At 44.3% G+C, this 71,123-nt stretch overlaps 2 protein-coding genes across 2 annotated transcripts; both read left to right on the top strand.

The window, feature by feature from the left end:
- The first annotated feature begins 35,864 nt into the window (after positions 1-35,864).
- On the top strand, positions 35,865-48,526 carry MVD (mevalonate diphosphate decarboxylase). Its single transcript, XM_043989014.1, has 10 exons — positions 35,865-36,047; positions 39,270-39,340; positions 40,514-40,628; positions 43,452-43,592; positions 43,965-44,164; positions 44,848-44,922; positions 45,104-45,322; positions 45,830-45,945; positions 46,923-47,031; positions 47,718-48,526. Exons 1-10 carry the CDS (start codon positions 35,978-35,980, stop codon positions 47,796-47,798), a joined length of 1,197 nt encoding a protein of 398 aa, XP_043844949.1. The 5' UTR covers positions 35,865-35,977; the 3' UTR covers positions 47,799-48,526.
- Positions 48,527-52,198: 3,672 nt separating this feature from the next.
- On the top strand, positions 52,199-70,471 carry LOC122738222 (cytochrome b-245 light chain). Its single transcript, XM_043980277.1, has 6 exons — positions 52,199-52,382; positions 59,015-59,084; positions 65,541-65,615; positions 66,956-67,039; positions 67,764-67,845; positions 69,994-70,471. Exons 1-6 carry the CDS (start codon positions 52,325-52,327, stop codon positions 70,198-70,200), a joined length of 576 nt encoding a protein of 191 aa, XP_043836212.1. The 5' UTR covers positions 52,199-52,324; the 3' UTR covers positions 70,201-70,471.
- The last annotated feature ends 652 nt before the right edge of the window (positions 70,472-71,123 follow it).

Below are 71,123 nucleotides of genomic sequence, written 5' to 3'. Positions count from 1 at the left end.
TGTTATTAATGAATGTTTGTTGAACCTTGAAAATACTCCCCTTATTACTAGGCATACCCAGAAACCCCCCCTTGTCCTCTACTCATATTGCTAAGTATAGCTCTCTGGCAAGGCTCAGTGGAACAATATAAGTTTCCAGGCCTCCATTACTATGTGGACAGCAGGACATTTCAGGGAGTGCACCTGGGCTGCCAAGACTGAAGGGAGATCAGGAAGGGGCTGGAGCAGAGACTCCATGGCAATAGTTTGCCTGCCTGCTTTATAGGTCCTCACCTTTGAAACGCCCTCCAGCTTAGTGGGAACTTCAGAGAAAAAGGAATGAGACACGTTGTAAAGGGGACAGATGTATTCAATGGGTCCAACCTGAGGGGACCCAGTAACTATTGTGGGAGGATACAAAATGTGCTCTACTAGTCTCTATAAATATTAAGAAATCCTATTTCTCAGTGTCTTTATTTAAAGTCCCTGGTCTCACTTGAAAATAAAACTTTATAAGTTCTTAATTGGGGCGGCTAGGTGGCACAGTGGATAGAGCACTGGCCCTGGATTCAGGAGGACCTGAGTTCAAATCTGGCCTCAGACACTTAACACTTACTAGCTGTGTGACCCTGGGCAAGTCACTTAACCCCAACTGCCTCACTAAAAAAAAAAAGAAAATCTTAAACAATGTCCCAATCTAAAATTGTTTAAATATTCCTTTTGTTTCTAAAAGGAAACAACTCCAAATTTCATTGATGAGTTTTCTCCACCCAGAAGATAAAATTAGGATGGTGACCAGATGAGGCAAGAAGACATGATTAATCTACTTAAGTCAGTAGCCCCTTTCCCCATGCCTTCACAGAAACAGGGAAATGATTTTACAGGGTTCAATGGAAGTTGTTACTATTGTTCTGTTCAATGAATCAAAACTATCACCTAGACTTTGTTCTCCTGTTTGATGGTGATTGTGGAATTTCAACTTGGTTCTTGAGCCCTATAAATCCTATGTGGGAAATGGCCGGACACAGAGAGATTTTCAAAGGAAGGATGGATTTCTGTCCCTTAGGATTCATTCTCTCGCTCTCTCTCTGTGTCTCTCTTTGTTTCTCTGTCTGTCTCTGTCTCTCTGTTTCTCTGTCTCTGTCTCTGTCTGTCTCTCTCTCTGTCTCTCTCCCTCTCTCTCCCTCTCTCTCCCTCTCCCTCTCTGCTGACCCCCTCCCCATCAGAGATACCTGAAAACACAATTATTTAAGTAATAAATTTGTCTCTGGCAGATTTGTGCCCAAAACACAGAGTACTCAATTTTTCTTCTCCACTATAAATTCTAAACTCATGTTTGTTGTTGACATGTCAGGTCAGTCCACTGATCCTTGGTCTCTTCATCTGTAAAAATAGGGATGATGCTACTAACCTCAAGGTTAGCATTTTAAGGAAAATAATGAAAATTAATTTCAATGGTCTTGGAAACACTAACTTCAAAAATCCAACCTTTTTTTTTGCTCTTCAGACCACTCAGATTGTGTCTGTTTCCTACCACAGGCAAGAGCTGACTCTCATAAATCTCCCATCCCCACCCCCAAGCCAACTGAGCTATTTGAGATCTCTGCTGGCTCCTGTTCAGGGCCTCGTGCAACAGTCTACACGACCATCAGCTGAGCCCTGGGTAGGGCTGTTTTACTATGGATGATGTAAGGGAAAGAAGGACTGGGATTTCCAGACCCTTGCATCTAACACATAGGAAAAAACAAAACAACTCCCCAAGCTAAGGTCCCATCCAGCTTTAACATTTTATTATCCTAACTCATCTGTTTAGAGTAATGGGAAAACCCTGGATTTGGAGGCAAAGGAAACTAGGTTTGAATTCTAGCTTTTACTACTTGTGTGACCAGGGGCAAATTATTTTTTTTTTAATTTTTTTTTGGGGGGGCAATGGGGGTTAAGTGACTTGCCCAGGGTCACACAGTTAGTAAGTGTGGTGTCTGAGGCCATATTTGAACTCAGGTCCTCCTGAATCCAGGGCTGGTGTTTTATCCACTGCGCCACCTAGCTGCTCCTATTTATTTCTTAAAAAAACAACACCTCTGCCTCAGTTTCCTCATCTGTAAAATATGAAGGTTGGACTCGGTGGCTTCTAAGATTCCCCCCAATTCTACAGCTATGATTCTACATGCCAATAATCCTATACTCCTCATCTATAGTCACAGATAAGGGATATGCCTTAATTTCCTTGAAGTGTTAAATTGATATTATTCTTCCTCACTATTTAAAATTTTTTCTTTTTTAAATTAGCAGTCCAACCCTGGGAGATCTTTGTCCTCAAGTATTTAAAATACTTAAATAGGGGCAGCTAGGTGGCACAGTGGATAGAGCACTGGCCCTGGATTCAGGAGGACCTGAGTTCAAATTCAGCCTCAGACACTTGACACTTACTAGTTATGCAATCCTAGACAAATCACTTAACCCCCATTGACTCACTTAAAAAAAATACTTAAATACTTACTTAAATATTTAAGTATTTAAAATACGGGGGGACATCCTGCTGAACTATGTCTTCTTTCCATCCCTGACTTCCTTTTCTTCTTGCAGTTAGCTGGAGGGAAACTATTCCTTTCCTGCTACTTATTCAAGTTTCTTTAAAGGATCATCAAGTGACTTTAGCCCAAAAGAAGTACCTGAATCTCCTTGTTCCTACTTAACCAGACTTACTTCTCATCCCACCAAGTGAACAATCCTTCTCCCTCCATAAAGATACCACATATAGAGAGCAACCAACAGCCAGTGATGCTGTCGGAAAGGATGTCAAAGTTTGCAATGAAAAATGAGAGAAAAGGGGTAGTAATGGAAATTACATTTGAAAAGAGTGCAGCAAGTATGTTCAGGGGGTTCAAGACAGGCAAAGAATGAGGACATTCTCCTTCACGCTGGATAAAAATGAAAAATCTTCTATTAAATAATGATTTTATTTTTTTTCCTCCCTGGGGATGTGACAATTATGACTTCTTCCCATCCTTGGAAAGAAATTTGCTAGCTCTTCAGCAAGGGCTCTAGTCATCAATAACAGTCCCACGAGGCAGGTGGAAGCCAGACTCCTATATTTAGACAGACAGAGTGAATCGAGCCCAGGATATATTTATCTGGGAGGCCTTGTGCGAATACGTACACATGCAAATGTGTGCGCACGCATGTGTGTGGGTTATGTGCACTTGTGTTTCTCACTGGGGGAAATACTTTCCGCTGTGACTGACTAGAATATAAAAATACCAATGCAAATGCTGAGCTGGCAGAGAAGAGCAGGCAGGGTAATGCCTTAGTGGCTTTCCCAGCAGTGTGTGTACAGTAAATGATGGTGTTCGGGGCTCCTTGTTTTGGAAAATTGTTAATATGCAGAGGTCACTACACAGTTTATTACATCTGGCAAGACTGATCCGACCTTTCTTCTGAGATGGCGTCACACTCGTATGAAGGAAGATGGGATTTCCAATCACCTAATGGGGTTGAGTGGGATTTATTTTGTTTATTTCTCAAGTAAAAAGTATTTTAAAAACTTGATCTGTCCCTCCTACTACCCCCCATTAAGCTAATTTTTCTTTTTCTTTTTCTTTTTTTGTGGGACAATGAGGATTAAGTGACTTGCCCAGGGTCACACAGCTAGTAAGTGTCAAGTGTCTGAGGCTGGATTTGAACTCAGGTCCTCCTGAATCCAGGGCCGGTGCTTTATCCACTGTACCATCTAGCTGCCCCCCATTAAGCTAATTAAAAAAAAAAATTTCTCATTACATATCTTCATAGTCTAACAAGACAAATCCCACCTTAGCCACATCTGAAAATATGTCTCTTTCTATAATGTAATTTCATCATTTCTGTTGGTAAATGAATGGTATGTTTCATCTTTCTTCCTTTGGACCAGCAGTTTATCATTATGTTGATCAGAATTCTAAAGTATTCTAATGTAAGGGGCTAAAATTCTAGCTAAACTATCTAAAATCTAATGAGTGGTTGCCAATCAATCATAAGCTTTAGCAAGAGTTAGACTTTTAAGCATTTATTAAGGAGAATAAGAATTGGGTAACGAGAGAGAGAAAGGCCTAGATCCATCTATCTATTAAAGGGAGAGAGCATTCCTAGCTCCACTCCAGACCAGAGTCCAGGCCAGAGTCTAGTTTTTTTTTCTGATGACCACTCCAAGAAGACAAGATCTCAGAGACTTTAAATGAACAGTTTTGTTTTGTTGTTTTTTCTTTTTTCCTTCTGTTATTATATACACTATTTGTAACATGTATTCTCTGCAGAGGCCCCCCCACTCCCTGCAGGCCAGTGTCAAAGAGCCAGTTCATGAGGAACCACCCCTCTGGGCAAAATTTCCTCTTTCTCCTTTTTCCTATATTGTTATTTACATACTGTTTGTTAGTGTAATGATTGGAATGACGCCACCTACTGGAGACTTACTATAGGAAAGCTCCACCATGAGGAGAATGCCTCAGAGGGCAAGGCCATGCAGCTTTTCCTTGGCATCAGAAAGTAACATTTGCGCATGGGTACTGTCTATCAAGGCTACCAGCCAATCAACTTGAGGAGCCTCCCATTTTCTGGAAGGGGACAGGAAGGAGGAAGGAGGGCCAGCATGGAGAGGTCTGTCTCTTTTTGGTTCCTGACTTTATGGTGGTGGTGGTGGCGGCAGAGGACTTCACAGGAAAATTGAGGAAAGATAGGATTGCCATGCTGTTGGAATTCTGTTCTCAATCTTTCTCTTTCTATCTTTCAATAAACCCTTAAAAACCTAAATTCGTTTTATCAGTGATTTCAGTCAGTTTTCCCCCAAACTGGGGGAACAGATTAGAACCCACATTTAGAATCTTAAATTACATTAGCATAGGGTGTGTTTCATCAAGGGGTTCACCTGGAGATTGATCTGGGCTGATTGAGTTGGGGAAGAACAAATGACTGGTGTACTAGATTGTAAGCACATCTGGCTGGTGCTTAATGGTACTTAATGAATTTGAATGACACTAGCCAATCAGCTTGAGGAACCTCCCATTTCTGGGAAGGGAGCATGAAGCAGGAAGCAGACAAGGGGGGAGGGTCCTTCCTCTTTGGCTACAAGACATTGGTGTGGTGGCAGAGAACTTCAGAAGTGGGAGATTAGGAGGGCTAGGATTGCCAGGTTATAAGAAATCTGTTCTCAATCTTTCTTTTTCTTTTACTATGTTTCAATAAAGCCTTAAAAACCTAAACTTGTTTATCAGTGCTTTTAGTCAGTTTCCCCCAAAACTGGGAGGGACAGATTAGAACCCATATTTAGAATTTTAAATTACACACTAAAGTCATTGTTCTCTCTATAAGGTTATCATTCTACAAATCATTTTCCTAGTTCTGCTCACTTCACTCTGCCTCTGTTCATAAAGGTCTTCCTAGTTTTCTCTGATAGGACAGCTAGATGGTGTGGTATATAGAGCATTTGGCCTGAAGTTAAAAAGACTCATCTTTGTGAGTTCAAATCTGGTCTCAGAGACTTAGTAGCTGTGTGACCCCGGGCAAGTCACTTAACCCTGCTTGCCTCAGTTTCCTCATCTGTAAAACGAGCTGGAGGAGGAAATGGCAAACCACTCCACTATCTCTGCCAAACAAAAAACAAACAAACAAAAAACCCAGATGAGGTCATGAAGAATCAGACATGACTGAAATGACCAAAGAGCAACAGCAAAAGTTTCCCTCTGAAGTTGTCAAGTTCATTCACTGTAATGGAAACAAAGAAATTGTATCAGATGGTAAGTACTCTAAGACATAGGAAAAGGCAAATAGAACAATAGAATGTTTTTTTTTTTGTTTTTTGCTGGGCAACAAGGGTTAAGTGACTTGCCCAGGGTCACACAGCTAGTAAGTGTCAAGTGTCTGAGGCCGAATTTGAACTCAGGTCCTCTTGAATCCAGGGCCGGCAGTTTATCCAGTGTGCCACCTAGCTGCCCCCAACCTTTTTTTTTTTTTTTTTTGGTGAGGCAATTGGGGTTAAGTGACTTGCTTAGGGTCACACAGATAGTAAGTGTTAAGTGTCTGAGGCTGGATTTGAACTCAGGTCCTTCTGACATCAGGGCCGGTACTCTATCCACTGTGCCACCTCGTTGGCCCAATAGAATGCTAAAAATATCTTGTTGACTGGGCTTGAGAGTACAGGGGATGGTGGAGGAGGAGGGAGGAAATACAGAGAAAATAAAAAGAGAGGAAAGAGGACAAATGACAAATCAATGAAGATTGACATTCTAGAGACAGGCTGGGGTTGAAGTCCCCCTTTGAAGTAGCTTCTAATCCTTGAGCTCTGCTGACAGAGTGGTCCCATAGCTCCTTATCCTGACTTCTCACACTCTGTAATTTGAAGGGTCCCTAACCCCCTTGAGCACGCTAGCACCATAAGCTATTTAAGGGAGAGTTGCCAAGATCTGTAACCTAAAGACAGCTGAGCTTGAGGCCCCAGTTTAAGGCCGAGTAGGCAGAGGTTCCATTGGTATTCAAGTAGCTGAATCCCTTAAAACTCTCCAAACAGACTCAGTTGTTGGGATTACCAAGGGCTCCGTTCAAGTGCACGAAGGGGCTTCAATCTACTTACCTCATGCATTCGTATTCCCAATAAAAGATCTGATTTTTTTTGTTTATTCTTTTGTTCCTCTAATTTAATTGAGTATCAGTTTCTCTAAAAGAGATGGATGTTCTTACTGTACTAGACAGTCTCTCCTCCTTCTTTGTCTGTACCATAAGGCAGTCATCTTCCTCTTTCCTGTCCTGCTCCTTACTGAAAGGGAATAAAGTTTAAATCTGGAACGGTCCTTGCCTTCATGGATCTTATGATTTAGAAGAGGGAATAATATGCCAACATCGATAACTAATACACAGTTTCATATGATAAGTGTATGTAGCATTTTTTTTGGTGGGGCAGTGAGGGTTAAGTGACTTGCCTAGGGTCACACAGCTAGTAAGTGTCAAGTGTCTGAGGCTGGCTTTGAACTCAGGTCCTCCTGAATCCAGGGCCGTTGCTCTATGCACTGTGCCACCTAGCTGCCCTGCTGTATGTAGCATTTTAAGGGGAGAATTGTTACCAAATCGTTTAAGACAGAAACAGGGGCAGCTAGGTGGCACAGAGGGCAGCTAGGTGGTACAGTGGATAGAGCACTGGCCCTGGAGTCAGGAGTACCTGAGTTCAAATCCAGCCTCAGACACTTAACACTTACTAGCTGTGTGACCCTGGGCAAGTCACTTAACCCCAATTGCCTAACAACAACAAAAAAAGAAAGAAGACAGAAACAAAGAATCTAGATGAATTCTCCTATACTCCAAACTTGGTCCCTAAGGGATGGGCCTGCCTCTCCCCTGGATTTACCTAATTCTGATCCTTCTCCATAGACCAGAATTCTAATTTATCTTATCTAATTTATTCTAAGTTTCTCCTAAACAGTTATTAACATCTGATTGGTTTGCCTTCCTTACGGCTAAATTTCAAAATCTTTCCACTTAAAAAGATCTTGACTTCTTATACCTCCTTATCTGCTGATGTTTGTTCATGCTGAAAGTACCCTCAACCACCTGTCCTTTCTTGAGAATCCACTACTCCTCTCAGAGATTCCTTTGCTCCACATCAGACTGCATATTCTCGGTACTGACCCTCTCAATCACAAAGAAAATGAATCAAAATAAAATTCAAAATCCTTTTTCCTTTCTCCATCCCTTGTTCCCATTTATAGTGAGGAAATTATGAAGCTAATCTAAGGGACAACTATGTATGGAATCTAGAAGTGGAAGAAATTACTCCTGAAGTGCATAAAGAAATGTTGATAATTTTTTAAAGGAACAGCATGAACTAGGCAAATACATGGGAGAGATTAGATCTCGGGTGGGAGGGAGTAAGCATTTATTAAGTACCTACTATGTACCAGGTGTTTTACAAATTGCCCTGTTTAATCCTCACAACAACCCTGGGAAGTAGGCACTATTATTACCCCCACTTTACAGTTGAGGAAACTGAGGTAGACAGAAGTTAAATGACTCACCCAGGGTCATACAGCTAGTAAGTGTCTGAGGCTAGCTTTGAATTCAGGTCTTCTTGATTTCAGGCCCAGCACTCTATCCATTGCACTACATAGCTGCCTCACTTTACCACCTAGACATGAGACAGGAAGACCAGTTAGGAAGATATTACAATATAGTCCAGGGTAGAGGGTGAACTAGGGTGATGACTGTGTGAATAGAAAGAAGAGAACAAATACAAGAGATGCTGAGTACACAGAAATGACAAAATTTGGAAACTGATTCAGACATGTGATGTGAGGGAGAGCAAGGGGTTAAAGATGGCATATAGGGTGTAGACTTGGGTGACAGAAAGAATGGGGTTAGTAATAGAAAAGTTTGGAAGAAGGGTAGGCTTGGGAAGACAGATAATGGAATGAGAACTGGGGTGTGGTTCCCAATTCATCCTCCTCTGCCCATTCAGGGCAACTTACTCTCTCCTACCTAAAATGAAAAGAGGGAGCAGGAATCTTCCTCGTCAGTCACTTGCCCTGGTGTGCAGAGACCATGAGGTAATAAGGGGGAAGGGTAACAACCCTGAAGGAAAAGACCACGCAGAAGTGGGAACAGAATGGGGGAGGGGGCTTGAAGGATAAGAAATAATGTGCTATCATGTCCCCATGATTGGCTATTTCAGGATCCGTACCCATCTTTCCACCTTCTAATTGGTTAACCACAGACCTCTTGGGGGTCAGACAATTGTTCCCAGTGGGTAGGGAGCACTCACCCCACTTACTCCCCAAGGTTGGAGACCACTGATCTCCACCATCTAGAAACCAATTTCAATCCCCTATTGTCTGGTGCCACCTTTTGTACTATTACCTTTATTGTCTTATCTTGATACATTACTTTGTGTTTATGTCATTTATTTAACTAGATTATAAACTCTTCACATTCCCTACATTTTAAAGGCCTTGGAAGGGCCCAGGGACAAAGGGATTCCCCTTTCTTTCTTAAACTTGGAATTTCCAGCCTTTGCTAAAACCTGGGGCCACTCCCTCACCCCAGCAGCACCTCCACTTCCTCTCCTCTCACTTATTCCTCCACCCCCTGTAATCTGGCTTCCAACTTCATCATCATTCAACTGAAACTGCTCTCTTCAAAGTTACCAATGATTCTTTCTTTCTTTCTTTCTTTCTTTCTTTCTTTCTTTCTTTCTTTCTTTCTTTCTTTCTTTCTTTCTTTCTTTCTTTCTTTCTTTCTTTCTTTCTTTCTTTCTTTCTTCCTTCCTTCCTTCCTTCCTTCCTTCCTTCCTTCCTTCCTTCCTTTCTTTCTTTCTTTCTTTCTTTCTTTCTTTCTTTCTTTCTTTCTTTCTTTCTTTCCTTCCTTCCTTCCTAACTTCCTCCCTCCCTCCCTCCTTCCTTCATTCTTGTCTTTTTCTCTTTCCTTCTTTCTTTCTTTCTTTTCTTTCTTGTTTTAATTCTGACTTTAAACCCATATCAAAATTGCATCTCCATATACACAGAACCCAAAAAAGAGAATTGTATATAAAACTCCATTTTGTTCCTCTTGCTTAAAAAAAGTGTTTAATTCCAGAAATTATTTTTAAAACTGTCCTGCTTGTCTGTGCTTCTTTCTGTTCCCTTCTGTTAATTTTTTTTAAAAAATCAATGGCTTTTAAAAAATCACAAATTAAAAACTGAAAGGGAAAAAATCCAGACTCATAGAAAATAAGCATAATTAAGCAAAACAAATCAACACACAAGAAATCCAGCAGCCACATCCAAAAATGTATTTGTTTCTGAACCCTGACTCTATCACCTTTCTGTAACATATTTCATCATAGGTCCCCTAGAGACATGGTTGGTCATTGCATTGATTAGAGTTCTTAAGTCTTTCCAAATTATTTTTCTTTCCAATATTGTTCTACTTACTTTACTCTGAATCAGTTTATACTTTCATCATTTCTTACAGTACAATAACATCCTATTACATTCACATACCCCAGTTTATTAAACCATTTTGCAATTAATAGGTACCACTTAGACCCTAGTTTTTTGTTTGTTTGGGGTTTTTTGTTTGTTAGTTTTACTTTAATCCTCCCTTAAGAAACAGGAATTTTGTTTGGCTTCTTCTCCCTCTTAACCATCTCCCTTCTCCCTCTTAACCATCCCTCTGTCCCTGTTTGTTTGTCCTCCATTGTGTTTGATGTATCTCTACACCCATCTGTGTGTTTGTGTTCAACTTTGCTTTGTTTCAGATAAGAGAGAGATTCATCTGATGCCCACTCCACCTAACCCCTTCCTGATGTCTTTAGACTTTTCTTCTCATGTATCCCAATTATGAAAAATAATAAGATCCACCCACTTCTTCCTTTTTTCTATGGTAGTATATTCATTCCTATACCATTCCTTCTCTTTTCCCTCTTAAGGCATTCAGAAAAGAATCAATATACCTCCTCCTTCCTCTATTTTTCTTATTTAGCTCTCTGTCTCCTTCGAAGATATTATAGTTCTAAAAGGACACTTGTTTCTTCTTCCCCTATTAGAATGTTAGCACTCCATCATCCTACAGCCCCTTCTAACTGTTCAAATCAATTTACCTTTTTAAGATTCTCTTGATTCTTATTTTTGTATTTCAAAATTCCTACTCAGCTCTGAATTCTTTTCATAAGAAATGGTTCAAAGTCCTCTATTTCAAGGGTTCCTTAATCTGTTTGTATTATGGACACCTCTGGAAGTCTGCTGAAGTCTCCTTCTTAGAATAATGTTTTTTTGTTTTTTTTTTTGTTTTTTTTTTTTTTTTTTTAGTGAGGCAATTGGGGTTAAGTGACTTGCCCAGGGTCACACAGCTAGTAAGTGTCAAGTGTCTGAGGCCGGATTTGAACTCAGGTACTCCTGACTCCAAGGCCGGTGCTCTATCCACTGCGCCACCTAGCTGCCCCCAGAATAATGTTTTTAAATGCATGAAATAAAATATATAATGTTAAAACAGAACCCAATTCTTCTGATGATGCAAATTTTATACATTAATCAAGGACCAGCAAAAGTCTCAATTCAAGGAAGCACTATCAGTTTACCTTCTTAATTCATGAATTCTTCCTACACTATCTTCTTGTTTGTCTTTTGTTTTCCAAGAGGAGCATGACATGGGGTGATGTCATGACTTGCAGTGGATTAAATTTAAGTGAGGGAAGGTTGTGCAAGGTCACCAACCTCACTCTCTCCTCATCAGGGGGCCTAAAGATGGTCCAATGTTTGAGGCAATTGGGGTTAAGTGAATTGCCCAGGGTCACACAGTTAGTGTCTGAGGTGAGATTGGAACTCAGGTCCTCTTGATTCCAGGGCTAGTGCTCTATCCACTGTGCCATCTAGCTGCCCCTACACTATCTACATAAGCATGTTAGCTGTATAGTATCTTTTAACATACCTCATATGTATTATCCTTTACTCTTACCAGTGCAGCTAGGTGTCAGAGCAGATAGAGTACCCATCTTGAAGTTAGGAAGACTCATCTTCCTGAGTTCAAATTTGGCCTCAAACACTTGACAGTTACTAGATGTGTGACCCTGGGCAAGTCACTTTACCCTGTTTGCCTCAGTTTCCTCGGCTATAAAATGAGCTGGAAAAGAAAGTGGCGAAACACTTAAGTATTTCTGCCAAGAAAACCCCAAACGGGGTTAGAAGGAGTCAAACATGACAGATGAAAATGACTTAACAAAATACTATTATCTCCATAAAATCCTTCTTTGATGCCTCATAATGGTTTGGAAGTAATCATGGGTCCTTGAAGATTACAACTGTGAAATTTCTTGTCCTCACAAGGAATATGAGAGGGGCAGTAGGGAGGGTGAGAATTTGAAGCTCAATTTTTTTTAATGAATGTTAAAAATGAGTAAATAAGGGGGCAGCTAGGTGAACAGTTACTAGCTGTGTGACCCTGGGCATGTCACTTAACCCTCATTGCCCCGCAAAAAAAAAAAAAGAAAAGAAAAGAAAAATGAGTAAATAATAAATTTTTCAAAAAGAAAAGGACATCAGTAAAACATTTAAGTACACACACAAAGAAAAATCAGAAGGTAATATATACAGGGAAATGTTATAGTTGAACAAACAGAATCAACTTGTAGCTATTGTGAGTTTATAGTTAGACCATTGACTAACTATAGGAAAGATAGAAATTAATGCAAAATTAGATAAAAAATGAAAAAAAAAAGGTACTCAAATGCTCCAAGAGACCTATGATCTCATAGAGGTTGTCATTCCCTCTAGTGATGCTGATCACAGCTTATCCTGTGTGTGCTTGCTCATATTCTTCCATAAATTTGACACAATAGGGGCAGCTAGGTGGCACAGTGGATAGAGCACCGGCCCTGGATTCAGGAGGACCTGAGTTCAAATCCAGCCTCAGACACTTAACAATTACTAGCTGTGTGAGCTTGGGCAAGTCACTTAACCCCAATTGCCTCACCAAAAAAAAAAAAAAATTTGACACAATTAGTTCACCCAACATGTTGGGAACTTTTCTCAATTTCTCTTGGCATGAGGATGTCAGTAGAGCATATGGACAATCTAATTACTCTCCTTTAATCTCAACAAGGGTCTTTTTCATTTATTTCTTTGATAATATCTGGGGGCGGCTAGGTGGCGCAGTGGATAAAGTACCGGCCCTGGATTCAGGAGTACCTGAGTTCAAATCCGGCCTCAGACACTTGACACTTACTAGCTGTGTGACCCTGGGCAAGTCACTTAACACCCCCATTGCCTGCAATAAATAAATAAATTAAAAAAAAAAAAGATAATATCTGTTACTCATCTTTTCTTGACCTGGATGTCCTATCCCATAGATATCTCAAAATCAACATGCTCAGCACAAAACTTATTATCTTTTCCCTTAAATGCTCCTTTCTTCCCAACTTCCTTTTTGCTGTTAAAGGCAGTATCATCCAGGTACTTAATCCAGGTATAGTCACCCAGGTGCTTAATCATGCTTGACTGATCACTCATGCTTACCCCACATATGCAATCTGTTGTGAAATCTTGCTGCTTCTACCTAGACAAGATTTATCATATACATCCTTTTCTTTCCACATACACAATGATGACCCTAGTACAGGCCCTTATCACCTCTTGCCTAGATTATAGCAATAGCCTTCTAATCAGCCCCCCTGCCTCAAGTCTCTCCCAGCTCCAACTCATCCTCTCCTCAAGAGCCAAAGTGATTTCCCTAAAGTCTGTGTGACCATGTCACACCTCTACCCTACTCAATAAACATCAGCGACTGTCTCTCATCTCCAGGATCAAATATAAAATCCTCTTTTTGCCATTTAAAGCCCTCCACAACCTAGTCCCTTTCTACCTCCCCAAAGTTCTTAGACTTTACTCCTCTCCATGTACTCTATGATCCAGATGCATGCAGGGGAGGAGTCAAGATAGCAAAGTGAAAATAAGTAGTATAGCTAAGCTCCCCTCTACAAACTTTTGTTTTTGTTTTTGTTTTTGTTTTGGTGAGGCAATTGGGGTTAAGTGACTTGCCCAGGGTCACACAGCTAGTAAGTGTGTAAAGTATCTGAGGCCAGATTTGAACTCAGGCCCTCCTGAATCCAGGGCCGGTGCTCTATCCACTGCGCCACCTAGCTACCCCCAAATTTTTCCAAAAAGACCTACAAAATGCACCAGACTGATGGGAAAACCAAAAAAAAAAAAAAGTGACATCAAGTCATTTGTCCAGCCCAACTTGGTGTAGGGAGACAGACAAGGAAGTCTGCATATACTGAGGAAGGGGCCAAGCCAGAGTCAAACAGTGCCCCATGGAGAGCACTCCAGTGCCCACAGAGAGATTGTGCATATAGGAAAGAGGAGGCCCCAGACCCAAACACCGCCAGACCTTTATTGGGAAAGGTGCCACCTGGCGACTTTGTCACCTACTATTCTTTTCCAGGTCACAGATTGGGGAGGAGTGACTGACACTTGAACTTCATTCTCATCTAAACTGGTCAAAAGAAAGAAGAATACACACACACATACATACACACAATTGGGTACAAAAATACATTTCAATCAACAGAGAAATAGAAGGGAAAAGGCCAAAAGAAGAAAGGGAGAATTAGAGAGAGGGTACATTAAGGGAGACACTAATCCTAAGCCAAACTAATTCTAAGGATGTTCAAAAACATCCATCGCTCTCTTTGGAGTGACAAAGAGCGGTAATACGAAGGGGTGCCCACAAATTGAGGAAAGGATGAACAAAGAAATGTTCTGAATTCTCACCAACAAAATGAGCAACCAAACTTCCAGAGGAATAATGAGGAAACATGTTGCCCGTCCTTAGAGAGGCAAAGGACTTCTAATGCAGAATAGGACGAATGTTTTTTAAAGGCACGGCCGATGTGGAAATGTGTTATGACTGACTATGCATGTGTGTGATGGATTTTGTTTTTCTTGGATTTTCAATGGGAGGAGAGGTTGGGGTGAGAGGGTAAGGAGGTAGATCTTGATGGATTAAAACAACATATATAAACATAATTTTAAAAATATGCGCAGTTTTTGAGAGACCAGATTGACAGAAATGAGTAGGACTGTATGAGTCAGTTGGTCAATAAGCATTTTTTTTTTTTGGTGAGGCAATTGGGGTTAAGTGACTTGCCCAGGGTCACACAGCTAGTAAATATCAAGTGTCTGAGGCCAGATTTGAACTCAGGTCCTCCTGACTCCAGGGCCGGTGCCCTATCCACTGCACCACCAAGCTGCCCCCCAATAAGCATTTATTAAGTGCTTACTATGTTCTAGAAAATGTGCTAAGTGCTGGGAAACAGACAGTCCTTGCCCTCAAGGGGCTTACAATATAGTGGGAAATACAACATGTAAATAATTAACACAAGATATATAAAGAGTAGATGGAGGGGCAGCTAGGTGGCACAGTGGATAGAGCACCGGCCCTGGAGTCGGGAGTACCTGAGTTCAAATCCGGCCTCAGACACTTAACACTTACTAGCTGTGTGACCCTGGGCAAGTCACTTAACCCCAATTGCCTCACCAAAAAAAAAAAAAAGTTAAAAAAAAAAAGAGTAGATGGAAGGTAATGTGAAAGTAGAGGTCACTAGAATCTGAGATTAGGAAAGACTTCCCACAGAAGGTGGAATTTGAGCTGATAGTTGAAGGAAACCAGACAAACCAGTGCAGGTAATGGGCCAGAGTATTCCAGGCAGAAAGGACAGCCACATTTGAGGAACTGCGAGTAGGTCAGTGTCACGGGATTCTACAGTGTATGGAAGTTAATAAAGTGTAGGAAGATTGCAAATGTAGGAAGTGGCCAGGTTCTAGAGCACTTCAAACATCAGTGATCTCTCCATTGCTAAATCTTTTTTTCACACCTTATCCATCTTGATTTTTTGTAGGATTTGAAACTGTTGAGCACTCAATCTTTCCATATAGTTTCTCTTTGAGTTTTCCTTCTGGATACACTCTCTTGTCCCTCCGGCCCCAGTTTTTGTGACAGGTGATAGATAGGTATCCTCCTACTTGTCTGATCCATCTTTCTCAGTCTCTTTTGCAGGGGGGTGGGAAATGTAGTTAGTGGGTAGCCCAGAGCTCTAGCCTGAGCTTTATCCTCTTCTCTAACACTCTTTTGATGATCTCATTTTCTATGAATTCAACTATAATCTCTGTGCAGATGACTCCCAAATCTAGATAAACAACCTCCATCTCTCTCCTCAGCTCCACTCCTACATCTCCAACTGCCTAGTGGACATCTTCACCTGAGTGTCCTGTAGGCATCCCAAATTCAGAATGTCCACAACAAAATTCATCATTTTTTCCTACAAACCCACCTGTGATTTGATCACTCTCTACCAGGGTTTCCTTCTGTTCCACATAGGCTGGACTAGTTTTTCTCTGAAAGAAGTTAAACCTATCGCTTGGACTTGATTGGTCAAGGGGGCTAAGGCTCAAGTTGATTTTCCTTGAGTAGCTTCCTAGTATGCTTTGGCTATATTGATGTGGCCATCCTGGTTGCCCAAGGGCATAAAAAAAGCCCACCCACATGGAGTCCTGCCATGGCCCTTCAGACTCAGAGGAGCCACTACACCCTAACCCAGCTGACCAGACACATTTCCACATAGAGGCAGAGGGGCTGTGTCTGCCTAAGCAAGTGCTACAAGATCCTTGTTGAATATCCTTTCTGTGCTATGGCTAAGTAAACCTTTTGTTAGCTATTGAATGATCTACTTCATTCTGATGCCAGACCTAAATTAACAGGACAATGGCCACCCCTCCTCTTAATTTCCCTATTTCTTCCTAGGGTACCACCATTCTTTCAGTCACTCAGGTTTATAAACTCAAGAGTTATCCCCAACTCTACATTCACCCTCATTATTTAATGAATCGTCAAATCTTGTCAATTCAGCCTCCTCAACATCTATAGAAATTATCCCTTCCTTTCTACTCAACAATACAACAACCTTAGCTTAGGCTCCTGTTACCTGGACCGTTACAAAAGTACCCTGCTTGGTCTCCCTGTGTCTAGGGTCTCCCCTGTCAATTAGTTGACCAAATAAACCCTAAAGTACAAGTATGATCATGCCAGACCTTTACTCAAGAAACTTCAGTGGCTCCACATTTCTTCTCCAAGATAAAATGACCACTTCTTTTTTTTCTCTTGAGTCTTTTTTTTTTAATTGTTTTCCCTTCCTCCCCCCTCCCCAAGACAACAAGTAATCTGATATAGGTTATATATGTACAATAACATTAAACATATTTGTGCATTAGTCATGTTATAAGAGAAGAATCAGAGCAAAAAGGAAAAAACCTCAAAAAAGAAAAACAACACCAAAAACAAAAGAAATAGTATGGTTCAATCTGCATCCGTATTCCACAGTTCTTTTTTTTTCTTTTCTGGATTTGGAGAGCCTTTTCCATCATGAGTCCTTTGGAACTATCTTGTAGTGTTGTATTGCTGAGAATCAAGTCTATCACAGTTGATCAACACATAATGTTGATAATACTGTGTACAATGTTCTCCTGATTCTGCTCATCTCATTCATCATCAGTTCATGCAAGTCCTTCCATGTTTCTCTGAAATCCATCTGCTCATCATTTCTTACAGCACAATAGAATTCCATCACATTCATATGCCACAACTTGTTCAGCCATTCCCCAATTGATGGGCAGCCCCTCAATTTCCAATTCCTTGCCACCACAAAAAGAGCAGCTATAAATATTTTTGTACATGTGGGTCCTTTCCCCTTTTTTATGATCTCTTTGGGAAAAAGACCCAATAGTGGTATTGCTGGGTCAAAGGCTGTTCACAGCTTTATAGCCCTTTAGGCATAATTCCAAATTGCTCTCCAGAATTGTTGGATCAGTTCACAGCTCCACCAACAATGCATTAGTGTTCCACTTTTTCCACAGCTTCTCCAACATTTATTATTTTCCTTTTTTGAAAATGACCATTTCTGGGGCAGCTAGGTGGTGAAGTGGATAAAGCACCGTCCCTGGAGTCAGGAGTACCTGAGTTCAAATCTGGCCTCAGACACTTAACACTTACTAGCTATGTGACCCTGGGCAAGTCACTTAACCCCAATTGCCTCATAAAAAAAAAAAAAAGAAAATGACCACTTCTTACCTTGCCATTTAAATCCCTTCATAATCTGTCTACAAACTACCTTTCTAGCCTGATCCCACATTCTCCTTCCCTGCCTCCCTTTACATGTTCCATTTTCCTTCCCAAATGATGTACTTGTGTTTCCCAAACTCAGCACCCCATCTCTTGCCTCCATACATTTGCAAAGTTCTAGAAAGCATGTCCTTCTATCATTTGCCTTTCAGAATCTTCCAGGGTCCTTCTAGGCTCAACTCACTTACAGTCTCTTACACAGTCTTTTCAGATACCCTCACTCGTTTGTACTAGCTTTCTTTCTAAACTATTTTATTTGCTGTGTACATACTAGCTGTGTACACAAAGACAAGTCAATTAACTTTATGGTCCTTTACAATAATAAGTTAGAGACAAGTCACACATATGTTGGTAGAGCTATCCTCTGCACTGGGAGTTCCCTACCCTGATGAAATAGTAGCTCTCCTCTCCAACACCCCCTTCCCACAAAATCCAATCAATGGATGAGTGTTTAATCCAAAAAGTGACCCAAAGTGTATAATCAAAAACTGGGAGAAGCAAAGTACCTTGCCATGTAACTTGTAGTCTACTCAAGTTTCCAACCTAAAATGGAGTAGAAGCCAAGAGATCTGGGTTCTAGTCACAGATCTGCCAGAAATGATCATACAACAGTACTGGCAGTGAGGGAGACAAGGTCCTCAGTTCCATTTCTTACACACACACACACACACACACACACACACACACACACACACACACACTCAGACCAAATAATAGCAGCATCATAATGAGATGAAAGGGTAGCAGCACAAATGATGGCCCATGAGCCTCCCTTCCCAGACAATGAAAAGCCTTTTTTTTTTTTTTTTGGCAGGGCAATGACTTGCCCGGGGTCACATAGCTAGTACATGTCAAGTGTCTGATGCCGGATTTGAATTCAGGTCCTCTTGAATCCAGGGCCAGTGCTGTATCCACTGTACCACCTAACTGTGCTCCCTTTTTTATTTTAAAAACATAAAAGTATTTTATTATTTTCCAGTTACATGTAAAGATAGTTTTCGACATTTGTTTTCATAAGATTTTGCGTTCCAAATTTTTCTCCCTTTCCTCCCGCTTCCCCAAGACAGAAAGCACTCTCATATAGGTTATATATGTACAATCACATTAAACATATTTCTGTATTAGTCATGTTGTGAAAGAAGAATCAGAGTAAAAGGGGAAAACCTCAAAAAAAAAAAAGTAGAAACAGTATGGTTCAATCTGCATTTGGAATTCCACAGTTCTTTTTTCTGGGTGTGGAGAGCATTTTCCATCATGAATCCTTTGGAATTATCTTGGATTATTGTATTGCTGAGAAAAGTTAAGTCTATCACAGTTGATCATCACACAATGTTGGAAAAGCCCATTTTTGATATATCTCAGGGATATTTGTTTTCTAGTTTCCAGGGTTCAAGGATTATATTTGGCTAGATGAGATGGCAGGCATAAAATCCACAATTTTCACCTTTCTCATCTCTGGTTGGGATTCAGAAATCAGTGATCTATAGAGAAAAGAGTGCTACAAAAGAAACTACTTATTTTAGGCTAAGAGACACAGTATTAGGATTTTTAAAAACCATGAAGCACCTTCAGTACTTTAAGTGTGTAAGGCAAATGACCAACAGGCAGCAAATGGAATAGGTATGTAGGGGAATAAACCACTTTAGGCTCCTAACAGTATCCAAATAAATCTCCTTTATCTCTAAGTAGCTTGAGCCACCACCAAGAGGTATGTTGTGCTCTGATGAAAAGGACAATGGTGTCTTTGCTTTAGGGAGTTACAGCTTTCACCTGTTATCTATATATGAACGTTCCCCTGGATTCCAGGAGAGAAAAGCCTCCCAGGGATCCTTATACTGGGGAAAAAGTGACCTCAGCTTATCCCCGTAACTGTGTATAAATGTGTGTATGCACGTGAACATTCTCCAGCAAGCAACATCAATTGGTTTATGTTCCCAAAGGAAAGCTGGCATTGGCAACCGTACAAATTGGAAATAGCAAACATATTCTTTTTTTTTTTTTTTTTTTTAGTAAGGCAATTGGGGTTAAGTGACTTGCCCAGGGTCACACAGCTAGTAAGTGTTAAGTGTCTGAGGTCGGGTTTGAACTCAGGTACTCCTGAATCCAGGGCCAGTGCTCTATCCACTGCACCATCTAGCTGCCCAGCAAACATATTCTTAATATAGTTTATAAAAAAGTGTTAAATATAGTTTATAAGTTTATTTTTAATATAGTTTATACGTTTATTTTTAATATAATTTATAAAAAAGTGTTAAATATAGTTTATAGGTTTATTTTTAATATAGTTTATAAAAAAAGTGTGGCAGCTACAAACGAGGTGTGGTGGCAATCATAGTTTGGGTGGCCCTAACACAACAGTGGAAGATTAATAGTTGCTTAATAAATGGTTCCTGGGGGGCCACTAGGTGGCATGGTGGATAAAGCACCTGCCCCTGGATTCAGGAGGACTTGAATTCAAATGTGACATCATACACTTGACACTTACTAGCTGTGTGACCCTGGGCAAGTCACTTAACCCTCATGCCCCACCCCCCAAATGGTTCCTGGATTGATTTTAAGAAAAATAATCTTCTTGTCAAAATGTAAAGACTTTACCACACCATTGAGGCAATGATGCTCATTTAGACTAAGCAATTGAATTGATCTGGGAGGGAATGCACACTGCCACACACCCTGAATCCACACTTGCAGTCCCTCCCCACCCCCTTCCCCCACCAACAACATGCTTTTGGGGGGGGGTCGGGGCAATGAGGGTTAAGTGACTTGCCCAGGGTCACACAGCTAGTAAGTGTCAAGTGTCTGAGGTCGGATTTGAACTCAGGTTCTCCTGAATCTAGAGCCGGTGCTTTATCCACTGTGCCACCTAGCTGCTCCTTAACAAACACACTTCTTTAAAAAATCATAAACTTGGGGCAGCTAGGAAGCACAGTGGATAGAGCACCAGCCCTGGAGTCAGGAGTACCTGAGTTCAAACCCGACCTCAGACACTTAACAATTACCAGCTGTGTGACCCTGGGCGAGTCACTTAACCCCAATTGCCTCACCCCAAAAAAAAATCATAAACTTTCTGAGTGGTCCAAGAGAAAAATGTTAAAAAATATGGAAGGCAGCATTGACTGTGGAAAAACATTGTCTGAGTCAGACAACCTTGGTTCAAATATCACTTCTTTTTTTTGTCCTTCATTTTATTTATTTTTTTTATTTTTTAAATTATAAAAGTATTTTATTATTTTCCAGTTACATGTAGAGATAGTTTTCAACATTTGTTTTTATAAGATTTCTAGTTTCAAATTTTCCCCCCTCCCCCTCAAGACAGCAAGTAATCTGATATAGGCTATATATGTACAATAACATTAAACATATTTCTGCATTAGTCATATTATAAGAGAAGAAACAGAACAAAAAAGGAAAAACCTCAAAAAAGAAAAACAACAGCACCAAAAACAAAAGAAATTGTGTGGTTCAATCTGCATCCATATTCCACAGTTTTTTGGTTTTTTTCTGGATTTGGAGAGTCTTTTCCATCATGAGTCCTTTGGAACTGTCTTGTACTGTTGTATTGCTGAGAAGAATCAAGTCCATCACAATTGATCAACACACAATGTTGTTGATACTGCAAATATCACTTCTAATACTTATTCTCAGTGTGACTCTGGGCAAGACATTTAACCACCCCAAGAGTCCTCACCAGTAAAGTGAAGAGGTTGAACTACATGAGCTCTTTGGGCCCTTCCAGTTTTAAGGAACGCTAGGAAGTCTGTTTGGCCAATGGAAAGGATGGGGAAATGGTATTTTGGCACCCCCTGCTGGAAAATGTAGTTCACAAATTGTCATGAGAACAGAAGAATTGAGAAAATAAAGCTAATGATCGGTATTCGTGGTGAGGGTGTAGGGGGGCAGACTAATTCATCTCTTTTACGAGGACAGTGAGATGTCATAAACAAAACAAATCAAATAAAAATTCCCATCAACTTCTTCAATAAATCAGAGGCACTGTACAGTTCATTGGGGAAGCTTAGACTGCACAACATAGCACGTGAAGCAAACCCAGTTGCCCTGTGTCTGCATTTGACTTTGTGACCTAGTGATAGATGAAAAAGATTAACATTTCTTTAAACTAGCCTTGGACCTCAAATCTGGCTTTCAGACTTGTCTTCTCATTCCCTAATCAGATGTATTGTGTCTATACAATTTCCTTCATCTAGAGATTGCAGTTAGGCAAAAAGAACTGGAGATAGAAATTGAACAGATTTCCTGGACTCATAGTAGAATGCTATTCTTAATCCCCCATTCTTTTTTTGTTTTTTTGTTTTATTTTTTGTGAGGCAATTGGGGTTAAGTGACTTGCCCAGGGTCACACAGCTAGTAACTGTCATGAGGTCAAATTTGAACTCAGGTCCTCCTGACTCCAAGGCGGGTACTCTATCCACTGTGCCACCTAGCTACCCCATTAATTCCCCATTCTTATATTTAGCTCCCAGTATCTATAATTTAGTTTTTCCTTTTCCCATTCCTATTTTCTACCTTTTTTGAAATGCTTCCAACTAAGTAAATAAAAATTCTAAGTATATTTGTGCACATGCTTCAAAAATCCAAAGTCAAAATTTATGGATGTAGCTGGCAAGATGCCTGAGTAGTTGTATTCTGTAACTCTCAGTCACAAAGAGTCAGAACATGACTGAAAAATTAACAACAGAAAACAACCCTCTGCCACCCAAAAATCTCAGGAAAAGGAATATGCTAGATATAGAGTAACTAAAGCTAGATTTACAAGATAAGAAAGCAGAGACTTTGTATAAGATTCACACACACACACACACACCATGGAACAGTATGGGAAAACTTAAAAACTTAAGAGCTCCTACTCAGTGTCTCCATCTTCCCATTCACTCCACACATCTGACCCAATGAACACAACCAAATTTGCAGCCTTGGGATTCAGTGTGTGGCTATGGGAATCACTGCCTGGGACCCCTAAGGCAGCCTGACCCCCACCTTACCCCACCTTAGGCAACAGACACTGACTCTTCCTGGCTAGATGAAGGAAAAATCAAAACAACTGAAGGAGGGAGAAACATGGGTAGCACAAAGTGAGCTTGAAGGGAAGAGTATCTGCTTCCAAAGAAAAGGGAACAGAAAAGCCAGCTGTTTCTCTTCCTCTTGAGTTTGCAGTCCCTCCCCACCCCCTTTCCCCCACCAACAAACACACTTTTTTGGTGGGGTCCCCCCAGTCTTGGGGAATCATGCCCAGTCTTGGGGATCTGTCCAGCAGTATTAGGTGCAGGTGCCAAAGAATGAGCCTGGATAATACAAGAGAAAGGCTAACATGAAAAATTCAGGTGAGAAGACTTGAATAAAAACAGACAGACCAACAAAGAAGATCATAAAGGCAGATGGAAAATGAATGAATGAGGGCAGCTAGGTGGTGCAGTGGATAAAGCACTGGCCCTGAATTCAGGAGCACCTGAGTTCAAATCCGTCCTCAGACACTTGACACTTACTAGCTGTGTGACCCTGGGCAAGTCACATAACCCTCATTGCCCTGCAAAAAAAAAAGAAAGAAAGAAAGAAAAGAAAAGAAAACAAAGAAAATGAATGAAACTTCAAAACAAACAAAATTCCCCCGCCATCATGACTTCATTTTCCTAGTTTCCTAATCCTTACTATAATGACCTAATTCAACATCACATTGCCCTCTAGTGCCACATCTCTTGCCCCCTTGCTCTATCAAACTCCAACCCTGGATCATTACCACTGTTCTCACCTCTGCTACTGCTACTCATATAGCTCCTGAATAGTGCTAGAGGAAGTCATGAAACTATCCTGATTGGTAGAACACACATTGAAGCATGTCATTGTTCAATTTCTTTCATTTTTTCTTTTATTCAAGTTTTCTTGAACAAAATGACTAATATGGTAATGTTTTACATAATCATACATGTATAACCCATATCTGCTTACTGCCTCAGGGAGGGGGGAGGAAGGGAAGGAGGGATAAAAATTGGAACTCAAAACTACAAATAAAAATGTATATTACTTTTTTTTTTTTTGGTGAGGCAGTTGAGATTAAGTGACTTGCCCAGGGTCACACAGCTAGTAAGTGTCAATGTCTGAAGCTGGATTTTAACTCAGGGACTCCTGAATCCAGGGCCAGTACTCTATCCACTGCACCACCTAGCTGCCCCAATGTTTATTACTTAAAAAAAAAAAATCCCGATTGGGTCCACTACAAATTCATGTTATCTAATTTCAACTGGGTCTTTACCCAGTATATCCTTTACCCCTCCTTAATGTATCCTCCCTTGAGAATTCTCTCCCCTGAGAACAGCTATTCCAAACCTTCTCTCTCTTTTCTCAAGCCTCTGAAACTACCTACTGAGGCTCTTGCTTCAGACTGAAAAAATCAGGACATTCACAGAATTTCCCTCTTCTCTCTTTTTCAACATCTCAGAATTCTCTCCTTTACCCCAGTCTCTGATGAAAAAGTGGCTCTTCTCTTTCTTTATTAGGTCCAATAAGAAAATTCCATCCCTTCCCATCTCCACCAGTACATTTCTCCCACACAATCATTTCCTATCTTACTAATCTTGCATTTCTCCCTTTCTACTAGTGGCTTCATTGCCCTGCCCCCCCAAAAGAGAATTCTTAAGTATTTCAAAGTTGTTTTATGGGTTTGTTTTGTTTTGTTTTAAGGGGCATTGAGGGTTAAGTGACTTGCCCAGGGTCACACAGCTAGTAAGTGTTAAGTGTTTGAGGCTGGATTTGAACTCAAGTCCTCCTGAATCCAGGGCCAGTCCTTTATCCACTGTACCACCTAGCTGCCCCCAAAGTTGTTTTATGTTACAAAATTGTTGACACTGTATAAATTGTTGTCTGTTTTGCTTACTTCACTCGGTATCAGTTCAGACTACCTAGGATTCTCTGAAATAATCTTTTGTCATATCTTATGGTACAATAATATTCTGTTACATTTATATATAATTTGTCCCAGCATTACCAATTGCCTAAGAGGCAATCTAAGACACTCCTTTGGATTCTAATTCTCCCCCCACCTACCCCCTCTTTTTTGGTGGGGGCAATGAGGGTTAAGTGACTTACCTAGGGTCACACAGTGTCAAGTATCTGAGGCTGGATTTAAACTCAGGTCCTCCTGAATCCAGGGCTGGCACTTTATCCACTGCACCACCTAGCTGCCCCCACCCCCCAATCCCACTTTTTTTTTTTTTGTGTGGGGCAATGAGGGTTAAATGACTTGCCCAGAGTCACATAGCTAGTGAGCATAAAATGTCTATGGTCACATTTGAACTCAGGTCCTCCTGAATCCAGGGCTGGTACTTGATCCACTGCGCCACCTAGCTGCCCCCCAATCCCCTTTTAACCCTCCCTTTAGGGTCAGGAATTCTGTTTTGCTTTTATTATTCTCCTGGTATTATCCTCTCCCTTAACCTCCATACCTCCCGGCTTTCTCCCCCCCCCCCCCCACCTTTGGCCCTGTTTATTTCCTGGTTGAATTTGATGTATTTTTACATGATACTCTGGGGGTGGGGCAGAGGTATATTCAGCACTCCTATGTATGTTTCACCTATTGCTCATTTCCCCTACCCCTTCCTCCATGTTCATATATTCTTCTTATATACTGCAATTATGAGAAGTAGCATGTCCTGTCCCCCTCCTTCCTCCTTTGTACACTTGTAGATTCCTCCTTTTATCTTTTCTTCAACTCCCCAGAACAGAACCATTCCCATTTCCCTTTCTCCACACCTTTAATTTAACTCTTTGAAGACATTAAGGTTCTAAAGGGAAACATTTCTTTTCCCTTGATTAGAAAGGTAGTACAACAGCATCGAGTCCTTTCCAATTGCTCAAATGTATTTGCCTGTTTCTTTAGAGTCTTGTGTTTACATTTGATTTTATACCATTAAAATTTCAATATGGTTTTATTTTTCATTAAATATTTACAAATTACATGTAAAAATTAATAATTTTTTCCAAATTTTGAGTTCCAAATTTTCTCCTTCCTCCACTTTCCCTTTAAAAGGCAAGCAATTTGATAACAATGATACATGGAAAGTCATGCAAAACATATTTCTATGTTAGTCATGTTGCAAAAAAACCCCAAAACACAAAACCAGAGTGTTTGCCTTTTAAATTTCATTCTTAGTTCTGGTCTTTTTTTTTTTTTTTTTTTTTTTTTTTTGGTGAGGCAATTGGGGTTAAGTGACTTGCCCAGAGTCACTTTTAGGTAGAGAAGTTGCTGGAAAATTGAATAATTAATTCTTGTCATCATATTCCTTTAATTTCTTCAATTACATGATTCTTTAGGAATTTTATTAACAACCTAATAGCCTTATACCTTGCAGCTTAATGGTTAAAATAGTCATTAAAATGGTTATTAATTCTTAATAGTTCATAAGGCCAATGTAATATTTCACTCACAGTGAAACAGTTGCCATGTATTTTAGAACAGAGAATAATTTCATTTCCTAAGTTTTGGTCCGGTAGGGTCCCAGGTCATCACTCAGCTCTCCATCCTCCTTGCCTGAGTAGCTCTAGCACCCAGTCCTTTCTATGGAAGACAGAATGGAGTTGGGGGAGGCCCTCAGCATCATTGATGTAGCAGCCATAGCAACTATGAGCCAGACTTTGTGCAAACATTTGAAATCGAATGCAATGATTCTTTTTTTTTTTTTTAATTTTTGCAAGGCAATGAGGGTTAAGTGACTTGCCCAGGGTCACACAGCTAGTTAAGTGTCAAGTGTCTGAGGCTGGATTTGAACTCGGGTACTCCCGAATCCAAGGCCAGTGCTTTATCCACTGCGCCACCTAGCTGCCCCCGAATGCAATGATTCTTAAATGACATTTCTTTGAATTGTTTTCTAAGACAGTTATTTTTATATTAGATATTTTACATTGTATTATTTTCTCAAGCTTTTGATTTTGTTCTAATATTTCTTGTTATCTCTTTGTCATTGATTACTGTTTGCTATTTATAGTTTTCAGGTCCATTTCTTTGGTAAGATTTACCACTTTTCCTTCTAAGCTATTTGTTTTCCTTCCAATTCTTTTCTTAAGATCTTTCTTTTCATTTTTTAAATTTCTTGCTTCATTTCTTCTTAAGTATTCATGTAGTTCTTGTATAACATACATTTTTCCTTTGAATCTCTGCTTGCAGTTATTACAGAGTTACATTTACAATGATTTTTTTTTTGGGGTGAGCCAGTTGGGGTTAAATGACTTGCCCAGAGTCACACAGCTATTAAGTGTTAAGTGTCTGAGGCTGGATTTGAACTCAGGTCCTCCTGAATCCAGGGCCGGTGCTCTATCCACTGCGCCACCTAGCTGCCCCTACAATGATTTTTAATACTAGATGGGATTTTCTTTGATTTCCTCATCTTTCCAGCTTTAATTCCTGAATTAATAGTTTTGGGCCAGGCTCCTAGTCTATCTTCTGATATGCTTTTGGATGGGGTATTTGGTCCTGTTTGGTCTGCCCTGGGTCTTCTGGTTTTGCTTCTTGCTACCTTTGCCACTTTTGAATCTTTGAGGTCAGAGACCTGGAATTCCAGGGCCCTTTCTGGTGTCTCAGGACAGAGTGTTAGGGACCTCAGAGCCTTTGGTCCTGGACTGTCTGGGTCTAAGCATTGAGGTACCATCCTGATTTGTTTTGGTTGGCACTGCTTGTATCTACTGTTCCTCCCTGAACTTTCCATGGTCCCCACCCTGGGGCTTTCTGACCACCTTGTGACTTTCTTAGAGGTGTCCTTTTGTCTTGCTGCCTCCAAACACAGATCATCGCAGGCTACATGTGTCCCTAGCTGTCTCTGGTCAAGCTGAGAGGCTACTCTATGCTCTCCCTGTCTTTGCTGCTGGGGCAGGTGGGGAGGATGAATAGCTAACTTTTCTTTTTTTGTTGTTTTTTGTTTTGTTTGTTTTAACAGTTAAGTTTTCATACAGTTCTGGGGTGGAATAAGTAATCTCCTGGAGGTTCTCATTGAGTTTCTTGGTCATTATTTGATCTGGTGTGAACTTCAGGGTTTTACTGGAGCAGTTATATAGGAGTTGGGAGGCTAGCCTCCTGTTCAGGTGGTTGTTTTGTCAAAAAATACTTTGTATAGAACCAGGAAGAAATCCTGAGTGGCTGGAGACCCAAGTAGAGAGAGGTGCAGGCCTGTCCAAGCTAAAAACCACCACAGCGCTCGGCTGGCTGGTTAACTAGGACGTTGGCTTGAGGTTATCTTCAGACCAGAGAACAGGCCAGGAAAAAGAAAAACCTGCCCTCCTTCAAACCAAAGCACCTGGGACCCTCTGAAGCTGGGGACAGTAGTGCAGGCTAGAAGCAGGGCCCCCGCCAGTGGGGAATTAAAAGTCAAGTAAAAGATGAGCAAGCAAAGAAAGTTCAGAATTATAGAAAGTTTCTTCGGAGACAAGGAAGATCAAGGTGCACCCTCAGAAGAGAAAAACAACCTCAGGGCACCTACATCCAAAGCTTCCAAGAAAAATATGAACAGGTCTCAGGCCATGGAAGCTCTCAAAAGGGACTTTGAAGAAAAGTAGGAGAGATAGAAGGAAGATGTAGAGAGAGGGAGGAAAGAATGGAAAGAGAATGAAGGGGCAGCTAGGTGGCACAGTGGATAAAGCACCAGCCCTGGATTCAGGAGTACCTGAGTTCAAATCTGGCCTTAAACACTTGACACTTACTAGCTGTGTGACCCTGGGCAAGTCACTTAACCCACATTGCCCTGCAAAAAAAAAAAAAAGAGAGAGAGAGAGAAATGAGAGCAATGTAGGAGAGTCATGAGAAAAAAGTCAACAGTTTGAAAAGTCAAATGGAAAAGGAGATAAAAAAGCTGTTGGATGAAAATAATTGCCTAAGAATTAGAATTGAACAAATGGAAGCTAGTGACTTTATGAGAAACCAAGACACAGTAAAGCAAATCCAATTGAATGAAAAAATAGAGAGCAATGTGAAATATCTACTTGGAAAAACAGCTGATCTGGAAAATAAATCCAAAAGAGATAGTTTGAAAATCACTGGACTACCTGAAAACCATGACCAAAATAAGAGGTTAGACACCATCCTCCAAGAAATTGTCAGGGAAAATTGCCCTGACATTCTAGAAACAGAAGTAAAAATAGAAATTGAAAGAATCCACCAATCACCTCTTGAAAGAGATCCCAAAAGGAAAACCTCCAGGAATATTATAGCCAAATTCCAGAACTCCCAGGTCAAGAAGAAAATATTGCAAGCAGCTAGAAAAAAGGAAATCAAATACTGTGGAGCTCCAATAAGGATAAAACAAAATGTAGCAGCATCTATAGTAAAGGACCGGAGGGCATGGAATATGATATTCCAGAGGGCAATGGAACTGGGACTATAGCCAAGAATCACGTACCCAGCAAAACTGATTATAATCTTTCAGAGGAAAAAATGGGACTTTAAAAAATACTTTGTACATACTTTTGTAAATACTTCTCTATGCACATGTTGTCTCACTTGATAAAATAAAAGTGCTTTGAAGGTGAGGACTATCTAAAAAAAAAAAAAGACTTTTTTTGTTTTTGTAGCCCCAGTGCCTAGCACATAGTAGGTGTATAACAAATGGTTGTTGACTGATTCAGTGTTCAGAAAACTACAAACAAATTTTATGCTTTGAAGAAAAATGAGCCAAAATTACCTGCTGGAAAGAAAATCTTACAGACTTTGCAGAGATTGTGAAAGAACAATGAGAAACAAATAAAGGGGTATAAAAACCAATTTAAGAAGAAAGAAATGGGAAAAGCAAAAGCCTAAGAATTATAATTTTAAGTGTAAATTATTAAGTAGTGCAATAAAATAAAGAGTGGCAAAATGGATAAATTAAAAAACAATCTGTATGCAAAAAATCTAAAAATAAATGATATGAAGAATGAAAATGAGGTTAGAAAAATGCACTACATATAAGGTGAAAGATGCAGGGTATTTAATCATGTTGTCAGACAAAAGAAAACAAAAAATTCATAATATCAAGATAGATTAATGGAGAAAGTACATTTTCTTAAAAGAACCACAGATAATGAGCCAGTAACACATATACATCTGTGTGTATGTTTATATGCATTTTTTTTTGGCGAGGCAGTTGGGATTAAGTGATTTGCCCAGAGTCATACAACTAGTAAGTATAAGTGTCTGAATCTGGATTTGAACTCAGGTCCCCTGACTCCAGGGCCAGTGCTCTATGCACTGTGCACCAAGCTGCCCTACCTATATTTATTTACCAAATGGCATAGCATCTAAATTAATAAAGGGCAAGTTAACTGAATTGCAAATTGTGAAAAGATATAACACAATAATTATAGGAGACTTTATCTTCTCTCTCTCAGAAGTGGACATATCTAATAGAAAGATACGGAAAAAGGAACATATAAAACTAAATAAATTGTTGGAGAAGTTAGATCTGAGAGATTTATGACCTCTTACACATGAGAATATTCAAGAATATATAAATGTATATATGTGTGTATATTTAATTCTCAGTACCACTTATTGGTTGGTTTACTTAGAAAACCCCAAAGAAACAGCAAAGAAATGGAAACAATTAATAGCTTCAATAATGTAGCAACATACAAGGCCATAGGAATCATAGAGATTTATAAAGCAATAACAAAATATAAAAGGAAATAATAGAAATGGAAATTTCATTTAAAATAACTTTAAAATGCATAAAATAGCTAGGAATCTCATAAGACAACAAATATAATAATGCTATAAAGTCCTGCTTAAAAAGAAAAAAGGAAGCAATAAAAAAAGTTATTCAAACACTGAAGGTACATAGAACAAAGAAAATTTGAGAAAAAAAGAATCCTAGATGAGTTGCTGATTCTAATAGCAGTATATTACTATGCTATGACCATGAACAGGTTTACCAAGCAGTTGTCACTACTACTTACTCGCCCACTACTGCTCACTTTCATGGGCCATGTTATTTCTCACCAGTCACTCTTTCGGCTTCTTTCCTCAGGAATGTACTTTTCCTCCAATCACTGCTTTAGTTCCTCTCTTCTGGAGGAGTGATTTACCTTTCAAACATAATACAGGGGGAAAAATGGAAAGGGGAAATGGCCAAGACTCCACCTCCTGTACCAGTCATAGTTCATCAGAACCTTCCGCATCCAAAATTGCTCATTTGCCTAGAAAGATTCAGGACTAAATTTTTCTCTCTACCCTGGACAGTTATAAAAATGAATTAATAATTCTCTTTCTATAGTTTAAGCCCCATGGCAGATAATTTCTATGGCAAACAAAAAATGCTTAATAAACGCTTGTTGTTGACCATAATTATAAAAATCTATCTCTCAATTTTGCCAGGGGGTACCACCATTGTTCCTCTGCTCATTTGTACAAGTTTACACATAGATCTATAACATTTCAATCGTTAATAATGTTTATCATACTCAAGAATACAAAAGAAAATATAAATCTAACAAACTCTTAAGGAACAGAGGTTAAAGAGAGAAAAAGAGGACAGGAGTGACGTTTCACCATGCCCCTCTGAACTCAGAAGAAACAAGATACACCCCAGACATGCATCATAGCCCCAACATCAGGTGCTGGCAAGCTTATCATTTAATCTTCCCTCCCACTTGCATAAAAATTGTTCTGCAGTATCTGAAATTCCAGTTTTTTGCTTCACCACTTATTAGGGCTACTTCTAGGCACCCTGCCTTCCATGAGGCTTCTCCCATGCTGGAACTCTCTCCCAGCTGTAGCTGTTCCCTTGCCTCCCCCAAACTCCCCTCCCCACCCACCCCCACACCACTTTAGGCTGAGAGGGCAGGACAATGAGTCATCTCAGTCTCCTTCTGCCAGTCCTTTGGTTAAGGAAGATTCCCAGAAAACTAAATAGGACAATCCTGAGGATTTCCACCTTCCAGTGGATCTTGTTATACAAACCATAAATGAACCTCCCCTCTCCCCCTCCCCCAAATCCAGGCTCAGATGGATTTACAAGTGAATGCTATAGAACTTTCACAGAATAAATAACTTCAATATTATATACATTGTCAAAAAATAGAAATATCCTACCATACTTTTTATGAGACAATTATAGCTCTGAAACCCAAAACAGGGATATAGATTATAGATATACATATAAGTATATGTGTGTATGTATATATTATATATGTATATACACACATATACTTAGATGCAGTGTTGCAGAGGCAGTACAGTTATTTGTTCCACAATGAGACTTTCCCCATCGAAGTTTCAATGTACCACAGGGTCAGCATAAGATATTAAATGGGAATTTGGAGGGAGTTTTATGGAAGCTGCACACGACACACATAGGCCAGCAGATGACACAGAAAAAGTTTAGAAACACAGAAATGCATAAAATATATGTATAATATTGTGTAATATCAATCCAAATTTTACAAAAAAGTATTGGAAACACCTCATAAAAGAAAAAGAAAAAATTCAGACTTCTCTGGTCTGAGGGAAGGGCCAAACAATTTTACTCCGATTTTCCAGATCAAGAGGGTGCCATGTCCCTAACACCCTCAGTGTTATATATTGTAGTGGGCAAAGAGTATACCTGGAAGCCAAGAAGACCTGGGTTCAAGAATTGCCTCTGGTATATATTGGCTAAGAGATCCTGGACAAGTCCCTTAGCCTCCCTCTGCTTTAGGCAGCTCTCTAAGACTATTATAAACAACAGAGATCGAACTTATCTCCCATGGTCTAGACTCCAGAGGGAGCTTCCTCACCTAGTGGTTCCCCATGCTAATGAAAATGCATGTTCAGTCCCTTATCAGAGATATTTGATAACAGATCCCTCCCAATTGCATTTTGTTCATGCAAAATATTTTCAATTTCATGTAAACAAAATTACACATTTTGTTTTTTATAATCACGCTCTGCCCCTTGTTGGTTAACAATTCACACCCTAGCAATAGTTGTAAATAAATAAAACCACATTTCTTTTTTTTGTTTTGTTTTTGGTGGGGCAATGAGGGTTAAGTGACTTCCCCAGGGTCACACAGCTATTAAGTGTCAAGTGTCTGAAGCTGAATTTGAACCCAGGTCCTCCTGAATCCAGGGCCGGTGCTTTATCCACTGTGCCACCTAGCTGCCCCCTAAAACCACATTTCTTAAGCACTTGTTTTGTGCTTAACACTATCCTATGGTTCTGGTGAAACAAATATAAAAGCACAAGCAAAGGTGTGTGATCTGCTTTTCTAAATTTTATGGTATGAATATCAGATCACATTTCCATTTTGAATTTATTGTGGAAGGGTGTTGGTCTAAACCTAATTTCAGCCAGCTTGCTTTCCAGTTTTCCCAACAATTTTTGTCAAATAGGGAGCTCCTTTCTAGGTAATTTGTGTTTTAGGATTTAAGTGCTGAGTTACTGGGTTCAATTATTTCAGATTCTTCACTGTTCAGTCTCTCAATTTTTAAACCAATACTAAATAGTTTGATGATTACTGCTTTGTAATACGGTTTAAAGTCCAGAAGAGCCCCTTCATTCCTACCTTTTATATTCTTTTTTTTTGTAATTTTTTTTTGGTGGGGCAATGGGGGTTAAGTGACTTGCCCAGGGTCACACAGCTAGTAAGTGTCAAGTGTCTGAGGCCGGATTTGAACCCAGGTACTCCTGAATCCAGGGCCAGTGCTTTATCCACCGTACCACCTAGCCACACCCCCCCACCCCCATTCCTACCTTTTAAAAAATTATTTCCCTTGATATTCTAATTCTTTTCCTTCCCCAAATGAATTTCATTATTATTTTCTTCAACACAGCCAATCTTTTGCAGAAACCTAGATTGGGCTACCCCTTTAATTCAACTTTTTTCACACTTATAAAGAGATACAGGCAACACATAGCTAGTTTAATACCTGTTATCAACCTCTTTTTTAACCACTAACTTCAATCATTTAAAAAAACAAAACTTCACACTTTCTTCAGTTTTCTGCTCCCTGTAGTCACCCCAAATTTACATTCAATAGCTATAAGCCAGTTGATCTAGTCTATCCTGTTGTTCCTTGGGTTGGGCCTTACAGCCAAGAAGACCTAGGTTTAAGTCCTGCCTCTGACCCATATTGGCTGTGTAACCCTGAATAAATCCGTAAACCTCTCAGTGCCCTGAGCAACTTTCCAAAACTAAGTTTTGCAGACAAGGTGCCAACCCCCACTGTTACAAGAAATATCCTCATTTGGCAGACCTCTATCCAATGAAATCACAGTTCCTATCTTTTACCCACTTCATAGTCTTCTGTGATTCAATCCTGAGGAGGATTGGTTTTATAACTTCTAACTCAGAAAAATGTGATATCAGTCAAGCTAATCCTGAAGCTCCACAAAAAGATGAATTGTAAACTCTTGGAGGCAGGACCTGTTTTATTTTTCCTTGTAGCTCTTGCAGTGCCTCGGACAGTGCACTGACTATAGTACATACCTAATGTCATGGGGCGCAGAGCACCCCAGAATTTCTCTGGGGCACACCGAGGAATCTTCTCCTTGAGAAACTAAACCAGAGGACAGATAAGGCCTAGAGGAACCAAATCAGACTGAGCTAGCTTGGGATTCCTACCCTTCATTCCGGTCTCCCTTATCCTGGGGAGATAAGTTTGGGTGTGGCTTCGGCCTTTGTGTTCTGAAGAGGGATCCGTAGCCACCCCTCACCCAATTCCTCTAGTCACTACCAGTGGGGGATGGTCCTCCACTGCTCACCCAATTCCCCAGCTACCACCAGTGGGGGATGGTCCTCTCTCACTAAAGGAACTTTCCACAGGCAGATGGTCCACCCCCATCAGTCATCTATAAAAGTACCTTCCGGTCTCCTGTTCGAGGAGATTTGGTACCTCTGAGCCATGTGCTTTATGCCAAATCTCCCCATGAAAAGTCTGAGGATTTCTTTCATGGTTTCCCTCCCCCCACCCTTCCCTTCCCTTGCTCCTAAATAAACTATCACCTTGTTCTAACTAAGTTTTGTGTGCAAGAGGGTGTAATTCTTTAAAGAGGAATTCCCAAGAACCCCAACCCCAACCCGTACCCCATTTTCCCACTATATCACTAACAAATGTTTGTGGAATATAAAAATGAGTGCAAGTATTATATTACGATATCCTGCAGTGGGAAATTAGTTGGGCTGATGAATATTTAAAGAGAAAAATGGATGTGGTACTGTCATGGTGGCCCACCTTTTATATTTACTTTAAGCAAATCCTTTAACTTCCATGGGCCTCTGTGTCCTCATCTGTGGAATAAGGAAGAAATATGAGGTGGCCAGGTGGTGCAATGGATAGAGCTGAGCCTGGACTCTGGAAGACCTGAGTTCAATTCTTGCCCAAGGAAGGTATTAGCTGTGTGACCTTGGGCAAGCCACTTCATGATTGTCAGTTTCCTCAGCTGTAAAATGGGGGTAATAATAGAACCTAGATCCCAGTAAGATATCTGTAAAGTGCTTGGCACATAGTAGGCACTGAATAAATGCTAGCTGCTTTAAGAAAGCAGGGGTTGGATCAGATGAGGTCCCTTCATGCTCTTGACGGATAATCTATGTATTAAGCACATTCATCATCCTACATATATAGGTTGCTTTGTATACATTTGTTTGCCCGCTGTCTCCCCCGTAAGATTGTAAACTCCTTGAGGGCAGGGACTGTATTTTGCCTCTTTTTGTATCCTGTGCCTGGCACACAGCGGGCGCTTAATAAATATTGATTGATTGGTCCCTCCTTATATTTGGGAGGGGGGCAATATTACTAATATTACGGTAGCCAACAGACTGGGATTACGTTTCGCTCAATCAAAACTTAAAAGAGAAGACGGGGAGCCGTCAAGAGTCACACCGGTCTCAACGGCCTCGGTGGTAACACGTGCTCGAGGCCGACGGGCCGGTCCAAAGGGCCCGGCCTTGGCCAGTCTAACTAGGGCTTAAGTCCACGGACAGAGGAGAGGTTAGAGCCTCTCGTGCGTGGCGCATGCGCAAAGACGTCACGCCCCCCTTCCTCCCGCCCACCCAGAATCTCTGTCTCTCTTCCGGCCCCAGCATCCGCCCACTCGAACCGGAGCAACCTCCCCGCCCGAGGGGCCGGCCGAGCGCCCGAGGTATATCTTTCGATCCAAACCCATTGGCTGCGAGAATCCGGAGTGGGCCGGTACTGAACCTGATTGGCCACGGCGTAAGCAGCTGCTGCCGAGCCGGCCAATGGCGTCGGAGCGCGTGAGCGCAGGGGGCGGGGTCCTCCCGGTGTGTGGGCAGTCCTGTCGGGCATGAGCCGGCGGTGCCGGACCTGAGTTGGCCATCCCTGGCCGGCCGTCAGAAGTGTGGGATTCGGGGTTCGGTTTGGGCCATGGCCTCTGGGAAGTCGCTCGTCGCCGTCACTTGCACCGCCCCCACCAACATCGCGGTCATCAAGTACTGTGAGTGGGGAAGGATACTCTGGAGAGGGGAGGGGGAGTCCGCAGAAACGTTTCCCCCCTGAGCGCCGGGCTCCGAGCTTCGGGTTCCGGAGGTATTTGGGTCCGGGTGACATGCCCCGGAGCTGGAAGGAACCGAGAAACCGTCTGTCTGAGATGCGTGCTCTGGGATGGGGGGGGGGGGGAAGGACAGCTTTAGTGCAACAATAAAATAGTAACGTTTCGTTAAAACAATAGCAACGTGAAACAATGTGCCATTGATAAAACAACCCTATGCACCTAAATATTCTTTTTTTTTTTTTTTTTGGTGAGGCAATTGGGGTTAAGTGACTTGCCCAGGGTCACACAGCTAGTAAGTGTCAATCAAGCGTCTGAGGTCACATTTGAACTCAGGTCCTCCTGAATCCAGGGCTGGTGCTTTATCCACTGCGCCACCTAGCTGCCCCGCACCTAAATATTCTTTATGTTAATCATAAATAATGCTCAAAAGAATTAGATTTTTAAATAATCACCAAGAATAAAAACACCAAGAATAATAAATAATGTGCATCCAAAAGCATTCCGAGAAGGGGGTGCCGATGTATCAGATTTAGGCGTCCATGACACTCAGAGGGGCTAAGTACCCCTAGTCCCTTCGTTTAAAAAAGGAAACTGAGGCTCGGAGAGAGCAGGCGACTCCCCCAGGATCACAGAGTTAATTAATTAGCACCAGGGGGCTCAAAGTTATGTTCTCTCTTTTTTTTTTTTGGCAGGGCAATGGGGGGTTAAGTGACTTGCCCAGGGTCACACAGCTAGTAAAAAGCTATGTTCTCTTGCACGATAGTAAGCTTCCTGCCAGTAGAGACTTTCCTAAAACACAGGTCCGATCGTGTCCCTCCCTTAATAACCTTCAGTGGTTCCCTATTGCCTCCAACATCAAATACAAAATCCTCAAAATGGAAGTGATCAAGTTTTAACAACCTACTTTATGGAGCTTTTGGGCAGATAATGGGGCAGGGCGGAAACCCTGGACTTGGAATCAGAAAGACTCGGGCTTGATTCCTGACTCTGCCAGTTTGGGTGATATTAAACAAACTCCATAACCTCCAAAAACCTATGAAATGAGGGAATAACCAGGGAAGGTGATCTTTAAGGTCCCGTCCACCTCTGACAATCAGTCACTCTTGTGTGAGGAAAGTGCTTTGTAAATACATCTTAAAGCATTCCCTGCGTGTCAGTAATTTTTTTTAAAGCTCCTGAAGGATTGAGATCTGTTTTGTTTTGTTTTGTTTTGTTTTGTTTTGTTTTGTTTTGAAATATCAGTGTTTAACACAAGGCTAGGCACAAAGGAGATGCTCATGAAGTATTTGGTGAATGTATGATACTTGGAAGTAGAGAGATGCCCGTTTGTAGTCCTTTCCTTTCAAGAGTTTTTTGGTTTTGTTTTGTTTTGTTTTTTCTTTTTTTGCGGGGCAGTGAGGGTTAAGTGACTTGCCCAGGGTCACACAGCTAATAAATGTCAAGTGTGAGGTTGGATTTGAACTTAGGTCCTCTTGAATCCAGGGTCAGCGCTTTATCCACTGTGCCACCTAGCTCCCCCTCATTCATTCTTTTTTTTTTTTTTGTGGGGCAATGGGGGTTAAGTGACTTGCCCAGGGTCACACAGCCAGTAAGTGTCAAGTGTCTGAGGCCGGATTTGAACTCAGGTACTCCTGACTCCAGGGCCAGTGCTTTATCCACTGCGCCACCTAGCTGCCCCCTCCCCCAATTCATTCTTAAATGCCACAAAAGCTCTATTCCCAGGCCTCACTATGGCTGGAGATAAGCCTGCCTTGTGGAGTGCTATACCCATAGATGATGAACATTTTCACCACCTCTCCCCTTGTACCTGGGATTTCCTCCTTCCCCATCTCTGCCTCCTGCCCTCCTTGGCTTCCTTCAAGTCCCATCCACTACAGGAAGCCTTTTCCCATCTCCTGAATTAAAGAAGAAATTCTAGTGCCTTTCCTCTGTTAAATTATTTCCAATTTATCCTTGTTTGTACGTAATAGTTTTCATGTTGTCTCCCCCATTAGACTGTGAGCACTTTGAGAACAGGGACTGTCTTTTCCCTTTCTTTGTATCCCTGTTGCTTATAGCACGATGCTTGGCACATATTATGTACTTGGGCAACAGGTGGTGCAGTGGTTAGAGCACTGGGCCTGGAATCAGGAGGTCCTGAGTTCAAATCCATGCTCAGACACTCACTAGCTCTGTGACCCTGGGCAAGTCACTTAATCACTGTTTCCTCTGAAAACTGAGATCATAACAGCACTTACCTTGCAGGGTTGTCATGAGGACCAGATAAGAGAATATTTGTGAAGCGTTTAGCACAGGGCCCGGCACATAGTAGCTGCTATCTGAATCTTAGCTGTCGTCATCGTCGTCACTGTTGACTGTTGACTTATTGGTTTCTAGCGAGGTCCTCCCGGCAGTCTCTCTGTCTGTTGTCTGGGGCCCAGAGAGCTAAGTGCATAGAGACATTGCTCAGAGCTAGGTCAGTCAGTGTTTCTGACTACTGAGCTCACAGTCCGCTAAGGTGTCGGAGGGTCTGCATCAGCGGAGAGAGTCCTCACGCTATGGCGTGCCGGTAATGTCTGACTCCAGTGGGTTTCACTGAGGTCCTTTAGTTCAAATTCGACCTCAGACGCTTACTAGCTGTATGACCCTGGGCAAGTCACTTAACCCTAATTGCCTCAAACATCCAAGGCCAGGTCCAGTCCTCCTGATGTATATCTGGCCACTGGACCCAGATGGCTGTGGAGGAGAGAGTGACCGTGCACAGCCCTCCCTCACTTAAAGAATCCAATTCAGGGAAAGTCATGATATCATCCCGATGTCATGGTCCTCACTGGGGACAAAGGACAAACCACAAGGCAGAGTTTCTAATTGAGCAAAGGGAGGCAGCCTGTGGCCTGGGGGAGAATGGAAGTCGGAGTAGAGGTAACAGGCAGGGAAATGAGCAGGTGTTGAAGAAGACAAAGGAGGGGCATCTTTTTGTACCTCAGCTTTCTGGTTTAGCAAGATTTACATAAGCAGAAGGGAGGCCTGGGAACCACATGTTCTCCCCATCCTTGGGTGTGAGTGGGTGTGGTGGGACTGGGAAGAGATGGAGCTGCCTGGAGCCCAACCCTCTTGAGTAGCCTGAGGTCAGATCGCCTTGGCAGGGTAACAGCCCAGCAGTGTGCTGACTGCTTGTTCTTGCAGGGGGAAAACGGGATGAGAAGCTGATTCTGCCCATCAATTCCTCGCTGAGCGTCACTCTGCACCAGAATCAGGTACGTATGAGCACACGAGCTGCCTCGCCCCCTTCGGGAGCCAAGATCCCCCCAAGTGCATCTGCTGTGTATTTAGTGGAGGACCTCGCACGTGGAAGACTGGGGAGGAAAGAGGCGGTAGCCGCGGTGTTCTTAGCCTGATTTCCACTGGAGGAGCCCTGCTAGTGGGTTCCACAGGACCAAAATTTCTGCTCTAAGAAATAGGGGACCCAAACCAGGACTTGATTCCTGGCCTGGCAGGTGGACTTGCTGAACCTATGATTCACTGGCATAGGGCACGCCCGGGTTGGAGGCAGGGTCCTCTCCCATTGCAGGCTGGCACTTTCTCTGCAACTCAGAGGCTTAGAGAGTTGTCTGGGACCCTGAGAAGTAACTTGTCTAAGGTCACACAGCCAGTAGGTGTCAGAGGTGAGGCTCAAACCTGGGGCTTTCTGGCTGACCTTCTATGCCCTAAGCTATACTGCCTCTTTTCTTTCTTTCCTCCCTCCCTCCTTTTCCTTCTTCCCTCCCTCCTTCCCTTTTTCCCTCTCTCTCTCCCTCCCTCCCCCTTTCTTCCTTCCCTTTTCTCCTTCCTTTCCCTCCTTCCCTCCCTCCCTGCTTCTTTGCCTCCCTCCCTCCTTCCCTTCCTTCCTTCCTTCCTTCCTTCCTTCCTTCCTTCCTTCCTTCCTTCCTTCCTTCCTTCCTTCCTTCCTTCCATCCTTCTTTCCTAATCAGGGTTAAGTGACTTGCTCAGGGTCACACCACTAGGAAGGGTCTGAGGCCAGATTTGAACTCAGGTCCACCTGACTCCAGGGCCAGTGCTCTATCCACTGCCTCATTTCAAATGAGATCACAGATCCCTTTGAGTACATGTAAGGCTCCATAAGCCTCTTGAGAGCAGGAACTTTTTCTGTCTTTGAATCCTCAACGCCAGCACTGGGCCTTCCTTGCACGTGGTAGGGACTTAGTAAATCCTTATTGAACTTGGGGCAGAGGGAGAGCACCTAGCATCTCACAAGACTGAGAAAAGGAAGTAAGGCTGACATCTGGCTCCCTGAAAAGGAGAGCATGAGTAATAGGTATTCAGACAGGCTTGGATGTGTGGGAAGTGAGCTTTGCTTTAATTCAAACTGCCGTCCAGAAATGCCTTGTAGTTTCCTGAAGGCTGAGGTGGTCCTGATTTTTCCTCCCTAGCTAAAAACCACCACCACAGTAGCCATCAGCCGGGACTTCAAAGAGGACCGAATCTGGCTGAATGGCAAGGAGGAGGATGTGGGCCACCCACGATTGCAGTCCTGCCTTCGAGAGAGTAAGTGCTGGAGATTGGGAGCTGGTGCCTTTGGCCTCTTTTCCTTTGCTAGTTTTCATTGGGACGGGAGTGGTCATGAGCCTGGGTCTTCTGACTGAAAGAGGCTGGAATGGAAGATATTTATGTTTTCCATCTTCCTGACTTCCTTAAAGCAAGATGGCGGAAGGGTTGGTGAGGAACCCGGGCACTGTTTGGGTAACTCCAGCCTATCTTCCTCATTGTTTCTCAGACCTAAGTACTTTGGTACTTAAGGATTCATTGGGAGCTGTAGGTGTTGGGTCAGGAGCTCTACAGTGGGAGAAGCAGGCAGTTTTTGTTGGTTCTTAATTTTTTTTATTCTAAAGTTAGCAAACACCCCAAAATGGTTATTTCCATATACAAAGTAGAACAGAAAAAGGATTGTACACAAAACCGAGAATCTCCACTACGTGTAGCTTGCCTTTCCTTTGAAGTATATAATAAATTAATTCAGTGTGGTTGGTCTTTGCATTGATCAGGGTCCTTACTTAGATCTTAGTTGTTTTTCTTTACCCCGTTATGGCTAATATACACATTGTTCACCTAGCACTGCTCACTTCACTCTTCGTTAGTTCATACAAGTCTTTCCAGGTTTCTCTACAGTCATCTGTTTCACCATTTCTTACTGTGCAGTCATATTCCATTTCATTCATGTGCCAGAACTTGTTCAGCCATTCCCCAAATTGATGGTCATTCCCTCAATTTCCGATTCTTTGCCACCACAAAAAGAGCCGCTATAAATATTTTTGTGCATATGGGTAGTTTTCCTTTTAAAAATTTCTTTAGGATATAGACCACTTAGTAGTGGTATTGCTGGGTCAAAGGGTAAGCAATTTTATAGCCCTTTGGGCATACTTCCAAATTGTTCTCTAGAAAGGTTGGATCCATTCACAACTCCAACAGTAGACTATGAGTTTTTCCATATCCTCTCCAACATTCAACATTTTCCTTTTCTGTCATATTAGCCAATCTGATAGGTGTGGGATGGTATTTCAGAGTTGTTTTAATTTGCATTTCTATGATCAGTAGTGATTTAGAGCATTTTTTCATAGGACTATAGAGAGTTTTGGTTTCTTTTTTCTTTTCTTTTTAAAAAATTTTTTTTGCCCAGGGTCACACAGCTAGTGTCAAGTGTCTGAGGCTAGATTTGAACTCAGGTCCTCCTGAATCCAGGGCCAGTGCTTTATCCACTGCGCCACCTAGCTGCCCCTGAGTTTTGATTTCTTCATCTGAAAACTGCCTGTTTATATATTTTGACTATTTATCAATTGGGAAATGACTTGTATCATTATAAATTTTATTCAGTTCTTTATATATATTTGAGAAATGAGGCCTTTATTAGAGAAACTTGTTATATAAATTTTTTCACAGTTATGACTACTAACTGTATTTCTCTCCATTCTCCTTTTTCTCTTCTCCTCTTCTCTCTGTTTCTCTGTCTCCCCCCCCCCTTCATCCTATATGTCTTCAGAAGTAGTTTGATTATGACAATCACTTCCCCCAATCCACCCTCCCTTCTATCAGCCTCTCAGCCCCTTCTTTTATCCCCTCCCTCTTCTACTTCCCTGTAGGGTAAGGTAAATTTCCATACCCAACTGAGTGTATATGTTATTCCCTCTTTGTGCCAATTCCAGTGAGAGTAAGGTTCAGGTATTGTCCGGTCGTCCCCCACCCCCTCCACTGTCAAAGTTCATTTGTGCCTCTTTTATGAGATAAGTTGCCCCATTCTACCTCTCCCTTCCCCCTTCTCCCAGTATATCCCTTTTTCTCACTGCTTTTTTTTTTTTTTTTGGTATATCATCCCATCATGGTCAACTCACACCTATGCCCTCTGTCTATGTATTCTCCTTCTAACTGTCCTAGGGATGATAAGGAGTTACAAGCATCATCTTCCCGTGTAGGAATATAAACAGTTTAATCTTGCTGAATCCCTTATGATTTCTCTTACCTGTTTATCTTTTTATGTTTCTCTTGAGTCTTGTATTTGAAAGTCAGATTTTCTATTCTGCTCTGGTCTTTTCATCAGGAAAGCTTGAAAGACCTCGATTTCATTATATTTCCATTCTTCCCCCCCCCAACACACACACACACACACACACACACACACACACACACCACTACCACCACCACCCAAGGATTACACTCTGTTTTGCTGGGTAGGTGATTCTTGATTGTGTTCCTGGATCCTTTGCCCTCTAGCATATCATTCCAGGCCCTGTGAACCTTTAAAGTAGAAGCAGCTAAATCTTGTGTGATCCTGTCTGTGGCTCCCTGATATTTGAATTGTTTCATTCTGGATGCTTGCACTATTTTTTCCTTATCTGTGAGCTTTGGAGTTTGGCTATAAAATTCCTGGGAGTTTTCATTCTAGGGTCTCTTTCAGGTGGTGCTCAGTGGATTCTTTCCATTTCTGTTTTAGCCTGTGGAGCTGAGGTGTCAGTGCAGTTTTCCTTTATTTATAGCCCAGCATGTAGTGCAGAACTTGGCATCTGGTTCCTTTGTAAATGCTTATGGATCAGCTGTTTACCCTACTGTTGGAAGTTCTCATTGCTGTACACAGTCATGCCAAGAGCTGGGAGTGCCGCCCTCCCTCTCTTGTCGGTCACAGCAAGCATTGATTAAGCACCTTCCCTGTGCTAGGCCCCATGCTATGTTGAGGAGATTAGGAAAGGCAAAACCAGTCTTTTTCCAGGCTTCTGGAGAGCCTGCCTGACAACCAGACCCTAGACTGGGGAGCGAGGAGGCCATCTCAGAGGCTGTAACAGAAGGGCTCACCCACCTGGACCTTTCTCTCTTTCCTAATAGTCCGTCGTCTGGCTCGGAAAAGAAGGAGTGGGAGCGATGGTGATGCTGTCCCTCTTTCCTACAAGGTGCACATTGCATCAGTGAATGACTTCCCCACAGCAGCAGGTCTGGCCTCCTCAGCAGCGGGGTACGCCTGCCTTGGTGAGTCGCATTAGGCCCACTACATAGGTGTTCAGGGCTGCCTCCCCCAGCCAGCTAGGGTCCAGGATTCCCTGGGGGTCGGATTTATCGGCAGCAGCTCCTGGTTTCTGGCAGGTCCGAGCGTGAAGCACTGACCGGAGCCCTGCTGTCCTTTTCTCAGCACACCCCGCCCCCTCGTCCTCCATTAGGCGCATCACCCAGTTATTATGTGATCGCGGATATGGCTGTTTTCTGAACCACCCTCCTGGGAGGGTGTAATTCCCTGGTGAAATCGGCCTGGGTGTAGACAGTGATGTCATCCCCAGTTGTGATCCCGGTGACTGGCCGCCCTCTCCTACCTCTCCATTCTCCTCTTCCTTCCTCTCCCCACAGTCTACACGCTGGCCCAGCTCTACGGGGTAGACAGTGAGCTCTCAGAGGTGGCTCGGCAAGGCTCGGGCAGTGCTTGCCGCAGTATGTTTGGTGGCTTTGTGCAGTGGCACATGGGAGAAAGGCCCGACGGCGAGGACAGCATCGCCCAGCAGGTTGAGCCAGAGTCCCATTGGCCGGAGCTCCGGGTCCTGGTTCTTGTGGTGAGTGAGATCTGCCTTGGGAGCCAATTCAAGCTCCTCCCACAGGATTTCCCATTCTGGGAGCGGGACCTCAGGACCACAGCCACATGCCTCACGTCTGTGGCCTGGGCACTTGTGGGTGCTTTGGCCGGTGAAGCCTCAGGGGAATGAAGAAGAAGAAGGACTGTGCTACCCTGCGTCCCTGCCGGGTTCATTGCCCCAGATTGCTCTTCCCAGCCAGTGTCTCTGAGCCCTGTCTGTTCTCCAGAAGCCAGCCCAGACCCCACCTCCTGCATTCAGGCACCCTGGCCCCTCTTTAGAGTCCGTACCACGTCCCTCATCTTCGGCCTTGGGCTGTCTGTGGTTGTCGGTGTGTGTTAGTCTCGTCTCAGGCTCCTGGAGGGGAGTTAGTCCGTCTGTATTTTCTCCAGCATTTAGCACAGGGTTCATGGCCTGACAGTTCCCTGGGGCCTTCAGGTCAGCGGGGAGGTGTGCTCTTGACCAATGTGGAAATATGTTTAACAGGATTGTAACGTGTTGCTTGCTGGCTTTGGGAGTTGGGGGAGGGAGGGAGGGAGGAAAATTTGGAACTCAAAATCTTACAAAAATGAAAACTATCTTTACATGGAATTGGAAAAAAAAAGAAAATACCATTAAAGGAAGTTGCTGCCCTGTGGGACCTAATGTATTCTTGCTTGTGTTAGGTGAGTGCTGAAAGAAAATCCATGGCCAGCACAGCTGGCATGCAGACCAGCGTGGAGACCAGCTCTCTGCTCAAAGTAAGACCCGGCCGCGAGGGATCTTGGGGAAATGGGGCAGGACGGGGCTACTGACGGCCTGCCCGAATCACACCAGAGTCGTGCTCAGAGAACCCCAACGGGCCAGCACTCATATTCCTTGCCACCCTCCCTCCTTTCCCTCGATGGCTGATGACTACAACACTGGCTTGTCCCTTTGCAGTTCCGGGCCGAGTCTGTGGTGCCAGGGCGGATGGCAGAGATGGTGCGCTGCATCAAGGAGCAGGACTTCGAGGGGTTTGGCCAGCTGACCATGAAGGACAGCAACCAGTTCCATGCCACTTGCCTGGACACCTTCCCTCCAATTTGTTACCTCAATGACACATCTCGGCAGATCATCGGCCTGGTCCACAGCTTCAATGCCCACTATGGCAAGACTAAGGTAAAGTGGCTGCATCTGAAAAAGTGACCTTGACCTTGAAGCCCTTCGATTCCCTGGGAGCAGAGGGGTCAGACTCACAGCCAAACTCACAGAGAATGTAAATTTGTGGCACCACTACCCGAGAGCCCCGTGGGGCAAACATAGCTCCTGAGGACGGCTGTGGGGAGGACAGGCGCATGCAGAAGGGTGAATGGGGTGGTGGCAGGACCAGAGAGCGTGAGCGTGCGCCCATTGCCAGGCTTCTGTGCGCCCTCTCCACCTGTTGAGAGGGAGGGAAGCCTCTCATCCTGGCTCTAAAATGTCAGGATCTCTTCCCACCTTGGCCTCTCCAACAGCCTCAGTTGAAGCCGGGTTCCTTCCCGGATGGAGGCAGAGTGCTCTCTTGGCTCTCTTGCTGGCATTTGGGCATCTCTTAGAGAAGAGCTCCTGGTGCTTTAAGTGCGAGGCCCTGGGGAGCCTCCCCGGTGCCCGTCCCAGGCACATGCACATCCACTGTCCTGCTTTTAGGTGGCATACACGTTTGATGCGGGTCCCAACGCCGTCATCTTCACTCTGGAAGACACAGTGGATGAATTTGTGGCTGCCATAAAGCAGATCTTCCCCCCGGAGATGAACGGAGACAAGTGAGTCGCCTGAGCTGTCCCCTTTTCCTCCATTCTTTGCTGTCTGGGGCTGGCTCATGGAGCCCGTCTTTGTTGAGATACCAAGAGAGAGGAATCGCATCTGCATCGACCCAAAGGTGGAACTGAAGTTCCCTGGGTCTGCTCCTCCCTTTAATTGGCCATTCAACATGGAGAGCATGGTATGGGGACCCCTGGAGCTCTCTGCTCTTGTGGCACTGGGCGGCCTTCTCAGAGTGCAGCAGCAGCAGGAAGGGCGTCCTGTTCTCCCCCCTGCTCACGGCGCCTTCTAAAACCAGCCGTCCTTCAGGAGAGGGGGGCTGTTCCACTGTTTGCCCAGTACTCTGGTTATGGGAGTCTGGCAGTGAGAGCTAGCAGGGGCAGAGTGGGCAGCGGTTCCGGCCCAGCTGGAAGCTGGTCTGGGGCAGCCTCAGGAAGGGAAGAGAGGACAAAGGTACCTCTCAGTGGCCTACTCACCATTCAGCATCCCAAGGAGCCAGTTTCTGATCTGGGCGTAGAGTCAGGTGGCCTACAACCCTTCTCGCTGGAGCTGAGGAGCTGGGGCTTGATGAAGGCCTCTCCACACACTGACCATTTGCCATCCCCCCTCCTGGCTCTCCTCCTCACAGCTCCTTACTGCTTTCTGTGTCTGGGGTGGGTGGGGAGAGAAGGAACCAGAGGCTTGGAAGATAAAGGAAATCAGGCCGTGTCTGGAGTACCAGCTCGTGTGGCCCCGGCCGTGGCCTGTGTCTGAGGAGGCGTACCAGGGTCACGTGTGGCCTGGGCTGGTCACTGGGCAGTGAAGTGGCTGGCTGTGACAGCCCATGAAACGAAGGGGAAAGGGCTGAAAGGCTCCCATCCCACGGAGGTGAATGGCAGTGATGGGCCAGGATATCTGGGCAGCCTCAGCATCCGTGGGCAGAAGCCTCAGGGCGCTGGACCCTGAAGGGATGTGACGTCTTCCCGGCCCTTCCCCCCAGGTTCCTGAAGGGCCTGCCAGCAGAGCCTGTTGAGCTCTCAGAAGAGCTGAAGTCTGCTTTGGCCATGGAACCATCCCCCGGAGGAATCAGATACATCATCTCCACGCAGGTACGGCCAGAAGCTGCTCTCCCAGATGCCCCCAGGCCGGGGGTCACAAGGCCCTGATCTCTCCCCCATGCCTGTCCCACGTGATGGGGGCCACCCTTTGCACAACAGTCATCCCATTTGTTACGCCCACCTTCAGAGGTGCCCCCCCCTTTGTGCATGGATCCCTCCCCTGCCCCCAGCAGCGTTAGGCCACCTTCCTCCCCTGCCCTCATCAAACAGTTGGCCGCAGTGTAGTAACGACTTAGGGGAAGTACAGAGACCCGGGGCCCCGATTTCTCCCCAAAGCAGACATTTCCAGTGTTTCCTCTGCAAATCACATGTCCGAATTGCGTGATCCGCATGTGACACGGTGACCTCCCTGTCCATCACTGCGGGGGTGGGGGGGCTGCTGTTGGGAAGGGTGCTGCAAAGGGAAGTCACGGAGGACCTCAGGCCGATGAACCCACAGAACAGAAAAGACGGAGGAGGAAGAAAAACTCCCCAAGGATCCCAGCCGGTGCTCCCAAATCGCCATCTTGTGCTGGGCTGTTGTCCTTCTGCCCGGAAGGGTTAGGGGAGAGTTTACAGCTTGGCCCTCCCATATGGCTTCTTTTCTCCTCCACTGAAAGCCCCCCCCCATGAGAAGGCGGCTGAGTGAAATTCCCACCCGCCCAGTGATCCTGCACTTCCCTTCTCGCCTGTTCCAGGTGGGGCCTGGACCTCGGGTCCTGGAAGATCCCCAGCAGCACCTCCTGGGTGCTGATGGCCTGCCTAGGCCCGTGTCCTGATGGGTGCCATCTGGGTTGGTCATGTGCCATGGCTCTGGAGAGACAGCAGGATGAGAGAGGGAAGCACGGATGTGACTTCTGGTTACAATGTCGCACGTCGGCTTGGAGGGACTCGGCTCGGTCTCCCCATTTCCGGAACCCGGCTGGAAAAATACTGTCAGGGAATTCTGTCAGAGCTACACCAGCAGGCACTTCTGCACAGGAGAGTAGGCTGGATCGACTGTCGGTCATTAGGACCTGTCGTGGTGGAGGCAGATGTTGTCACAGTGTCTGTCACCTCCACCTCACTGCCCCGGTGTGGTTTCTCTCGGGTCGTCTGCAGATCTGCAGAAGTGGCATCTTTGTTGTGGGGACCCCAGACAGCCTTCATGTAAAGGAAGGCCAAACAGCCGTCGGACAGAAGTGAGGGCAGATCCTGTCGGAGCTGGTGACCGAGGGTCATGTTCCTCCCAGACTCTCTTCCTCCAAAGCCCTTCTTGCTGCTCTTCAACAGAGTCCATAGGGGAAAAAATGATTGATGCTTTTTCTACTGGATTGTTGTCGATTTTTCTTGATCTGTATTAAACAAATGGGAGCGGGCCACCTAAGCAGCCCCTTGGGAACCCACAGAGGGAGGATGTTTCTTGGGGCAGTGTCCTGGAGGGTGAATCTTTTGCCAAATTCTGCTTGGGGGGGGGTGTCCAGATTTTAACTTTAAGCCATGGAATATGAGTTTGATTTTCTTTAAAAAAAAAAAAAATTCAAACACAGTTTCTGAGTGGTCTTTCTTTGAAGCGGGCAATGGCCTGTTAACTCTGGGCATCTGTGCTTCTTTCCTTCCTTCCACTGAGCTAAAAGGTGGTTGTTGGCATTAACCTTGAGTGGATTGTGGGGTTCTGCAAGGGTAATAAGCAGCTTGCCTCTGGGTCCCTGTTGAAATTTCTGTAGGAACAACCCCCCCTCCCCTTGACTCTCAGAATGGTGCTCTCTTTCATAAACCCCAGACTTTGGAGGAGAGGATGGGTGACGTCAGCAGAGGCAGGTTCAGCTTCCTCTCTTGTAGGGTATTCCATTGAAGGGCAGTCTTGGTCTTTGTACGTTACACCGATAATTGGTGTGCATCAGGCTGACCCTGGGGCGCCTTCTGAATCTCTGCTGGGAGATCTGATTGTGATCAGCCCTCCGATTCTTCAATAGTTGGCTGTCCTGTAGCCCCTGCCCCCTTCCGTGGGTGAATTACTGGGCCAAATACTTGATTATCCAGTACATTCCATTTTCTAACCATGGTGGATGATCCCATTTGCCATCTAAATAGGACTGTCACTGTGTAAGCTGAAAAAGAAATTAAACTCCAAAAGGATTATTCCCCAGACCTGCTGTTTATCACCCTCAGCACTAGGACCCTGGGAAGGAAATCTACTAATGATTGCAGGCCTGGGAGAGCCAGAGGTGAAGGAGAACTGGAGGTTGCAAAGGGAAAAGTTGCCCCCAAAACAGCTAAATTCTACCATCAGTGGAAGACAGAGAAGGAACTAGGGCTTCTGAAGCCACCAGCATGCCGAGTGAAATTGGGCACCTGTCACACGTGCTCCAGGATGGATGCTGGGCTCATTTTTATTCCTCACACGAAAACAGCACACAGCCCTCTATAGTTCAGGCGGCAGCTTCAGAAGCCCTAGTTCCTTCTCTGTCTTCCACTGATGGTAGAATTTAGCTGTTTCGGGGGCAGCTGGGTGGCACAAAACACCGACCCTGGATTCAGGAGGACCTGAGTTCAAATCCAGCCTCAGACACTTGACACTAGCTGTGTGACCCTGGGCAAGTCACTTGACTCTCATTGCCCTGCAGGGAAAACAAAAAAAAAACAAGACCAAAAAAACAATTTAGCTGTTTCTGTCACTGTAAAGAGTGGCTGGTGGTTCTCCTATTACAGTTGGTCTAGAATTTCCTTTCATTCAATTCCTTCTCATCCCTCATCACTTCAGATGTCCCCATTGACCCCGACTGGTCTTCTAAATCCACAAACTACAAAATAAAACACAAAAGGAAGCACTAACTTCAAGGAGAGAAGGGTTAATAGGTGTAGCATCTCCCTCTTTTCACTGGTGTGACTCATGCTACTTCATGTGATGGGGTTTGACAACCAGAGCAGAATTATTCCTTTCTGTCCTGCGTGGGCACTGGTGGCAGGGGCTCTTTTCACAGGGCAAATGTTTCTAACTCTCATTTTTTTAAATAATATTTATTACTTTATTTTTTATATTTGTTATTTTATTTTCTCTCAATGATATGTCAAATCAATTTTTAACATTCATTTTTAAAATTGTGTAACTCCTGTTTAAAGAAGAGACTCTGGGGCCTGGCCCTGAAGTCGAAGACCTGAGTTCAAATCCGACTTCAGGCACTTGATACTTACTAGCTTGTGTGACCCTGGGCAAGTCACTTAACCTCAATTGCCTCAGCAAAAAGAGAGAGAGAGAAGATTGTGGAGAGAATTCAGTTAGGAAGTTGGTCTGAACCCCCTTTTTGTTGTCCTGAACCCCTTCGGCCACAGTTTAGTGAACCCCATGGACTCCAATTATGTTGAAATAGTTATTAAAATGGGTTTAAATCACGAACCCCCTGAATTCTATTCCCAGACCCTAAGTTAAAGGCCCCACCCAGATCTATAAAATATCAAAGGTGCAACTCTTGAGATGCTAAGAGTTCAGGATTTGTCTATGCTGTAAGGCCAGTTTTTCCTGAACCCCCTGTTTTGTAAAGGGCAGACCACCCTGGAAGGAAGGAGAGCATGATAAATAGGCCCACGTTTCATCTCAGGGGCAGGCCAGCACCACAGAGGTGGGTCCTGTGCATGTGAGAGATGGCAACCAGCTTGCAGAGGCCGCCCCACATGCCTCCTCGCTTCTGCCTCCTGGTACACATAAGCCCCTTCAAGGCTCATCTCAAGCAGCACCTCTTCCAAGAAGTCTTTCGTAATCCCCTCAGTCCAGTTCTTCCACTCTCAATTATTCTTGGTTCTTTGCATAAGGTGTCACCCCTCCCCCCCACCAAGGGCAGGCACTGCCCTCATTTTGGATTTGTGTCCCTATCCCCCAACACAGTGCCTGGCACATAGTAGGAACTTTATAAATGATTGCCAATTGATTGTTTGGCTTAGGAAGATACTGGGGGCGGTGAGGGCTATTCTTAAAAGGGTGTAAAATGTGTGGTAGCCTAGAGAGGAACTACCATAGTTCATCTGTCCCTTCAGGAAATTGGTCAACTTCCCACACCTCAAGAACAGAAGAACCTCAGTCCTCTCTTCATGCTTGGTTTCTTTAACTGAAGAACAGCCTGTTTTTGATGTAGGTTGGGGGTTGCAATTATAAGGTATTATCCCATTCGTTCGCTCCTCACAACAACCATGCGGCCTGAACCTGGTTGGGCCTCCATTTCTTCATCTATCAAAAGGAGAGATTGGGTGAGATAAGCTCCAAAATCCACATGAGCTAGAAATCCTATGAACTGGCCCTACCTAGGTAGTGCAAGCACGATTACCCCATTTTACAGGTGAACAAACTGAAGCCCAGGTCATGGAGTTAGTGAGTGACAGAGCCAGAGTTGGGTCCTGTTTCTCCTGACTTTTTGTTTTCCTCCTGCAGCAGGAATCCCATGAGGTAGTGGGGTCTGGTAGAAAGAACAATAGCCCTGGAGCCCTGACTGAATCCAGACTCGGAGGTACTGGGAAAGCCACCAAGCCTCTAACTGTTCTCTGCACTCCCAGGCTTTCGAGCTGTTAGGGAAGAGCTGTGTTTATCTGAAAATGGTATTTGAATCTACCAGTTACCCAGCAGAACCCTGACCCTCTAGGATGGAGAGGACTGAGGGTGCCCAGATGTGGGGATGCTTATGTAGGAAGGCAGTGAGAGCAGGCCTTCACACCGGCAAGATCTGGGTTCGGCTCCTACCTCTGACCCTGCCTGCCTGGGTGACCTTTGACTTCCGAATGCCCTAGTCCACTTTCCAAGACTATAAGTGGCAGAAAAGATGCCCACCTGCAGTGGTCGAGGGAGTTTCTCTCTCTAGGGGTTCCCAGTAGCAGGCAACTGGCTCGATGCCTTCCTAGGGAGGAAGAGTGAGGGGCAGAGGCTATCAGAACGGGAGGGTCTAACGTGAAGCTGGGGTGGAGGAGTTGGTATCATTGGGGGGTGGGGGAGCCTGGAGGGCTGAGCAGAGCCCTTGTCGGAGGTCTGGGTTGGAGCCAGTCGGTTGGGATGGGGAGGAGGGGGGCGAGGGCAGAAGGAGAGGGAGGAGCATAGAGAAGAGGGGGGCGCGGAGAGCAAGAGGGAGGAGGAGGAGGAGGAGGGGGAGGAGAAAGAGGAAGGGGAGGAAGCAGTGCCAAGCGGCCGGGCCGCCCCGGGGCGGGGCACAGGGAGTGGCGGAGCCAGGGTCCGGCCGCTGGGCGGGTCAGTGCCGGGCTCTCGCCGCGGCTGCCGTCTCCTCCTCCTCCTCCTCTTCCTGCTGCCCGCTCGCTCCGCTCTCCCCGGGGGCCGCCGCCCGCCGCCATGGGGCAGATCGAATGGGCCATGTGGGCGAACGAGCAGGCTCTGGCGTCCGGCCTCAGTGAGTGGGGAGAGGGGCACAATGTGGGGCGGGGGGCGGCTTGGCCCGTCTGGGCCCCCCGGGCGCTGTCAACTTTCCCTGCCCCCACCGGCGGCCCTGGAATCGAAACTTTCGGTTGTAATTTAACTCTGAGAAACCCGGAGTGAGTGTCCCGGGCCGGGGGAGTGGGTTAGGGATGGAGGCGGGAGGGCGGGGGCTGGGATGAGGAGGGGTTGCAGATGGATGTCTAGAGCTTTGTGCGGGGCGGGGAGGGGGGGAGAAAGAGAGAAGAGAAGAGAAGAGAAGAGAAGAGAAGAGAAGAGAAGAGAAGAGAAGAGAAGAGAAGAGAAGAGAAGAGAAGAGAAGAGAAGAGAAGAGAAGAGAAGAGAAGAGAAGAGAAGAGAAGGAGGGAGAGAGAGAGAGAGAGAGAGAGAGAGAGAGAGAGAGAGAGAGAGAGAGAGAGAGAGAGAGAGCTTGAGATTGGCTGGTCCTTTGATTGTGAGAAAGATTAGGAGACAAGGGTAAAGGCAGCAGAGCTGGGGGCACCGCCAGGCTGTGAGGGGAAGGGGAAGGAGGGAGGGAAGGGATGCACAGATAAGCTTGGAGGTCTGGCCAGAGGTTAAGTGCTAACAGGGAAACCCAGAAAATAGGGATTCCCTAAGGTAGCTCCCATCAGCCATGAAATACCTGAGCCCCCTTCCTGCCTCCTCTCCCTCAAGTTGTATTTAATTCTGAACTTTAGTCAGAAGGAAGCAGCCTCTCCTGGGTTGAGGAAGTAAAAGTCAAAAGGAGAAGTTGGGGTTCTTTCTCTCCCTCATATGGTCTCCTCTTCTTTAACCTCTTTCTCCTCTTCCTTGTGGTTTCTGAGCAGGTCACCACCCTACTGCTAAGCCTGGGAAAGTCCCTGGGTGCTGCTGCAGGCCCCTGGTCCCCGACACCCTGGGAGGGAGAAGTCCTCTGCCTTAAACTTTGCCTCCTGAGGCTCCCCTGGGATCTCAGAGGCAGAGGCCCCCTTTACAATCATAACTGGGGAATATCCCGGTGGTTGAGGGGTGTGGAAGCTTACACTACAGCCCTCTCAAGACCCAGCGGGGGTCTCTGGGTTAAAATTCTCCAACCACTCCTCTCCCAAAACAAACGCCTCCAAATCCTATGAGCTGCCCCCTCAATATAGGTACGAACTTTCACACAGAGCAGAGAGAGAAGCTCTTTGTGACCTGATCTAAGATCATAAGATTTAGTACTTAAAGGAACCTGGAAGATTAATTCCCATTTTACAGATGAGAAAACTGAGGCTTTGAGAATGAAATACCTTGCTCAAGATCACACACAGAGGGGCAGCTAGGTGGCATGGATAAAGCACTGGCCCTGGATTCAGGAGGACCTGAGTTCAAATCCTGTCTCAGACACTTGACACTTACTAGCTGTGTGACCCTGGGCAAGTCACTTAACCCTCATTGCCCTGCAAAAAAACCCCCAAAAAACCAAAACCAAACCAAAACAAAAAAAGATTACACACACATAGATAATTATAGAGTCAGGGGAAGTAACAGAACCCAGGTGCTCTAAGTCCACACATAACCCACAATTGACCCTGGCCAGGGTGAGACAGGCCCCCTTTTCCTCTCTGTGCCGCCAGCCGACTTTGTGGTGCATACGTTGGCAGAGTCATAGAATCTTAAAAGTTGGAAGGAGCCTTAGACTTCATGAAATCATTGACCTTTAGAGACCAGCAAAGCCACAAGCCCATGACTTCCCCCTTCCCCTCCCCCTTCCCAGAAGTCCGCTGTGTCATGTTCCCAACCCCTCTCTCACCCTCCCTTCTTCCTCAGAAAGGTGGTCTGAGTGATTTCAGTCTGAGCCTGAGTATGAATGTCGGTGTTTGGCTCCCAGGGGCCTTTGTGGGGGAGCCTTCTCTGGCCTTGTCCAAGAAGAGGCTTTATCCATCCCTGTGAGCGGTGTCAGGTTAGCCTGCTTTAGTGCTGAGAAGCCTTGGGCGAATTGGGTTAAAGCACCACCCCCAGGAGTTGAGCCTCCTTTCCTACCTAACTTGCCTTCAGTCTCAATGGCTCCCTCCTGCCCTCCCTCCCTCCCTGCAGGAAAGGGCTCCCTGTGGCTTGCTTAACTCCCCAGGAGACAAACTGGGCTTCAGTCTGGGCCAGTGGGTGGGTGGGCCTGAGTTCCCTGTAAGCCGCTGCCTCTGTTTAGGTAAAGCCTGACATCCCCATTTTAAAGAGGACGTATGACATAAAAGTCCGTTACTAAGAGACCGAGGCAAGGCCTTGTACTAGGTGCTAGGGATTAAAGGGTAGTCATCTAACAACTTGAATTGTGAATTGAATCCTGGGGCTTCTGACTTGTAAGTTTCTTTGTACTTTGAACCATTCTGGCATCTTGAACTGGAACAACTCTTAGCAAGCCCAACCATTACGGTCTTTTTTTTTCTTTTTTTGAAATTGTGAAGCATAATGATTTTTTAGCTTAAATGAACCTGGGAGGAAAAAATTCTTTGAAGATTCTGACATTTAGAGGTAAAGAAAACAAGGAGGGGGGCAGCCCTCTAGGGCTAGGTGGCACAGTGGATAAAGCACTGGCCCTGGATTCAGGAAGACCTGAGTTCAAATCCAGCCTCAGACACTTGACACTAGCTATGTGACCCTGGGCAAGTCACTCAACCCTCATTGCCCCGCCAAAAAAACAAAAAACAAGGAGAATCTACCTCAAACAAACGATAACAATTGAATGGAGGTCAGGTTTTTTTTCCATAGTGGGTCACATGATCTAAAATCTATATATTTGGACTGATGGCTTGAATTTTTTTCTTTATTTAAAAAAATATATCGATATCTTTTGTTTTTACATTGCCTAAGTTTTCCTTTTTATTCCTCCTCCTTTTCTACCCCGGGTAAGAATTTTTTTAAAGAGAGAAGAGAAAAAAACAATGAGCAAAACTGATAACAACAACAAAAAAATCTAAAAATATGTGTAGTTTTCCACATTTGTGTCCATCTCATGTCAGCAAAGGAGTAGGGAAAAGCATATTCTTCTATCTCTTCTTTGGGGCTAAATGCATGGATTTTAAATTTATAGCACTGGTGAGTTATAACCTTAAAAAAACTTTGTGTTCATACTTTTTTTGTTTTTTAAAGAGCATCACTTGTCAATGATCATTCCTTTCCTTATAACAAAGAAAATAGTTAAGCAACACAAGCCAACTCATTGAAAGTGCCTGACAGCATATGCCGTATTCTCTACCCCTAGTCCTCTGCTTTTCTAATGAGAAGAAGAAAGTATTGAACCATAACGTTACCTGGGCTGCAACAGGGACTTGTGTGTTTGTTTAATAGTAAGGCAAGAGCCATGGGAGTAGGGGTCTGGGTGGGGGGAACAGTTTAATCCACTTGCTTCTTACAGGAGTAGGGCTCTGAGTTCAATATTAGCTATTGACTGGTCTTGATCATAGCAATGAGCATACTGATATTTAACATATTCTTGAGAACTGAGGAGTGTCACTTCTACTCTGACTGTGGGCTGATACTACTAATCTCTTTTTCCTTTTTGTTTTTTATTCCAGCCCTTCGCACAGTTCCTGGTACATAGTTAGCAAATATTTATTGACTGACTGACTAATCAACTAGGGTTAGATGTTTAGCTCTTTTATGAGCTTTCACAGAACCAGAAGGACCCAGACATTGCCCATGCTTTGACTGCATTCTCAGAAATGTCAGGTGGTTGAGAGTACCCACCTTAGATTTGGGAAGATTTGAGTTTGGGTCCTGCTGCTCATCTGCTGTGTGAGCCTGAGCCAATCCCCTCCTCTCTCTGAGCCTAAATTGCCTTAGATCTTGGGGCAGCTGGTTGGCAAAGTGGATATAGCACTTACTAGCTGTGTGAACCTGGGTGAGTTACTTAACTCCAATTGCCTTAAAACATCTGGGGCCACCTCCAGTCGTCCAGATGTATATCTCACTACTGGACCCAGATGACTCTGGAGGAGAGAATGAGGCTGGTGACTTTGCACAGCCTTCCCTCACTTAAATCCAACTCCCTGCAAGTCATGACATCACCTCCAGATGTCATGGACCTCTTTAAGAACAAAGGACCACCACTACCAACAGCCTTAGCTTTATCTAGAATAAGAACTCCTGTTTTGCTGGGGCAGCTAGGTGGAGCAGTGGATAGAGCACCACCCCTGGATTCAGGAGGAGCTGAGTTCAAATCCAGCTTCAGACCCTTGACACTTATTAGCTATGTGACCCTGGGCAAGTCACTTAACCCCAATTGCCTCACCAAAACAGAAAAAAAAAAGAACTCCTCCCTTGCCAACCTCACAGAGTATTTGGGAGACAAGTACTTTGTAAAGCATCATTGAAGCGCACCTTACTATATAGTTTTTTGTCTAGATCTGGGCATACCTAGTAATAAGTGGAGTATTTCCAAAGTTCAACAAACATTTAATATTCTGTTTGTTTGGGGTTTTTTTGTTTTGTTTTTGCAGGACAGTGAGGGTTAAGTGACTTGCCCAGGGTCACACAGCTAGTGTCAAGTGTCTGAGGCTGGATTTGAACTCAGGTCCTCCTGACTCCATGGCCAGTGCTCTATCCACTGTACCACTTAACTGCCCCCTGCCGTTTCCTCTTAATGGAATCTGGTGACCTGGATTACTTTATAGAAAAGGGAGACCAAGTGTCTTCCTTCCCTATCACCAAAGAGAAAAAAAGTTACAGCTAAAAAGGATTTAGGTTAAATAGGAAAAAGACCTTTTCATGGCCCCTCAGATTAAGTGACAGAAAAGACCTTAGTAACCATCAAGTCTGACCCCCTTCTTTTATAGATGAGGGCCAGAGGGGTAAGTGACTCGTCCACAGTCACACTGCTAAGTGTCTAAGGTGGGATTTGAACCTAGGTCTTCATGGTTCCAACACTAGTACTCAAGTCACTATATACCAAGTTGTCTCTCAAAAACCTTCTGAGAGGGGGCAGCTAGGTGGCGCAGTGGTTAAAGCACCAGCCCTGGATTCAGGAGAACCTGAGTTCAAATGTGACCTCAGACATTTGATACTAGCTGTGTGACCCTGGGCAAGTCACTTAACCTTCAGTGCCCCGCAAAAACAAAACAAAAACAAAATACCTTCTGGGGTGAAGTTCAAAAGGTGCCCCATGACTATTTCCACCTTCCAGTTAGAGTGAAAATTGTTGCACACTGAAGGAGGTGCTTGGGGATGGGGGGAGCTTGGTCTCTGCCTGAAGGCCTTTAGAAACTGTGCTGTTTCTGAGTCTTGGCCCCTTTTGTGGCCCTGAAGCTAGTGAGGATGTTTGAGTTCAGCCAATCAGTCAGCAAGGGTTTATTAAGCATGTCGGACACTGCCAAGCTCTGGGGATACAGAAACAAGAAGAGAGATCTGTTCAGCTTCTTAGATGTCCCACAGTGGAATAATAGCAACTGTTGTGGGAGGAAAGGGCGCTAGTTGGGGTACCTAGAGCTGGCCCCCCTGGAAATGGAGTGGACAGGCTTCTTTCGAGCTCTGAAAAGCCTGTGAAAGTGCCCAGATCATCGCTGGGAGCATCAGCCCCCGTCATCCATCGCTCTGTCTGAATTCCTGCCTCACCACCATATTATATTCACACCTGCCGCCCGCCCGTGTGGGGAGGAGGTCTGAGCTGGAAATCAGAGGCCCAGGGAGGGAGGCGCCCTCAGTTTCTGACCGTTGGGCTAGTCTTGCCCCTCTCTGAGGATCGGTTTCCTTAGCTGGAAAATGAAGGGTGAGGCTCAGAGGGAAGCAAGGACTATTTATTTCCGGGGGGTCTCCTTCAGCCCTCCTGAGAGAGTTCCTCTCATGGGGTTAGATAAAGTCCAGGCTTCCACAGACCAAGAGAAGACTCCCCCTACACATCCCCCTGGGGAGATCGTGAGCACTGACCTTCATGCTCAGCCTGAAATCAGTGAGGCCAGCTCTCTGAGGGAGAGGGGGAGGTGAAGGAGGGGCCAAGAACACGGCCCAAGGGACTCCTGGGAAGTGGGAAAGGGGAAGTCCTGGGCTTCTTGGCTTTGCTGGTCTCTAAAAGCCAGTGATTTCATGAAGTCTAAGACTCCTTCTAACTGAGATTCTATGACTCTGCTGTCTTACAGGGTCATGCAGTCTGCTCTGGTGTGTGTGTGTGTGTGTGTGTGTACCCAGGTGGGCTTTGTAAAAACTGGTTGGTTGGAAAATAGAGCGGGGGGAGACAGACAGACAGAGACAGAAAGAGAAAGAGAGACAGAGACAGAGACAGAGAGGGAGGGAGAGAAAGATAAAATGAGATAGGACATAGAGGAGATGAGAGAGGGAGGGAAGGAGAAAAAGAGAGAAAGAGAGAGAGAGGCAGGGAAGGAGGGAGGGAGAAGCAGGGAGAGGGGCCCTTCATATTTATTCCTTCAGCAAACTTTTATTAAGCACCTGTGATGTGCCAAGCATATTGGGGGAATGGTGAAATGCCCCCTGCCCCCAAGAAGTTTATGTTCTCTAGGGAAAATAACCTAAGCATAGATAAATAAATACAACATACACAGCGCCCCCTTCCAGGGGGCTGTTCAGGGCACAGCTCCCCAGTACCTTCCCCTTCTGTTGCCCCAGCCCGCAGCCCTAACTCAGTTTCCCCTCCTCTCTCTGCAGTCCTCCTGACTGGTGGCATCGTGGCAACCGCTGGGCAGTTTATCTGGTGGCAGTTTGGTGCCTACTCCATGTATCCTTTTTCTACCCTTCCCCCTCAGACCCCCCATTCCTGTCCCCAAAGGACCTGCACCCAAACCCAACAAGGATTCCTGAACTCTGACCTTTGTTCTCTGTCAAATGCCTCCGGAAAGCCCAAGAAGGATGGGAAGTAAATCCTGGAGTAACAATAACCCTCAATTCTATAGGGTCCTTAGGCCTGCAGACTTCTTTCCTCCTCACAATGCTCGGAGGCGAGTGGTGCGAGTAGGATTCTCCCCATTCTATGGGTGAGCCCGGAAATGGAGTCAGAAGCCCCGGGGTTCAAGTGCTATTTCTAGAAGTCACTTGTAAACAAAGCAGCGATGGGGGTGAGTCACTTCACATCTTGGGCCTCCCTTGGACTAGCTAGTTCCTTAGAGCCTAATTCTAGCCTCTGATTCTATGAGGAAATTAAGCCAGAGAAAGGGCACTGAAGGCCAAAGCCAGATTGGAGGGACCTTAGAACATTCTTTCAGGAGGTCACAGAGCTCTCTGGAAGCTCAGTCTGGCCTTTTTTCCACAACACACCCCTGCCCCTCTGAAGGGGGGAGAGGTGTGTTGTGGGTGAGGTCCCCTCTAAGTGCTTGGGGCCTTGGTTTTCTGCCGGCTGGTAGATGGGGATGCTTCCTGTCCCCTCTGCAGCCACATCTCTCCTACTGCCCGGCCTTGGAGGCCTCTCCAGCAGGAGGAGGGGGATGAGAGCAGGAATCTGCCAAATCCTCTGTCTCAGCCTAGTGCTAAAGCCACAGGGCAATTCCTTGATCCCGGTGACTTTTATGTGCTGAGTAAAGACTTTGCCGGAACTTGTAACAAATAGGAATCAGTGAACACCGAAGCTAGAAAAGACCTTTGAACACAGAATCAAAGCAAGTGGCCTTAGAACACCCAATGTCAGAGCTGAAAGGGCCTTAGAACATAAAAGGTCGGGCAGCTAGATGGTGCAGTGGTTAAAGCACAGGCCCTGGATTCAGGAGTACCTGAGTTCAAATCCAGCCTCAGATACTTGACACTTACTAGCTATGTGACCCTGGGCAAGTCACTTAACCCCCATTGCCTGCAAAAAACAAACAAAAAAACCATAAAAGGTCAAAACTGGAAGGGTCCTTAGAACAGGGAATGTCAGACCTGGGAAAACCCTTAGAATATAAAAGGCCAGAGCTGGAAGGAGCCTTATTTAGAATTGAGAATGTCAGAGGTAAAAGGGTCTATGGAACAGAGAAAGGACTTTAGCAGATATGTTTTTTTTGTTTTGGTTTGGTTTTTGGGTTTTTTTGGTGAGGCAATTGGGGTCAAGTGACTTGCCCAGGGTCACATAGCTAGTGTCAAGGGTCTGAGGCCAGATTTGAACTCAGGTCCTTCTGAATTCAGGGCCAGTGCTCTATCCACCGCACCACCTAGCTGCCCCAGATATAATGTTTTAACTGGGAGGGACCTTAAAATACAAAATTGGAGAGCTAAAAGGAATCTTAGAACACAGAACATCAATATTAGAAGAGACCTCAGAATTCAGATTGACAGAGCTGGTAAGGGGCCTTAGGACAGAGAACACCCAAGTTGAAAGAGACTTAAGAATGTTAGACCTAAGAGGGACCTTAGAACACACTGTCAGAGGTGGAGGGGTCTTTGAGATCACTGAGTTCAACTTTATGGATCCTTTCACAGATGAAGAAATCAAGGGCCAGAGAGGAGACCCACCTTTCCCAAGGTCACAAATCTAGTTAATGATGAAGCTGAGACAAGTTTTCACTAGGCCTGTGTTCTAGGCCTTGGTCATGAGCCCCTCTGCTGCTGCCTTTTTTTCTTTTCTTTTTCCTTTTTTAATATCTTTCTTAAAATTCAGTTTTATTTTATTTTCAGTTCTAAGTTGTTAAGGGCTAAAATTCTAGCTAAACTGTCTAAAATATCTAATGAGTGGTCGCCAATAAATTATAAGCTTTAGCAAGAGTTAAACTTTTAAGCATTTATTAAGGAGAATAAGAATTTGGTAAAGAGAGAGAAAAAGGCCTAGATTCCTATCTATTAAAGGGAGAGCACATTTCTAGCTCCGCTCTCCACCAGAGTCCAAAAGAAAAAGCGCGAGACTGAGCGCCAGTCTCTTCCTTCCTCCTCCCACTAGTCCGCGTCACTTCCTGACTCCTGAAGAAAAGACTCCTGGTCTTGCCCTCAAAGACCTTCGCTTCATGGGCAGAACTCTTCTACAGTTAGTATCCAGCAGGTGGCGTTATTCCAATCGTTACAGTCCCCCCTGTTGTTCCTCAAGAAACAAAATGTTTCCTTGATGGAACAGTAAAAAGAATATAATAACTATTGCTAACTAATAATATGTGAACAACAATATAGAAAAGGAAGAGAGGAAAGTTTTGTCCAGAGGGGCGATTTTTTTTTGTCCTCATGAACCGACGCTTTGACATTAGTCTTGCAAAGGGAGGGCCTCTGCAGAGAATACATGTTACAGATGGTGCATATTATAACAGAAAGAGAAAAAAACCAACAAAAAGAACAAATCAAAACTGTTCATTTAAAGTCTCTGAAAGTCTTTTCTCAGATGTCCTCTAGGTGTAGTCGTGGAATGGAAGTCTTTTCAGGGGTTGATGTGTGGATGCTGGTAATCAGCCAGGAAAATTTCCTACAAAATTGAGCTTAACAGAACTTTAAAATAGCTTTGTCAATAATCAAATCAAACAATGAAAGTTCTCAAAAACATGTCTAAGGGAATTCAGAATCTTAGTTGTTACACATGAAACATATAATAAAACAAAAATTGAACCATTCTTTAAAATTATAATATTACTATAGTCCCCCCCTTATGGAGGGTAATTGAGAAGACAATTGCTGCGATATTAATTATTAAAAATAATTTTTTATCTTTGTTTCATCACTTTTTGCATCATCTGCCTAATTATCCTCATGCCATTATGAGAAATTAAAAAATCTAATATAATTGGTAACAGGTGTCAAGGCCAAATTCAACACTGTATTTAACATGACACCTGAGATAATTATGGGGGTTACCATAAAAGAACAGAGAAATGATGGGATATGAGCATTCCCACACTTGAGCAATATGTACTACCCATACAGTATGCCAGGCTTAAAATAGGTGGATGGAATATATGTCCATGCCACCGAACATATTGGAAGAAACTGAGTCAGACTTAATCAGATGCATGGGATTGAGATGTCCATGGCATCAGGCATATAGGAGGGAGCATAGAAGCCAGGTGTAGAAGTGAGATGGGTGGGATGAATACTTCCAGCCATCTGTACAATATTGTGGGGAAAAATAAAATAAAATATTAAACCAAGAGAATCCAACCTCAACATTTGTCAAAAGCCGTTCCCTCGGCCATACCTTAACTTCGTGCATGTCTCCCCTCATGTAACAGTTCAATGTCTGCTCTTTGCATGTATTCCTCTTGTGATTGGATGGCATCTTGGCCAACTGGCATCTGATAACTCAGAATAAAGGCAATTAATGTCTTAAATGATAAGTTCCCATAATCCAAGTCTCATATGGATTTAAAAATTGAGGATAATAAATGATTGCAAAAAATGTGAATACATCTTGACTCAGAACACAATATATAATTATGCAACAATTTCAAATAATACCCCTTTTTTAAAAACTTAGTATACAATTACTTTTGTGAAAAATCTGAACATATTTAAATACAAGTTAAAGCACAACAGAATCTCAAAGAAAACTTTTTTTTTTTGAAAAAAGAAAACTTTTACAAATGTTCCCCTCTTTTTTTTTTTTGAATATGCTTATCAAAAATAATACTTCTTTACACTTGCCATGGCAACCAATTTGCCAGGGAAATGCTTCAAAGAGTTTGATCAAATAATCAGTTGAGAAAAAATAACAAAAACAAACAACTCAGAATATGGGAGCACAATACTCCTAGAATTAACATTGTATTATGAAATCAAAACCATCTTGCAATGTTTCAAAATTAGATAGACAAATGAATAGAAGAAAATACACATGGAACAATAAAAGACAATGAAATTCAAACTAGGGAAATCTAAATGAATGTGAACTTAATATTAATAAGAGTATTATAAAATATAAACTTGATCACATGACTATAAAAAGCTTTTACAAATATTCTCCTTGTTTTAGAAACTAAGTATAAAACACAATCTCAAATGCATGAAAATCTCTACGAAAATAAACCCATACCATTAATTTCAAAATGTATATATAATAGCATAGAAATCCTATGTAACCTCTGAACTGATACTATTACTCTGAGTGAATTCAGAACACTTTTGATTCCGATATCTAAAATCCCCAATACTCATATCAATACCTTGCTGTTTACTTCTACATTTCTGTAAAATATATACCCTTCCATGGCAAAAGAAGCGGAGTCTTGAACTATGGTGATGATTGTCATTCTTATTCAGCTTAAGTTTTTCTTCTTTAACCCCTTTATATTGTCTGTCAGTCTTTTCACCATACAAATGCTTTATAAGATTACTAATTAAAGACAAAAGCAGGTTAGCAAAATTATGAACAAAACGAGCATATCTGGAATTTAAAGGGTTTTCTAAAGTTGTCTCAGAAGCACAGCCAGGCTGGGGAAGGGGTGAGCCTGAAGCTGCAAATGTAGTTAGAGAAAGTTGAGCATGCGCATCAGATCTCTGGACTTCCCAGGCAGGGGAAGCAATGGGCTTGGCCATAGGAGGAGTAGAGGGTGGGGTCTGGAGAGGAGGGGAGGGACCAGAGCAATTTGAATCAGACTTGATTTTGAACTCAGGCCTGGATTCCTCTTCCCCCACTTTGCCTCCAGGTGCTAGGGGATTAAAAGCTTCTAGAGGGTGGGTCATTGCCTCCAGGCATGCAAAATTAAAGCAACAATTACTGTTAGAACTGGGAAAAGCTGCAGGAATCTCTTCAGGTTTCTCTGAAAAAGCATGGTTGGGAGAGGGAGAGATATTTCCTTGTGTGAGTAAGTTGCTGGCTCTTTTAACAAAAATAAAAAGAAAAATAGAAAATCCACAAAAACAAAGCATTAACATGATCTTATCTCCCATTTGTCTGGTTAAACAGACTAAAATCAAAAATAGGGTAATTAGGGAGTTTAAAAGGTCCATTCGAAAAAATTTAAAGGGAAAACACAGCCAGTACACCAGTACTTAGCAGTTAAAGGGAGAGGGAGGGGAAATTTCTTACCCAACCAGAAGATAAGAAGAAGACTGAGGGTTAGCTTTCCTCTTCGTGGTCAGCCATCTGTTAAGGGCTAAAATTCTAGCTAAACTGTCTAAAATATCTAATGAGTGGTCGCCAATAAATTATAAGCTTTAGCAAGAGTTAAACTTTTAAGCATTTATTAAGGAGAATAAGAATTTGGTAAAGAGAGAGAAAAAGGCCTAGATTCCTATCTATTAAAGGGAGAGCACATTTCTAGCTCCGCTCTCCACCAGAGTCCAAAAGAAAAAGCGCGAGACTGAGCGCCAGTCTCTTCCTTCCTCCTCCCACTAGTCCGCGTCACTTCCTGACTCCTGAAGAAAAGACTCCTGGTCTTGCCCTCAAAGACCTTCGCTTCATGGGCAGAACTCTTCTACAGTTAGTATCCAGCAGGTGGCGTTATTCCAATCGTTACAAAGTTCTCTCCTTCCCTTCTCCTCCCTATTAAAAAGAAAAGACAGGGGCAGCTAGGTGGCGTAGTGGATAAAGCACCAGCCCTAGATTCAGAAGTACCTGAGTTCAAATCCAGCCTCAGACACTTGACACTTACCAGCTGTGTGACCCTGGGCAAGTCACTTAACCCTCATTGCCCTGCAAAAAAAAAGAAAGAAAGAAAGAAAAGACAAAGCTCATTATAAATATGTATAGTCATTAAAAACTAATTTCCACCATAACCTTGTCAAAAAAAAAAAAAAGGAAAGAAAGAGAAGAAAATAGTCTTCAGTGTGCATGCTGGGGCTATCAGCCCTCTTCCATTACTAGTCCTCTGGAATTGTGGTTGATCCTAAGTCTTTCAAAGTTGATTATTTTACAATGTTGCTGTTACTATGTAAATCATTCTCCTGGTTCTGCTCATTGTACTTTGTATCAGTTCAGACATATTCTTCTCATGTTTTTTCTGAAACCACTCCCTCCCTCCATCCATCCCTACAGCAAAATGCTGCCTTCTTTCTTGGAACATCCCACCCTAGGCATGGGATGGGCCAGAATTCCCAGGTCGTCCTTGAAGCTCTGTCTAGACGCTGCTGTTTCAGGCTCCACCTTCTCCTCCTCCTTCAGGGTCTGTGACCTAGACTGCTCCCTCTCCATGGACCCCACCAGAGCCATTGGTGGGCAGGTCTGTAGATTGTGCTGGGTGAGGATCATCGGATGAGAACATCGTCGATCTATGCCTGGAAGGGACCACTGAGACCCTCTGGTTCAACCCCCTCATTTCACAGAGATGATTTTTCCTTAACTTGGATCCCTCAGTGTAGCTGGAGTGTTTATCTGTCTGCTGGAGTACCCCCGGGGCAAGAGGAAAAAGGGCTCCACCATGGAGCGGTGGTAAGCTCCCTCCCTTGTTTGTGAGGGTGAGATCTCCAAGGATTTTCAGGGCCAAAAGCTGAGACAGGAAGTACTGAGGACCCTTCCAAATCCTTGATCTCAAGATTTGGCCAACAGTTTTCAGAGAGTGGGAGCCAGCCACTTTAAAAAGTCTTCATTGGTTGTTTATGCCCTAAGTGCCTAGCAGGGTGCTGAGTGTGAGAGAATAATACCTGTGCCTTCCAGGAGCTTATCTTCAGTTCAGGGAGAATAGGACTTTAGGAATTCAAAGAAAGGAGAGATAGGAGGAGACCGAAGGTGGTCAGAGAAATAACAGGACTTTAATTGGGTCTTGAAGGATAGATAGAGTTTGTGTGGATGAAGCGGGGAAGAGGGAGAGAGGAAGTAGGAAGAGGGTTGAATTCCAGGGAGAGGAGAACAATAGGAGTCTGACATTTGACAGATTGCTGTAGTGGATCATAATGGATAATGGGTGAGTGAGAGTCCATGTCCCAGGTCCTTCACAAATCCTTCTCTGAACACACCTAGCCCCACAGTGATGACTCCCTTCTCTAAATCCCCAATGGACTTATGGTCTGTAATTGATTCAGTGTACTACTGATCAGGACAATTAACAAAACTTATATACTGCTGGTTTTTACTCTCTATTTCCTGTGTATTAATCTTGTCTTCCCAATTGGAGTGGAAGCTCTCTGAAGGATAGGGGACCTTATTCATTTATGATTCCCCAAAGTCCTGGGCACACAACAGGCAGTCAGGAAATTCATCATTGAATAAATTATGGGGTAAGAATGACTCAGTGCAAACACATCCCCATTACTGGAAAAAGCAGGTGCCTTACTGATGCATACAGCACTCCCTCCCATCACTGCCCCCACCACCCCTACCCATACAAACTCCTTCCCAACCTTGAAGACCTAGTTGTTATTTCCTTGACCACCTTCAATCTCCATTCATCTCTTCCTTCCCTGAACTCCTAGGTTCCCAGAATTAGTGATTAGCTTCATGAGGGAAGGACTATTATTGGCCTGTATTTGCACAGTCCTAGGTACATGCCACTCAGTAATGACTTATTGAGATTGTGACTCCATTTTCCAAGCACAGGACCTAGGGGGTGATGATCCGTGCTCTGGGAGGGTCCACTGGCCATTTCTTCAGATCCCATGTTTGTTCACGAGGTAGGCCATTACATGGTGTGCTCATTGGATGCTTCCTTTGGCTGATAGATTCCTCATAAGAAGGGCTTCGGGAGTCACCAGGAAAGGGTCATTCCATGTGTGTGACAGTGGTTGGACTTGGAGACCTTTCTCCCACCTGCATTTTTCTCTTCTCTTGTCCAGTGGTCAGAAGTACCTGACAACTGTGGTGAAGGCATTTGGGCCCCTGACTAGGAACTACTACATCCGAGCCATCCTGCACCTGTGGTGAGTGGCAGCTGCCTTCCTGAGGCTGGAGGGGAGAATACAAGCTGGCCACCCCTGGCAGAGTGGGGGCAGGGATGGAGAGACAACCCTGGGCTCAGGGCTCTCGGGTTCTTTCCCTTTCCACACAAGGGCATCTTCCCTGCCTGATGTTGGACGTTGACTGAGATTCTCCAAATAGGCTACATTATTCCAGGGCACTGACCCTGCCGGTTCTCTGTTCCTGCTTCTCCACCTTATGACATGTGCGTGGCTCTCTTCCTCCTCCTCCCCTATTATTATTATTCCCATTTTGCAGTTGAGTAAAGTGAGGCAGCTAGTGGTTAAGTGATTTGCCTAGAGTCAGTCTCACAGGAAGTACCCAAGGCTGGGCTTTAACTTAGGTCTTCCTGACTCCATGTTCCATGCTCTGTCCACTGTGTCACCAAGCCTGGGAGGTAGTGAATTTCTCCTCCCTTGGAAGTTCTAGAGCAGTATGACCACTACTCAGGGTGGTAGAGAGGGTCTCTCTGTAGGGACCTCTGCTCTTTCTTTGCTCTCCAAGATTCTAAGAAGCAGCCACGTGAGGCAGAGGGGCCGAGGCTACAGAACACCAGTAACTACCCCTACCCCCCCCTCCGAAACCTCCTCCCCTTCTTGCCCAAGGCTCTTCGGCATCACCCGCATAAACTGCCCATCCCTGAAGATGTCCCAGAATTGGTGATTCCTTTCTTTTCTCCCTCCACAGCTTGGCCATACCTGCTGGTGTACTATTAGCCACCATCTTGGGCACAGCCTGCCTGGCTATTGCAAGTGGTATCTATTTCTTGGTAAGTCAGATCTCATGCAGACACACACATCCCTGCCCTGGATCCCTTCTGACATCCCCATCATAGAGATATAGGATTTGGGGGTTACAGGAACCTACCTCAGAGATGAAAGATTTCTTCCTCCCATTTTCCAGGGGAGGAAACTGAGACTGGACCTGCCCAGTGTCCCAGAGGCTCAGTGTGTCAGAATTAGGACTTGAACCCAGTTCTTTTTTTTTCTTTGTTTTTTTTGCGGGGCAATGGGGGTTAAGTGACTTGCCCAGGGTCACACAGCTAGTAAGTGTCAAGTGTCTGAGGCTGGATTTGAACTCAGGTACTCCTGAATCCAGGGCTGGTGCTCTATCCACTGTGCAACCTAGCCACCCAAACCCAGTTCTTTGTGGCTCCAAGGCCAGTTCTTCTAGCCACTGCTCCACACTGCCCTTTTTCTAAAGGTCTGACATTCTCCAGGGGAAGGTATAACCCAATGACAACATTTCATACTCTCTCCTCTTTGGATCTCAGTTTTTCTCATCTGTAAAGTGAGGGGGTTACACCAGGTGATGAACTTGATAACTTTAAATCCCATGAGGATACCTGTGAGCTCCAGGGTAGGTGGAAGGTCAGGTCAACAAGCATTTATTAAGTGCTTACTGTGTACCAGGTGTTGTGCTAAATCCTGGAAATCCAAATACAAGAGAAAAGAAAGACATTCCCTATACTCAGGGTACTTACATTCTAGTGGGAAAAGACAACACAGAATAGGAACAGAAAAGGGGTCTGGGGAGGCACTTATAAGGTGGCAAAGTCCAGGCAGAAGCAGAGCCTTGAATGGAATGAAGGATGGCTGGTCTGGGCCTTTCCTCAAAACCAAGTTTCGGGGAGGAGGGGCCCCAAAGGGCAGGGAGGTGTTTCAGGAGGAGGAGGAGGAGGCAGCATCCCTTCCATCCGGGGCACTTTATTCCACATGTTGGCCCCGAACCTGTATGTTTCCTTGAGGAGCAAGGTCTTCCATATCTGGTGTGCCCTGCCTGGCGCCTTGCACAGCCTGGCTACTGAGGACACGTTTGCCAGCTTGATTCCTGTGCTGGCTGGTTAATGCCCCTCTTTTCTGGTAGGACCATGGACAGCACCCTTCCCCTCTGGTGCCTGATCACAAGAAACTGGTTTGTGTGACTGGTTCTGTGCAAAGCCATACCTACTGTTGGGGTGCAGGAAACCCAACGCCTATGGCTTTCTCCTGGTGGGCCAGCTGTGTCTTATCCATAATAATAACTTCAGTTTCTATAGCACTTTAAGGTTCACAAACTATCCCACGAGGTCGGGAAGTCTAATTATGATTAGACCCATTTTACAGAAGAGGAAACAGAGGCTCAGAGTTCTTTCAATGTTGGTTAACTTTACCATATTTCAACCAGCATTTATTAAGCACCTACTATGTTCCAGGCATGGTGCTAAGACCAGGCAAAAGACAAAACCAGTATCTGCCTTTAAGGAGTCCACAGTCTAGTAGGGAAAGACAACACACACACACACACACACACACACACACACACACACACACACACACACGGTTCCAACTCTTCATTTTGCAAATGAGCAAACTGAGAGGCCCAGAGAGGGAAAGAGGCTTGTCCAGGGTCACACAGGTAGTAAGCCACAGGGACAGGTCTTGACTTCCAGTCTTGCTTTCTCCTGCTCCATACTGTGTCCCAAAGGTCATTTAGTTGGTCAGTCAATAAGCATTTATTAAATGCCATATGTCAACCCCTGTGCTAGATGCCCGGGATACAAAGGACAAGTCCCCTGTTCTCAATTCTAATGGGAGAGACAAAATGCAAATAACTAGATGCAAAAAGATATGAATGTTGAGCAGAAAGGTATTAGTAGCTGGGGGTGGGGGTGGGGTGGGGGAGGCCTCTAGTTATGTAGGGAAGGAGGCCCTAGGTGGGAAAAGTCCCTAAGAGGAAACAAGAATAAGCCTGATGTAGAGCTTGGGACCTAATGGAGTTGGGGTGGGGGGGGGTGTTGGATGCTGCTCCTCATTGACAGCCTGCTCTGCTCCTGGGGTGGAGGCCAGCTGATGGGCAGCCCCCTTCTCCTGACACCCCGGGGGTTGGGGGTCTCAGGCCCAGACCAGCACAGCCATCCCTGCTTCCCCTCCTTCAGGCTGCAATCCGGGGAGAAGAGTGGATGCCCATTGAGCAGAAGCCCAAGGAACGACTCCAGGTGGGGGCCACCATCAAGCAGCCCCCCAGCAATCCCCCACCCCGGCCCCCCGCCGAGGCCCGGAAGAAGCAGCCTGAGGGAGAGGCCGCAGGGCCCTCTGGGGGCCCCCAGGTGAACCCGGTCCCGGTGACTGATGAGGTCGTGTAAGGAGACCCCTCGCCTGACCTGGGATCTTTGATTGAGTACAGGCTCACCCCACCCACTCTAGCAGGGACCAACTCCTTCCACCACCATGCATTCCCACAAATGACCACTAGAGGGCAAAAGACAGGCACCACTTGTTGGCTGGGACTGGGAAACCTCCTAGCTGGTTGTTTGGCCCTGGGGGCAGAGCCTGGCCTAGTTCCCTTCTGTCCTCATCCTTGGTCACAGTTTCCAGTTGCAATACATATTTTGTAATAAATGCACCAGGGCAAAAGCTCTTGTGTCTTTCTTCCTCAAATAGGCAGGGTGGGTGGTACAGGAAGAGGGAGTGGTCATCATGCATTTTCTAGAGCCTTTTCCAGGGTTAGGGAGTGCTTGCATTGTTTTGTTTTTTTTTAAGTGAAGCAATTGGGGTTAAGTGACTTGCCCAGGGTCACAGAGCTAGTAAGTGTCAAGTGTCTGAGGCCGGATTTGAACTCAGGTCCTCCTGACTCCAGGGTCAGTGCTCTATCCACTGTGCCACCTAGCTGCACCTGCATTGTTTTTTGATGCTTAGCATTCATTCCTCACAATAGTCTTGAGGTATAATGCAAGCATTATCTTTGTCACTTGGCAAATTGGGAAACTGAGGTACAGAGAAGCAGCTTGAATTGGGCTTTTCTTTTTTCTTTTTTTTTTCTTTGTGTGAGGCAGTGACGGTTAAGTGACTTGCCCAGGGTCACAGAGCTGGTAAGTGTCAAGTGTTCGAGGCTGGATTTGAACTCAGGTCCTCCTGAATCCAGGGCCGGTGCTTTATCCACTGCACTGCCTAGCTGCCCCGAATTCAGCTTTTCTGACCAGGGCTCTCTTCCCCACCTCCATGCCACACAAGAAAGCTCAGTCCATTTAGCTGTGCCATCTCACAGCCAGCTCTGGCTTAGATCATT

Source organism: Dromiciops gliroides, chromosome 2 (genome assembly GCF_019393635.1).
Source record: "Dromiciops gliroides isolate mDroGli1 chromosome 2, mDroGli1.pri, whole genome shotgun sequence".
Classification (NCBI taxonomy): Eukaryota; Metazoa; Chordata; class Mammalia; order Microbiotheria; family Microbiotheriidae; genus Dromiciops; species Dromiciops gliroides.
This window is presented reverse-complemented; position numbering and strand designations above follow the sequence as displayed.

What these genes read in the sequence shown, in the direction of transcription:
- MVD (XM_043989014.1), top strand. Translation starts at nt 35,978, where the DNA reads ATGGCCTCTGGGAAGTCGCTCGTCGCCGTCACTTGCACCGCCCCCACC. An exon ending in AGCGGGGTACGCCTGCCTTG is followed by an intron (nt 43,593 to 43,964) that starts GTGAGTCGCATT and finishes CTCTCCCCACAG; the next exon opens with TCTACACGCTGGCCCAGCTC. An exon ending in CCCACTATGGCAAGACTAAG is followed by an intron (nt 45,323 to 45,829) that starts GTAAAGTGGCTG and finishes TCCTGCTTTTAG; the next exon opens with GTGGCATACACGTTTGATGC.
- LOC122738222 (XM_043980277.1), top strand. Translation starts at nt 52,325, where the DNA reads ATGGGGCAGATCGAATGGGCCATGTGGGCGAACGAGCAGGCTCTGGCG. An exon ending in CAGTTTGGTGCCTACTCCAT is followed by an intron (nt 59,085 to 65,540) that starts GTATCCTTTTTC and finishes TGGATCCCTCAG; the next exon opens with TGTAGCTGGAGTGTTTATCT. An exon ending in GGCTCCACCATGGAGCGGTG is followed by an intron (nt 65,616 to 66,955) that starts GTAAGCTCCCTC and finishes TCTCTTGTCCAG; the next exon opens with TGGTCAGAAGTACCTGACAA.